Source organism: Gossypium hirsutum, chromosome D03 (assembly GCF_007990345.1).
Source record: "Gossypium hirsutum isolate 1008001.06 chromosome D03, Gossypium_hirsutum_v2.1, whole genome shotgun sequence".
Lineage (NCBI taxonomy): Eukaryota > Viridiplantae > Streptophyta > Magnoliopsida > Malvales > Malvaceae > Gossypium > Gossypium hirsutum.
The window spans coordinates 28,366,293-28,438,381 of NC_053439.1; positions in this window are offsets into that span (position 1 = coordinate 28,366,293).

The window sequence follows — 72,089 nt, forward strand, 5'->3', positions numbered from 1 at the left end:
AGTTGTTGTTTGGGATAGCACCGGTGTCCATTGCACCCTATTACAAGAAACCGAAAGAGCTTAAAGAGCTCAAAGTACAGTTGCAAGAGTTTCTATATCTTGGCTTCATATGGCCAAGTGGATAACCGTGGGGAGCTCCAGTGTTATTTGTGAAAAAAAGGATGGATCGATGAGGCTTTTTATCGATTACTGTCAGTTGAACAAACTGACAGTGAAGAATAAGTACCCTTTATAGAAGATAGACAACATTTCTTATCAATTTAGGGGTGCAACTGTTTTCTCTAAGATTGATATGAGGTCGAGTTACTAGTAGTTGCAAGTGAGGGAAGTGAACATGTTGAAAACGAACTTCAGGACTCAGTATGGGCACTATGAATTCTTAGTGATGCCCTTTGGACTCACAAATATTCCTGCTATTTTCATGGGCCTCTTGAACAGAGTCTTCCAGCCTTATCTCGATCAGTTTGTTGTAGTGTTCATCGATGGCATTCTGATCTATTCCAAGTCTGAGTTGGAGCATGAAGAGCACTTCATGTTAGTCCTTCAAACCTTACATGAGAAAGATTTGTATGTTAAACTTAGTAAGTGTGAGTTTTGGCTTCGAGAAGTGATGCTTGTGGGACATGTGGTATTTTTTAAGGGTATCTGAGTTGATCCCAAGAAGATTGAGGCTATTCTGATTAGAAGCAGCCTATGAATGTTAGTGAGATTTGGAGTTTTCTCAGACTTGCTGGATATTATCAGATATTTGTTGAGGGATCTTCCTTGATTGATACACCGATGACGAAGCTGTTAAGAATGAGTGCATCATTTTAAGAGTGAAAACCACTACAACCAATTCAAGGTCATGTGTTGGATAGTTACACTCATTCAGTTTGAGTTGTCCCGAAATATAAGCCACTACTTTCCTATCTTGCATGAACACACATCCAAGGCCTGTATGAGAAGCGACATTATAAACCACATAATCCTTACCAGACTTGGGTTGAATCAATACGAGTGCCTATGTTAATACTGCCTTGAGCTTCTCAAAACTAGCCACCTGTTCATCAGTCCATTTAATTGGCACACTCTTTCTCAATAGCTTCATCATCGATGCTGCAATCAACAAAAATTCCTCAACAAACCTCTGATAATACCCAGCAAGTCCAAGAAAACTCCGAATCTCACTAACATTTTTAGGCTACTTCCAATCTAGAATCGCCTCAATCTTCTTGGGGCCAGTATAGATACCTTCAGTAGATACCACATGTCCCCAAAACATCACTTCTTGGAGCCAAAACTCACACATACTTAGCTTTGCATATAACTTTTTCTCACATAAGGTTTAAATGACAAATCTTAAGTGTTCCTCATGCTCCAACTCAGACTTGGAGTAGATCAGAATGTCATCAATGAAGACCACTACAAACTGATCGAGATAAGGCTGGAAGACTTTGTCCATGAGATCCATGAAAGCGGCAAAAGCATTCGTAAGTCTGAAGGGCATCACTAGGAATTCATAGTGCCCATACCGAGTCTTGAAAGTAGTTTTAGGTATATTAACCTTTCTCACCTGCAACTGGGAGTATTCTAACCTCGGATTGATCTTGGAGAAAATAGCAACACCCCTAAATTGATCACAAAGGTTGTCGATGCTCGGCAAAGGATATTTATTCTTCATAGTCAGCTTATTCAACTAACGATAATCAATATAGAGCCTCATCGACCCATCCTTCTTCTTCACAAATTACACTAGGGCTCCCCATGGTGACACACTTGGCCTTATGAAACCACAATCAAGCAACTCTTAGAACTATACTTTGACCTCTTTCAGCTCCTTAGGTTCAACGCGATAAGGTGCAATGGACACTGATGCTACCCTAGGTAGCAACTCAATTTCAAACTCGACCTTACGCTCTAAAGGGAAATCGGGCAACTGTTCAGGAAAGTGACGCTCCCCGATCATAATTATCTCATTCCCAACTAGAGTGCTTAGGGTAACCTGTTTCTATCACATTCAAGATTAACACAATACTCACTCAACCAATCCATGCCCAATATGAGATCAAACTATCCAAAAGGCAATTCCATTAGGTCAATAGGAAATACATCACCTTGGACTTGCAACGGACATCTCCTATATATCTTGTTCACATGCACAGATTGTCGTAAAGGACTAGAGACAGTTACATCACTTGCAATCTCCTCTACCCGAATTCTGAGCTTATTAGCCATCACACAAGACACACGCGAGTGGGTAGAACCGTTATCAATTAATACAAAGTATGGAACAACATTAACGGTGAAAATACATGTTATAACGTCTACTGCTTCCTGATCCTCTCTACATCTAGCCACATACACAAGTGCTGGCTACCTTGCATCTGCCCCATTAGCACCCTGACCTGGTGCTTCCTACCTCTGCCTAGTGCTTCCGCCTCTATTTTGACCCTAAACTCTCTGGGCTGCTGTCCAGCTCTCTAATTCGGGGCTCGATTCTGTCCTGGTGCTTGCATCAATTCATTGAGTTGTGGGCAATCTGGAATCTTATGATTCAGTGACCCACACTTTAGACATGCACTCATGCTCCTCCAATAGTCACATGAAGGTCTTTTACAACAAGTGGCACAGTTCTAAATTTTGACTCCCACTGCAACAAAGTTCTGGTGGGGTCAATCATCTTTGGCCTGCTTAACTGGACACGAAGTCTGCATATTAGGGCTTGATTCTCTTTTTGCAGAAACTCTGACCTATTCCTTTCTTTGTCACTTTCTGCGTCTAACTTCCTCACAGATTTTTTTCCCCACCAAAGCTTCAAAAACCCTTTCTTGAAGCGGGGCCACTTGCACCATCAGCTCAAATCTCAACCCAAACTGAAACTAGGCGCACTTATCTTGCTCAGTCGGAACAATACCCAGAGCATAATGGCTAAGCCTTAGAAACTCAGCCCCATATCCAATCATAGACATGTCAGTCTGCCTGAGCTCAATAAATTCTAACCTCATGGCCTCAATGTACCTCATGCCCACATATTTCTTCTAGAAGGCATCAAAAAAATACTCCCACGTCAGTCGATCAGCTTGAGTACCTCTCACAATGGCTTGCCACAAGCGATAGGCCTCATCTGGTAGTAGTAACATAGTCCCCTTAAATTTTTGCTATGAGGTGCACTCTATATCATCTAAAATCCTTTCGGTAGCTTCCAGCGAGTATTCAGCTACAATGGGGCCCTTTTAGCAACGCCCCTAAACAAATCATCTCTACTTGAACGAAGCCTCTCAACAATACCGCCACAACTGTTGGCCCAGTCTGAGCACCCAGTACTTGCTCGAACACTTAAAGCATGGCCTACGATACATCATCGTTTGCAAGCTCATGTTGACTTTCCTCATTAGTGGGTGCAGATTCAATGTTTTCTGCTCTTCGGGAGCTCTCATCCCTCAAGCTCTAACTCCGTAAGTTCTTATTTTAATTTTTATGAATTGTCTGTCATTAGAGATAAGTTTTTATGTTATCAATTGAATATTTTCAATTAAAGTTTCATTTTATCAATTAGCACTTGTCTCACTATCTATCGTTTTCACAGTCTATAGTTTTTAAGTCTAAAGAACACTTACCTCGGATCCAATTGAGGAGTATTGGATTTTTTTACAAATATTTTAACATGTGGCATGTTTTTCCTAAAATACCCCTTTATAATACCTACAGTTCGATTTTTTAATCTGGTTCTGATACCAATAAATGGAACCCCTCAAATCAGGCCTAGACATATGGCAAAAATATTAGTTGGGTGATTTGCTTTATCTTTGAAAACATGTGTTATTATTTCTTTTAAAAATGATGAGTTTAAGTTCAAAAACTTTTTATACAAATCCTTTAGTGATTTTTAAATTGAAATACAATAAAGTGAGTTTGGAAAAAAAAAGGTTTTTCTTTAATTGTTCAAAACTTTAATTAATAGCAAAAGTCCAATTTGTTCAACGCATAAGTATAATCCGTGCAAAATGCCCAAATGTCTAAATTTAAAAATCCCATGCCAAGTACCATGCACATTTATTTAAAAACCATTTTAGAGATCATCACCGACAACCGCATCCGAGTGCTAACCATGAGGATCGTCTGAAACACATAAGTAAAGTGGGTGAGTTTAAAGAGCCCAATGTGATATCAACACATACATAATCATATACATAACAAAATATCAATCCCAACATATCAATCATCATAATAATCACAAGTTCTAACACTGATACTTATGCAAGAACATGTGAATGCATATTTTCAAATGAGGCATATTTTATAAAATTTCCTACCCATCCCTGCTACACACCTGTATCGAGTTCCTCGGAACTCATCCATCTGAAACATCATTTGTGGACAAGCCACCATTGATTTGCAAATAAAATGCCACTAATAACACTTTGCGGACAAGCCACCACATATATAGATATACTGCCACGGAAACACTTTGTGGACAAGCCACCACTAATTTGCAGATAAACTGCCACATAACTCCACCTGTCATAAAACCCACCCCATGCATGTGATATGACAATTTCACTTTTTGACACATATTATTCACTTTTACACTTAGGCATGTAAACATGCTCTCATAATCATATATCACTTATTGATCACTTATGATCACTTTAACATGTTTTAACATGCTTTTCACATTAGATCATGGATCTCAAATTTAGACATACACATATATAAATATCACATACGTTAAATAATAAAAAATATCACACATGCCATATATCACATATTATAAGGATGACATTTACACATATATCACAATCACAATTATCATTACATTATATATCATGCTTTCGTAGAATCATTTGGTTAGGTTTACTTGGTATTTCTTCTTGATGAGTTTTTCAACTCTCCTTTTTAATACTTAATGTACTTGCATTTGATCACAATTTTATTACTAATATACTTATTTAACATCACAATACATTTAATCTAATAGTATTGAACCAACATCTTTTTCTTAGATTCGATATGCCACAATCCCCTAGTAGTGATTTCACTTGGATTTAAACCCAAAAGACGTATCTAACAAACAAATAACATATTTTGGTTAGAACCCATCAAAGATGTTTTATATGTCACACCCTATACCCAGCTTGGTCGCTAGGCCCAGATACAAGATGCCACACTAACTCTCGTCTCATGTACATCAGTTGGGAAATTAGATCCAAGCAAAGCGATCATCTTTTTTTAAACCGAATAAGTTTTAAGTCGTCCAAATAGTTAATTAACATTGTTACATAAAAATCATTCATTAATCAATCTTACATACAGTTAGAAACATGCATAAGGGCCATTTAGCAAAAGTTCAGAAAAATGTCCATAGGTATTAGTATTGACATTAAGGTATCGATATTCTCTTTAAGTGGTATCAACACCACTTGGAAAAAAAATACCAAATAAACATATAGTTTCTTGGTCAAAAATCCCAATTGTCAAATATTATCGCTACTTACCATAAAATATCGATACTTTAGTTCTGAGTATCGATACTTGAGATAAGGTATCGATATCAAATATCTATTTTGACTCCCTGCACATTTTAAAACATAGAGGTATTGATATTAAATCCTGAATATCAATACCTCTACCCCTGGACATCAAAATGCAGCATACATATGTAATGAACTCATTCCAAATTAGATTCTAAGTATCACGCATCAGTTACTTCGATAAATAATCATCCTACGACTAAATAGTCTGAATAGGTTCAAATGAGTGGGTGAGCTTCAACAAGCTTAGTGAATGCAAGAATTTCAACAATGTAAACATTTCATCATGCAACACAACTAATCAATTGCTCACAAGTTCCTCATTCTTAAGTCTAGCATTATATACTATTAACTCAAGCATTGTCTAATAGATCATTCTTGTAACACATATATATATACTTATTCAAGCATAGAACATATATTCCACACAATTACTTAAAATATGATAAGATGGTACTTGGATTATGAAACAGGTAGTGAGCTCTATCTTCACTCATTGGATACACAGATGTCTATTACACCACATAGACTCAGAGTTAAAGATGTCCCAAAAGTGAAGCACATAGCTAACACTCTCCTTATTTCCACTCATCCTGTTAAGTGAAGCTTAGCTCTCATTCCCTTATCCCTCCAAACATGTCCCAAGGCCTCAACGCCCAAAACAACTATAGATATAAGTGAGTACTCACAATCCTATGGCATGCCAACTCTATCTAATGGTTCCAAGATCACAACGCCAAAGTATTCGAAAGCGACACATATTACTTACCGATTAACAGTGTACTATTGCTGTATATTATAATCTTTTGCAAAACACTAGCGTAGTCATATAACATATATATTACACATTTACTTCATGTATACAATTGCACTTTACACAATAATCACACACTCACTCATCACATTTCATGCACACAGCCACAAAATAATGATATATTCAAGAAAACATACGCTCGGTACTAAGAGTAGGGGTTTAGGTTGCATCTAAATTCGCAAATAACACATGACTCGTGTTTACGAGTAGAAATTCCATACACTTACCACTTTATGCTTTTTCTGAAAAATCAAAAGCTCAACTAATACTTCCCTAGCTCATAGCAAGCTCTAACACAATTAAAGCTTTACACACATAAATCATATAATAATCACAGTAGAATATCAACAAAAAATTCACTTAAAGCAACTAACACACAAGCTTTAAGCTAAGTTCCCATGTAACTTTAATTATTAGCATAACAACTTTAAATTCTAATATCTTGGTCTATACTCAATCTTTTTGCCTAAATTTAGTTTCATTCATTTAATTAATCATCTACGCCTAATTTTCAACCTTTAAACTAGACAAATATACTCAATTCATGTCAACATTTTTCGACATCTTATACGCAATTTTCACAAAATGTATTAAAACATTAGAAATCATTAACGAAACTTCAAGATTAGTATAAAAACCTTCTAATCATGCTTTAAAAAGTTAAAAAACACATGGAAACCAAGTTTTGACTCAAAATCCTGAAATCCACCATTAATGGTTTCATTTTTTACTTTTATTTAAAACATGCGATTTTAGGGCTAATAATTTAGTTTAAGAGTCTAAATAGCATTAATGATACGCCCCAGCCTCGGTGATGAGAGTCGAGTCGTTGATGTGCCCGATCGTGAATTGGAGTAATATTAAGGTTTGTCGAAAATAGGTTAAGAAAGAAAAGATAAAGGCTCAAATTAGTTCAAAAGTGGTGATGGAATGTATTGAGGTTGATATGTGAACGAAAATAAAGTATTCAAGTTGAACCAACACAATATAATTGAGTTAACCCGGGACTTATATGAATACTTAGGTATGTTTGTATGGATGGAAAACGAATAAATTGGAACCTCGACCCGCTATCAAAGATGATAGGAACCTCGGTATAATTTGAACGCCACACTTTGGGTGCAAAGTGATAAGTTCGGGAAAGAAAGACGGGTCGACGCCACAAGGGTTACTTGATAAGTCAGACGAGTCTTTGGAAAACAATGAGAGTTGAAAACAAACTCACAAAATGTATAAACATTAATCAAGGTTCAAAAAGTTCTTTTACAATAAAAATAAACAACTATTTATAGCCAAAAACAAGGGCTAGCCGAATGGTCATTATAGAACATGAATGGTCAATTCGGTTCAGCCTTAATGAACTGAAAGTTAAAGGAAAATTCCAGGTAGCTTCTTGTGTGTTGGGGACGTCAACAGCCAGCTTCTAGAGGCCTTGGAATTAGCTGGAAAGTAATGAGCTACATTGGGAGCTGAATGGGACAAGCTAAGTTCGGCCAACAATTGTTGAGCTATTAAAAATTGCCTTGATTAGCTGAAACGTCTTGGAAGCTTTAATGAGCAATTTTGGAGACTCCACCGGCCATGCAATGTGAATTTATGAAAGGGAATTTTCACCCTTGCAATGCACGAAGGGATGCTTGGAAAATAGCAACCAGCAGCCCACTTTCTTTAATTGCAAGTCCTCTTTTAAATTCTGCTCATTCATTCTCTCAAATGGGCAGCACCTTTATGGCATTTGAGGAACACGAAAATGGCTCATGGGAAATAGAAAACAGCAACTCTTCTTTAAATGATGTCCATGCATGGAAGGAGAATTTGGCAACTCCTTTATGGCCATCCCACACATGCTAGACAGCTCTTTTGTTGCACATTAAATTCGGCCATTAAATGGCCACAAGAAAAGCACCGGCAACTCCTTTAATGCCGTTCCTTGCATGTAGAACAGCATCTTTAATGCATGTCTTGCTATTCATTAAATTCGGCCAACATGCCTCATTTAAATGCTGTCCCACGTCCATGTACCTGCACCCATTAAAATTCAGCCTTTAATTCACATTTTCAGGCACATTAAAAATGGTCAACAGACATATTAAATTCGGCAGCCATAATTAACTTCAGCTGGACACCATTTAAGACATCATTAAATTTGTTGTAGCAAGACAAATTAAATGATGTAATGGCTATTAAATTCAGCTAGTTAACTAAGCCAAGAAAAATTAAATTCAGCTGGAAAATAATCAATAAATTCGGCAACCTAAGGCACATTTAATTCAGCAGCCTAGACAAGTTAATTAAATTCGGCTGAACATTAAATAACAGCTTAGGCATAATAATTCAGCAATAAGACACATTAATTAATTGTAATAAGACAAACACATTTATGCTATGTAATAATTAAAACAAATTAAACATGCATTAAACAAACATAATTAAAATGTCCAGATTTCTTAATTAAATACTTAGTAATTATTTAAGCTAAATTAACTAACTCAACTAATTAATTTTTCCAGTAAATTAAATTAAATGAGCTAGAGAGCTAATAACGAGCTCAATGAGCTGACTTGAGCTCGAATGAACCAGAAATGAGCTTCATCTTGCACTTGGGGCCCTCGTGTTTAGGCCAATCTCGTCAGTGTTGGGTTGTGTCATTACATGATGCGATCGAGATCACATCATACCCTCCCTCTTGAAGATGATTTGTCCTCAAATCGGGCCACTTGCTCGAAAAAAAATTTTCAAGATCTCGAACCCTTTTGTTCATGACCCGAATAGAATCATTTCCAAAACTTTGAAAATCACAAATTGTTCGAGAAAGAATTGAATTATTTCCACGTCCTTCCTCTTTTTGAGGGAACCATCCCGAAGTGTCACCTACACAAGAAAGAGATAGGTTAGTGACACTAGAAATTATAAACTCAAATGAATTTTTGAAGATCTATTCAACAAGTGAACATATGAGTCAATGCCGGGATCAAAAGTAGAAGTTGGTCTCACCTTAACATAATGAATTAAAAATTTCATTGATTGCAACAAACCTGAATCGCAAGGCACTCGATAGCTATAATTTTGGAAGTCAACTTCCCATGGTTCGAATCCTTTTGACAACAATTTAAAATGATATGCACCGGGGTCCAAAACATAGTTTCCTCTTGCCATTCCAATTTGATATGACAATTTCAAAACCGGTATCATAAAAAGGAAACGATGTAATTTTAAGTAATGATTATGCAAAACATATTCGAACCTTTTAAACCAAAGTATGGAGCAATTACTAGAATCATAAATCAAATTTCGGCTTTGCAAGCTAACAATATTCACATGCTTGGTTCTAGAACAACCAGATATATCAAATTTCACTTGATCTAACTTACACAAACATGCAGAATTTTCAAAACAAAGCAGTAACTTCTCCCCACCATCACAAACAAATGAACTAGATATTTTACTCATCAACGTTTTATCACACAAACGAATCAGCAAATTCAAATTGTCATCACATACAAGTAGATTTGACGTGTAATATGCCAACCTTTTATCACAAAAAACCAAATTTTGTTCGGGCTCACCTGGACTTACTTCTTGATCAATATTGACAATGATAGGCTCATGAGCAGAAAGATATTTCGCATTACTATGTAAAATACATTCATCAACAATCAAATTATGATTTCCAATCAAATCAAGATGAAAAAATTTCTCACAAACTAAGTCTTTGGTAATCTTGTCATCAAAATTCAACTAAGATTGGGAAGACTCAAATATAGTAGAACCCTTGCATGGCTTACCTTTAAGCACTTGTGGACTATGGTCATCTACGATCTTACCTTTGTCGACTAATCGAAATCGTCTCTTCTCAGAAAAATATTGAAGTTGAAATTGATCAATGGGATTTCGAGAAACCTGAAAAGTAGAAACAATACAAGGAAAATTCATAGGATGGTTAGTAACAACACTCCTTGCTTGTTCACTTTCATCCTTTTCGCTTATTTCTTTTTCCAACTCATTTTCGAATCCTCTTTCTTTTATCATATCACTCATTTCTTTCTTCAATCTCACTCTCTTTTTCAGTTTTCTTTTTTTTTTCACACTCGTTTTTATTCTCAATCTCATTTTCAATTTTCTTTTCTATCTCAAACTCATCTTCTTTTTCTTTTTCTCACTTGCACTCTTTTTTTTCACATGCTATTTCAATTCCATTACAAAAATAAAAATCATCAAAATGAGAAACCTTTTGTTGAGAATAAGAAAAGGATTCTTCATACAAATGACAATCATCTCTTTGTAATAAATCTTCTGTAGCCGAGTACCTTGACACTCTTCTAACACGTTCGCCTTCGCGTAAATAATCCTTCGTAGATGAACGACTTGATGCACTTGAAGAGAGATATCTTCTTTCTCGGGTATCATCTTGAAAAACCTCATTCTCAAAACTTTCTTTTTTTCTACTCAAATTCTTTGATGAATAGTAATCTTGGTATAGATCTCTTCTTGAGTAGGAATCATGAAAATCTCTTTTCACCAAGTTATTAGATGTTTTTCTCCATGATGATCTTGTTTTCGTCTCTTGACTTGAAGAGATTTTCTCCCGTTGGAATCGTTCATCCAACTTCTTCAATCGCTCTTTAATCGGTTCCAATTTTCTTTGAAGCATTTGACCCACCTCGTGAATAATCGTTTGATATGTTGGGTCGATCAGAACATCACCATATTCTTCACCATCAATCCCTTCAAAACTTCTTGACATCATATTTAATCACACAACAAAACTCACACTTCTCTCACAAAGAAAATTCACACAATTTGGCTTTTACTTCTCTCGAATGGTCTCACCAATCGCTCTTGCCTTTTTCCACTCGATTTTCACCTCTCAAAGTTCTCCGCAAACTAGGTCGACAAATCAATACCGTTTGGGGTCGATTTACAAAATTGATATGGCTTGGTGGGGTTAATGTCGGGATTAAAGGTAGCCTATCAAACAAAATAAAAAATGTTAAGTGTGGCTGGAAATGAATTTAGTACTTCAAGCAGCAAACAATGCTTTTACAAACTCAAAATGAATTTCAATCACTCTTTCTTTTTTCAATTTCAAATTTTTTTCTTTTTTTTTTGTTCTTCAATACTAAATACAACAAGGAAAAATGAATTGAATACAAACTTTTTTTTTGAATTTTTTTTGAATTTTTTTTGAATTTTTTTTGATTTTTTTACAATACCGTAATATCGAAGACGTCGATTCTTACTCCAATTCAGCTAGCTCTGATACCAAATGATACGCCCCAGCCTCGGTGATGAGAATCGAGTCGTTGATGTGCCCGATTGTGAATTGGAGTAATATTAAGGTTTGTCGAAAATAGGTTAAGAAAGAAAAGATAAAGGCTCAAATTAGTTCAAAAGTGGTGATGGAATGTATTGAGGTTGATATGTGAACGAAAATAAAGTATTCAAGTTGAACCAACACAATATAATTGAGTTAACCCGGGACTTATATGAATACTTAGGTATGTTTGTATGGATGGAAAACGAATAAATTGGAACCTCGACCCGCTATCAAAGATGATAGGAACCTCGGTATAATTTGAACGCCACACTTTTGGTGCAAAGTGATAAGTTCGGGAAAGAAAGACGGGTTGACGCCACAAGGGTTACTTGATAAGTCAGACGAGTCTTTGGAAAACAATGAGAGTTGAAAACAAACTAACATAATGTATAAACGTTAATCAAGGTTCAAAAAGTTCTTTTACAATGAAAATAAACAACTATTTATAGCCAAAAACAAGGGCTAGCCGGATGGTCATTATAGAACATGAATGGTCAATTCGGTTCAGCCTTAATGAACTGAAAGTTAAAGGAAAATTCCAGGTAGCTTCTTGTGTGTTGGGGACGTCAACAGCCAGCTTCTAGAGGCCTTGGAATCAGCTGGAAAGTAATGAGCTACATTGGGAGCTGAATGGGACAAGCTAAGTTCGGCCAATAATTGTTGAGCTATTAAAAATTGCTTTGATTAGCTGAAACGTCTTGGAAACTTTAATGAGCAGTTTTGGAGACTCCACCGGCCTTGCAATGTGAATTTATGGAAGGGAATTTTCACCCTTGCAATGCACAAAGGGATGCTTGGAAAATAGCAACCAGCAGCCCACTTTCTTTAATTGCAAGGCCTCTTTTAAATTCTGCTCATTCATTCTCTCAAATGGGCGGCACCTCTATGGCATTTGAGGAACACGAAAATGGCTCATGGGAAATAGAAAATAGCAATTCTTCTTTAAATGATGTCCATGCATGGAAGGAGAATTTGGCAACTTCTTTATGGCCATCCCACTCATGCTGGACAGCTCCTTTGTTGCACATTAAATTCGGCCATTAAATGGCCACATAAAAAGCACCAACAACTCCTTTAATGCCGTTCATTGCATATAGAACAGCATCTTCAATGCATGTCTTGCTGTTTATTAAATTCGGCCAACATGCCTTATTTAAATGCTTTCCCACGTCCATGTACCTGAACCCATTAAAATTCAGCCTTTAATTCAAATTTTCAGGCACATTAAAAATGGTCAACAGACATATTAAATTCGGCAGCCACAATTAACTTCAGATGGACACCATTTAAGACATCATTAAATTCATTGTAGCAAGACAAATTAAGTGATGTAATGACAATTAAATTCAGCTGGTTAACTAAGCCAAGACAAATTAAATTCAGCTGGAAAATAATCAATAAATTCGGCAACCTAAGGCACATTTAATTCAGCAGCCTAGACAAGTTAATTAAATTCGGCTGAACATTAAATAACAGCTTAGGCATAATAATTTAGCAATAAGACACATTAATTAATTGTAATAAGACAAACACATTTATGCTATGTAATAATTAAAACAAATTAAACATGCATTAAACAAACATAATTAAAATGTCCAGATTTCTTAATTAAATACTTAGTAATTATTTAAGCTAAATTAACTAACTCAACTAATTAATTTATTCCAGCAAATTAAATTAAATGAGCTAGAGAGCTAATAACGAGTTCAATGAGCTGACTTGAGCTCGAATGAACCAGAAATGAGCTTCATCTTGCACTTGGGGCCCTCGTGTTTAGGCCAATCTCGTCGGTGTTGGGTTGTGTCATTACATGATGCGATCGAGATCACATCAATTAAAAACCAATAGATACATGAATGATTACATTTTTTAAAAGAATGAATGAGTTTCAATGAAAATCCAAAAAACCCACGTTTGAAGAAGGTGATGGAATCTAAGAAGTTTTAGGTGTTTTTCTTGGGGATTGATGATGGTATATGACTTTGGAATTGTAGGGAATCAATGTATTGTGGTTTGGGTATAATAAATTGAGTAAAATAGCAAGGGATAAGTAAGGGGCGCAAGCACAATGAAGGGGAAGGGAATTTGACATGAAAACATGTTGATCGGGAAGAAAAAGTTTCAGTTTTACAAAATGGTAAAAATTCCTAAAATACCCCTAAAACTCCTAGGCTCTATTTTGGGGTGTTACAATTCTCCCCCTCTAAAAGAATTTTGTCCTCAAATTACCTGAGCTAAACAAATAAAGATATTGGTGTCTCATCGCTTTATTGGTTTCCCAAGTAGCCTATTCCAGTTTATGATTGCGCCACAAAACTTTAACCAACAGACTCTTTTGTTTCGTAACACTTTCACTTCATAATCTAAAATCCCAACTAGTTCTTCCTTATAAGAAATATCATCTCAGATTTCAATTTTTTCAACTGGCACTAAATGTGACGGATCTGAACGATACTTCCTGAACATGGACACATGGAAAACATCATGGATTTGCTCAAGTTTTGGTGGCAACTTGAAACGATAAGCTACTGAACCAACCCTCTCAACAGCTTCACAAGGTCCAATATACCTTGGACTTAACTTGAAACTCGATATCTCAATGTTTCAAATTCGTATCAAACTTTTGCCTATTTGACGTTGCTTTCAATCAATCATGGATTATTTTTGTAACAACCCATTTTTAGTAAAACTAGAACAGTGGTTTTGGGGCCACAAATCTGACCTGAAAATATTTATTTTATTATTTTAATGTCTACAGCATGCTAGTAGTATATTATAAAAATTTTGTTAAGACCGTTGGCATGCTTAATTCGATAAAAAGGACTAAATCATAAAAGGTGCAAAACTAGAGTGCTAGTAGCTAAAGGTATCAAATGGCTATAGAACTTTAAGGTGAGAGTCCTTATGTGGTATCTAGACCATTAATGAAGTTAGTATATGTATATGTCTTGGTATTAATGAAATTTTTAATGTTTTAAAAGGTTATAAAGGTAAATTAGTAAATAATGATAAAAATTAACTAAAACAAATGTATCATCTTCTTCACTTCATCTAAGTTCAACCAAAACTTACCGTTGCAAGACATTTTAGGTTCCGTCAAGCTATTTCCTTGCATGTAAGTGAATCTCAGTTCCGTTTTTAAGGATTTATTTGTTTTTGAAGTCGTTGTAGCTTAATCTAGCTAGCCCAGGAACTAATTGCAAAACTGTTAAAATATTTAAGTTTTGCCATGAATAAATCCATGTTGTTTGTGAAGTTTGATAGTAGAAAATGAACTCTTGTTGTAAGATAAATAACATTTGTTAAGTGATTTTTGATGAATGTCAATTAGGGATTTAATTGTAAAATGTGAAATATTCATGGTGTAAATTGTGAAATACTGAAATGTGTGGGCTTCTATAAGCTTGTATGAAATTCAGCTAGGCTTGGGTAGGGGTAAAATTACATGAATTTCATTTTACGAGCTTAAAGACTAAATTGTAAAGAAATCAAAACACTATGGGTAAAAGGGTAATTTTGAAAAATATGAATTTGGATTGAATTTAATATAATGGCTATTAAATTGATTGAATTTATTTGTTTAGATCAAGATAGACCTCGTACAGCTTTAGATCGAGGCAAACATAAAGCTTTGGATTAATCGACTTCGTTTTTACATTTTATCATCGAGGTAAGTTAGACGTTTAAATAACGTTTTAAATTATGTTTTAAATGTTATTATTTTATAATATCAAATTGTGTCTCGATGGAAAAATCCCATGGGGTATCGACGGTCATCGGCCAATGAAAAGGGATAGCTTCGGCTGTCAATTTATGAAAAGGGATGGTGACGACCATCAACTATGAAAAGGGATAGTGACGACTATCAAACCATGAAAAGGAATAGCTTTGCCTATTTAATTATGAAAAGGGATAGCTTCAACTATCAAATTATGAAAAGGGACGGTGACGGCCATCAACAATGAAAAGGGATGGTGACGACCATCAAAATATGAAAAGGGGTAGCTTCGGCTATTGAGCTATGAAAAGGGATGGTGACAATCATCATGATTTTACTTCAGTTGAGCTTCGGGAAGAATTATCGATACAATTTACCTTATTACTATGGAAGGTAGGAAGTATGTGTTATCCATGGCGATGAAAAGTATGAATTCATATGATTTAGGTTTATGAATCATTTATTCTTATGTTGGTTGGATATATATGTATTTTTAAAGATTATGGAATGTGTTGACACGCATAGATTATATATATTATGAACTTACTAATTATAACATGCTTACCTTGTGTTCATTTTCTATTTTTTGTAGTTAATCGGAAGCTCGTTTGGGTTGGAAAGTTGTCGGAGATCTATCACACTATCCATCAACTATATCAATAGATTTTGACTTTTTTAAGTCTTGGTTATAATGTCATGTATAGGTTTTTTTATTAGATTATTTGGTTAATAGATTTGGCTTGTAAATATAGTATCCTTCGTGAAAGTTTTGGTTGTTATGTTGGCATGTTAAAATTGTAACACCCCGAACCCGAGACCGTCACTGGAGTCGAATACGAGGTGTTGACAGACTTTTAAAAATTTTTCCAGACACTGCCCAGTCTGAGTACTAGTCGCTTCAAAAATCATATCTTGAGTTTCACAACTCGAAAATAAGTTTTGTGATTTTTCACTGAAACTAGACTCATGTCCCCACCTATATATTTTTTTCTAGAATTTTTGGTCGGGCCAATTAGTACAGTTTATTAGTCAAAGTCTCTCATGTTACAGGGGTCGACTACACTGACCTTTTCCCATTACGACTGGGATATCTCTCTGCACAGAGCTTCAATACTAATGCCGTTTATTTCTATGGAAACTAGACTCAGAGAGGAATCCATACATATATGATATGACCCCTAATTATCTCTGGTCAATTTATAGTGAATTTCCAAAGGCGGAACAGTGAATCCAGAAACTGTTCTGGCCCTGTTCCACAAGAACCCGAATATCTCTTTCTGTACTGTTCCTATAATTGTTTCGTTACTTCCATATGAAAGTAGATTCATCAAGGTTCGATTACATAATTTATTCACTATTTAATTCCACTCCTACGAATTTATGTGATTTTTCAATTCTACACCACTGTTGCTGTCAAAATCTGTTTTCAAGATAAACTTTACCTATTTGGTGGTTACCATGGACCAACTAGGGTTTTGCCATACATAGGTCCACATGTGATCATATTTAGCCATTCCAATGGCTGATCATTAGCCCAACACTTCCATTTCAATCCATAGTCACATCGTGAAACCATATATATACATACATAAACACAAATGGTCTAATGCCATACTCCACATCTACAAGCCATTTTCGCATGGCTTTACACACATACATCACAAAAGAACTTAAACAACAGGGGGTAGTCCTATACATGCCATATCCAGAGTTCAACTAAAAGAGTACCAAAAGAGCTTGATAGTGTAGATGACTTCGACTTCGCTGATCCCGAATCCGATAGCTAACGAACAAAATCTATAAAACAGAGAGCCAAAGCAACCAGGTAAGCATTTTAAGCTTAGTAAGTCTCAAGTAATGAAATCGGCTTTGACTACAGTATTACATTCACATAGCTAACTAAATCACTTTATTAACACACATTCTCATAATCATACTTACTTCACACTTCATCAACATAGATACACAAGGTATCAACCTTTCTAAAAGCCGAAAATTCGTTAGCCGATCGCACGAATACTATTTAAGACGAACCGACTTTTCCAATGCACATGCAAGCATACCTTATCATTCGGGTTGGTCAAGCATAATTATTAAATTAGTTACAGCACAAAACGCTCACATTCAAACCCAAGTTTCTTCGGTATTTAGCCGAATACAGCCGCAAACACATTTGCTTTCGGCTCTTAACCCGGACATATCAACTCGCATAATTGCCTTCGGGTCTTAGCCCGGATATATCATCTCGCATAATTGCCTTCGGGTCACAGCCCGGATATATCAACTCGCATAGTTGCCTTCGGGTCTTAGCCCGGATATATCAACTCGCATAATTGCCTTCGGGTCTTAGCCCGGATATATCAACTCGCATAATTGCCTTCGGGTCTTAGCCCGGATATATCAACTCGCATAATTGCCTTCGGGTCTTAGCCCGGATATAATCCAATGCTCATGCACACATATATAAATAATCATAACACATCCATATCATTTCTTCGTTACTAAGGCTCAAACACAAAACATTTATTAAACCTTTCAATTTTCGGCTCAGTAGCCACACACAAAGAGCATGATTTCAATTGGCTTTATAAGATAGTCTCTAAGCACATTCGACTATCCGTCATAGTATGACTATTCATTTCAATATAATTCAAGTAGGGTCATTACTCGAAGACTTACCTCAAATGTCGTCGGACGACTTCAACGGCTATTCAATTACTTTTTCCTTCCCTTTATCGGATCTAGTTCCCCTTTGCTCTTGAGCTTAAGTTCAACAAAATTTAAAATAGTCATTAATCGACTATTCAAGTATTACTTTCAGAATAATATATATATATTGATCCGACTTTCACACACATAGATTATAGTAAGCTTTATAATAATCAATAAATAATTCATCGGCAAACTTTCATTAATGTTTACAACAAAATCACATATTCACTACGAGCTGTTTTCCTGAGCAGTAGTTACTAAATTACTTATAACTGGAGCTACTAAACTCCAAATCACTTGCCGTTAATTTTCCCTGAATATAGACTCGTATATCTTCCATCCATAAAATTTTCAGAATTTTAGGCTTGGCCAATCAATACCAGATTTTTCTTAAAGTTTCCCCTATTTCACTGTTTGACTATTCTGACCACTCTTCACTACGAATCCGATTTCTCACTTTACAGAATTCCAAATGTATTGTATTTAATCTCATTTGAAACTAGACTCATTAAGGAGTCTAAGCATATAAATTTTATCTCATAATCATTTTTGTACAATTTATAATGATTTTCTAAAAACAGAACAGGGAATCCAGCAGTCATTTTGACTCAGCCCCACAATACTTCAAATATCTCAAGATCGGTAACTCTTTTGTTTTTATAGTTTCTTTTGTAAGAAAATAGACTCTTCAAGCTTTAATGACATAATTCACTCAGCTTCTAACTCAACTCCCACAATTTATAGTGATTTTTCCAAAATCACTTTACTGCTGCTGTCCTAAAGAGATTATTGGCAATTCACTCTTTCACACATTCTTTGTATACATATTATTTAATTATTTATCACCCTAGATATTATTAGCTAAATAGATCAATTGTACATATATACCGCCAAGACCGTACGTAATAATCTTACTTATACATAACACTACTCAAATTCTTCGAAAGCATACTAACAAAAATATCATGTACTATGCCGAACCTTTAGGAAATCAAGCACCTAATTTATCCATTTCAAAACACCCAATCGGCATTTGCTCAAGACATTAAGCAAAGTCTAGGTTCGGCTATTACACATATGAGTATTAGAAATTATAGTTTTTAACAAGATCAACTTCTTTCATCAACAATTTCTTCATCAAAACTTAAAGATAAAAATCAAATTCCTTCCTTATCTACCATAACCGAATGTTCAATTCAACCATCCAAATTCAAAGTTTTGGCATGGGCTAAGTAAGTAGCATGATGAGTAACCTAAAACAAACTAGAATTTAAAAAAAATCTAACTTGATTTACTAACCTTCCTTAGGTTTCAATGGCCGAATGTTTGCTCCCCTTTCTCTCCCTTTTGGTTCGGCTAAGAAGAACAAAGTTAAGACTTTGTTTTCTTCCCATTCTTCCTATTATTCATTATGTCTCCAATAACCCAATTTCCTATTATAATATCTAATTCAACAAATAAATTGCCCATCATCAATCCATCTTGGCCGGCCACTATAAGGGAATTGGGCAAATTTGACATGCAAGTCCACCTTTGTGTTGACATGCACTAATAAGCCCTTTAAAATTAGCCTATCATATTTCACCATGTCTCATGTTGATCCCTATTTAATAATTCCTCATACAATTGGCAAAATTAGGGAATGAAATTTCCACATATGCATGTACACACATAATAAGCATAGAATATAACAATTAATTACTTTCATAACTCGGTTTTGTGGTCCCGAAACCACTTCCCGACTAGGGTCAATTTAGGGCTGTCACAACTCTCCCCCACTTAAGAAATTTTTGTCCCCGAAAAACTTACCGGTAAATAGGTTTGGGTATCGTTCTTTCATCGAGCTCTCGGTCTCCCAAGTAGCTTCCTCGACCCCGTGTTTGAGCCATAACACCTTTACTAGCGGAACTCTTTTGTTTCGCAACTCCTTCACTTCACGAGCTAGGATACGCATCGGTTCTTCTTCATAGCTCATGTCGACTTGAATTTCAACCTCTGATGGGCTAATTATATGCGATGGATCAGATCGATAGCGTCGAAGCATCGAAACATGAAAGACGTCATGAATCTTTTCAAGCTCTGGGGGCAAAATCAATCTATACGCAACCGGACCAACTCGTTCGGAGATTTCGTACGGCCCGATGAATCTTGGGCTCAACTTGCCCTTACGGCCGAACCTGAGTATCTTTTTTCCAAGGTGAAACCTTAAGGAACACTTTGTCTCCCACCTGATACTCGATGTCTTTTCGTTTCAAATCTGCGTACGACTTCTGACGATCCGTGGCTATCTTCAGACTTTCACGGATTACCTTTATTTTCTGTTCAGCATCTCTAATCAAATCAACTCCGAAAATTTTACTTTCACCGAGCTCGGTCCAAAACAATGGTGTACGGCCATCTTAATACTTGATTGAAAACTATTGTTGTAAGCGAATTCAATCAAAGGTAAGTACCGTTCCCATGAACTACTGAACTCGAGGATGCAACATCTCAACATATCCTCAAGTATCTGAATTATCCGCTCGGATTGACCATCGGTTTGGGGGTGAAAAGCAGTGCTAAAATGCAGCTTGGTACCCAGAGCTTCTTGCAATTTCTTCCAAAATCGTGAGGTGAATCTCGGATCTCTATCCGACACGATAGAAACAGGTACCCCGTGTAATCTCACAATTTGATAAACGTACAATTCAGCTAGTTTATCCAATGAAAAATCCGTACGTACGGGGATGAAATGAGCCGACTTAGTCAGTCTATCAACAACAACCCATATCGCATCCTTCTTACTTGCTGACAAGGGCAGTCCGGACACAAAGTCCATTGTGACTCGATCCCATTTCCACTCGGGTATCATGATCGGCTGGAGTAATCCTGAAGGCACTTGATGTTCCGCTTTCACTTGTTGACATATTAAACATCTCGAAACAAAGTCGGAGATGTCCCGTTTCATACCATGCCACCAAAATTGACGTTTCAAATCGTTGTACATTTTCGTACTCCCCGGGTGAATTGACATTCGGCTACAATGGGCTTCGTTCAGAATCATTGAAATGAGTTCCGAATTCCTTGGAACACACAACCGATTTCTGAACCTCAAACAATCATCGTCATCAATTTGAAACTCTGATCCCTCGTTCGGAAAACACTTAGTCCGTTTTGCAACCAATTCATCATCGACTTTCTGAGCTTCACGAATTTGGTGAGTCAATAATGGTTTAGCTTTTAATTCAGCTACTAACACATTGTCTGGTAGAACAGACAAATGCACGTTCATCGCTCGCAAAGCAAACAATGACTTCCGACTTAAGGCGTCCGCAACCACGTTAGCCTTTCCCGGGTGGTAATCAATGACAAGCTCGTAATCTTTCAACAACTCAAGCCAACGTCTTTATCGCAGATTCAAGTCTCTTTGAGTCATCAAATATTTGAGACTTTTGTGGTCCGAAAATACATGGCACTTCTCACCAAACAGATAATGTCGCCATATTTTTAAAGCAAATACGATGGCAGCTAGTTCGAGATCATGGGTCGGATAATTCCTCTCGTGTGGCTTCAATTGTCTCGACGCATAGGCCACGACTCGACCTTCTTGCATCAATACGCAACCCAACCCAAGTAGGGATGCGTCACTATAGATGACAAACTCTTTACCCGATTCGGGTTGCACCAAAATTGGAGCTTCAGTCAAATGAGTTTTCAGTTGGTCGAAACTTTTCTGACATTTCTCCGTCCACTCGAACTTAACATCCTTTTGAAGTAGCTTCGTCATTGGTGTGGCTATCATCGAGAAACCTTTCACAAATCGTCGGTAATAACCGGCGAGCCCCAAAAAGCTCCGAACTTCAGTAACATTTCTCGGAGGTTTCCAGTCAAGTATGGCTGAAATTTTGTTCGGGTCAACTCGAATACCCGACGCGGATACCACATGACCCAAGAAGCTAACCTCTCTTAACCAGAACTCACACTTACTGAACTTAGCATATAACTGCTTATCCCGTAAAATTTGCAACACTAGTCTCAGGTGCTCAGCATGTTCGGTCTCATCTCTTGAATAGACCAAGATGTCATCAATGAACACAACTACGAACCGATCCAAATATGGTCTGAAGATCCGATTCATCAAATCCATAAATACTGCCGGGGCATTAGTGAGCCCAAACGGCATCACTAAGAATTCGTAGTGACCGTACCTCGTTCTGAAAGCAGTTTTGGGTACGTCTGAATCTCGAATCCGCAACTGATAATAACCCGATCTCAAATCTATTTTTGAGAACACTGAGGCCCCCTTTAGTTGATCAAACAAATCATCGATACGCGGTAGTGGGTATTTATTCTTTATCGTCACTTTATTCAGTTGACGATAGTCAATGCACAACCTCATGGTTCCGTCCTTCTTTTTCACGAACAATACTGGTGCACCCCAAGGTGAGAAACTTGGCCGAGCGAAACCTCTATCCATCAATTCTTGCAGCTGAGCTTTCAACTCTTTTAACTCGGTTGGTGCCATACGATACGGAGCTATCGAGATCGGCGTAGTCCCAGGTACAAGCTCAATACCAAACTCTACCTCCCGAACAGGTGGTAAACCCGGTAATTCTTCCGGAAAAACATCCGGGTATTCACAAACCACCGGCACAGATTCGGGTTTCTTTTCTAATTCTTTGTCATCAAGCACATATGCAAGGTATGCTTCGCACCCTTTTCTCACATATTTCTGTGCCAACATTGCTGATATTACAGCTGGTATCCCCTCCAAGTCCGCGGACTCAATTCGGACTACTTCGTTGTTTGCGCACCTCAAATCAATAGTCTTGCTCTTGCAATTCACAATCGCATCATGCGCGGTCAACCAATCCAACCCAAGGATAACATCAAATTCATCAAACGGCAAAAGCATCAAGTCCGCCGGAAAACAAGAACCTCGAATTTCCAGGGGACATTTCTTACACACTTTGTCTACAAGCACATAACGACCCAAGGGATTTGACACCCGAATTACAAACTCAGTAGACTCAATAGGTAAAGTTTTACTGGATGCTAAGGTTTCACATATGTAAGAATGAGTAGAACCGGGGTCAATCAAAGCAATTACATTAGTATCAAAGAGAGTAAAAGTACCGGTAATAACATCAGGCGAAGAAGCATCCTCGCGGGCACGTATAGCATATGCTCTAGCAGGTGCACGAGCCTCAGATCTGGTCGTAGCATCTCTAGATCCTCTCTGACCACCACTAGCATAGCCCGTATTTCTAGATGGTCTACCTCGAGCAGTGGTAGCACCCGGTTTCCCACTCTGATTTACATTCTGTTCAGACAGCCTCGGGCAATCTTTAATGAAGTGGTCCACTGATCCGCACTTGTAACAGGAGCGGTCATGGAATCTACAACTTTCCAAATGCCATTTACCGCAATGTCGACATTCCGTTCGGCCTCGACGTTCGTTCCCAACACTGGCAACCGAAGTGCCTCGTGTACCCACAGGGGGTCGATCACGATCTCGTCTAAAAAGGCCCGAAGTGCTTTTAGACCGGCCCACATCATCTCGAAATTTCTTCGATGCCTGTTGAAGAGACTTTCCCGAGAATCTTTTACGAAACTCCCCGGTTCCCACATCAACTTTTTGTTTTTCCTTTCTAAGCTCTTCGGCTTTACAAGCTCGCTCGACAAGTACTACGAACTCTCGTATTTCAAGAATGCCAACGAACATTTTTATATCTTCATTCAGCCCATCTTCGAAGCGTTTACACATGACAGCCTCGGACGAAACACATTCCCGAGCGTATCTACTAAGTCTAACAAATTTTCGCTCGTAATCAGTAACTGACATAGAACCTTGCTTAAGCTCAAGAAATTCCTTCCGTTTTTGATCAACAAATCTCTGACTGATATACTTTTTCCGAAACTCAGTTTGGAAAAACTCCCAAGTTACTTGCTCCCGGGGTACAACAGAAGTCAGAGTACTCCACCAATAGTAGGCAGAATCACGTAGCAAGGAGATAGCACACTTTAGACATTCATCGGGTGTACAAGATAGCTCATCGAGTACCCGGATAGTGTTGTCCAACCAAAATTCAGCTTGCTCGGCATCGTCGCTATCCGTAGCTTTAAATTCAGTAGCCCCATGTTTTCGGATTCGGTCAACTGGGGGCTTATTTGACCTTATTTGGTCAGTTACCGGAGGTATTGTAGGTGCGGGGGTGGTGTTTGTCGGGAATGGAGGTTGTGGAACAGCCGTATTAGTTCGAATGTATTGGTTGAACCAATCATTCATCACGCTATAGAAAGCTTGTCTAGCTTCATCATTCGGGTTACTCGCATTAGGTTGAGAGTCCACCGGCGCTGTCCCTTGTGCGGGAGCAGGCGCTACACTCTCAAGATCATCAGCTACCGCTCGGTCGGGATCGGGATCCATTACTATAAATAAACACATTTGCAAATGTCAGAAATCACCACACTATCAATTAATCACATAAAATGGCATGTATAGCTAGACCCCAACACATTACGGTAGTCCTAGAATCGACTAAACCGTAGCTCTGATACCAATCAATTGTAACACCCCGAACCCGAGACCGTCACTGGAGTCGAATACGAGGTGTTGACAGACTTTTAAAAATTTTTCCAGACACTGCCCAGTCTGAGTACTAGTCGCTTCAAAAATCATATCTTGAGTTTCACAACTCGAAAATAAGTTTTGTGATTTTTCCCTGAAACTAGACTCATGTCCCCACCTATATATTTTTTCTAGAATTTTTGGTCGGGCCAATTAGTACAGTTTATTAGTCAAAGTCTCTCATGTTACAGGGGTCGACTACACTGACCTTTTCCCATTACGACTGGGATATCTCTCTGCACAGAGCTTCAATACTAATGCCGTTTGTTTCTATGAAAACTAGACTCAGAGAGGAATCCATACATATATGATATGACCCCTAATTATCTCTGGTCAATTTATAGTGAATTTCCAAAGGCGGAACAGTGAATCCAGAAACTGTTCTGGCCCTGTTCCACAAGAACCCGAATATCTCTTTCTGTACTGTTCCTATAATTGTTTCGTTACTTCCATATGAAAGTAGATTCATCACGGTTCGATTACATAATTTATTCACTATTTAATTCCACTCCTACGAATTTATGTGATTTTTCAATTCTACACCACTGTTGCTGTCAAAATCTGTTTTCAAGATAAACTTTACCTATTTGGTGGTTACCATGGACCAACTAGGGTTTTGCCATACATAGGTCCACATGTGATCATATTTAGCCATTCCAATGGCTGATCATTAGCCCAACACTTCCATTTCAATCCATAGTCACATCGTGAAACCATATATATACATACATAAACACAAATGGTCTAATGCCATACTCCACATCTACAAGCCATTTTCGCATGGCTTTACACACATACATCACAAAAGAACTTAAACAACAGGGGGTAGTCCTATACATGCCATATCCAGAGTTCAACTAAAAGAGTACCAAAAGAGCTTGATAGTGTAGATGACTTCGACTTCGCTGATCCCGAATCCGATAGCTAACGAACAAAATCTATAAAACAGAGAGCCAAAGCAACCGGGTAAGCATTTTAAGCTTAGTAAGTCTCAAGTAATGAAATCGGCTTTGACTACAGTATTACATTCACATAGCTAACTAAATCACTTTATTAACACACATTCTCATAATCATACTTACTTCACACTTCATCAACATAGATACACAAGGTATCAACCTTTCTAAAAGCCGAAAATTCGTTAGCCGATCGCACGAATACTGTTTAAGACGAACCGACTTTTCCAATGCACATGCAAGCATACCTTATCATTCGGGTTGGTCAAGCATAATTATTAAATTAGTTACAGCACAAAACGCTCACATTCAAACCCAAGTTTCTTCGGTATTTAGCCGAATACAGTCGCAAACACATTTGCCTTCGGGTCTTAACCCGGACATATCAACTCGCATAATTGCCTTCGGGTCTTAGCCCGGATATATCATCTCGCATAATTGCCTTCGGGTCACAGCCCGGATATATCAACTCGCATAGTTGCCTTCGGGTCTTAGCCCGGATATATCAACTCGCATAATTGCCTTCGGGTCTTAGCCCGGATATATCAACTCGCATAATTGCCTTCGGGTCTTAGCCCGGATATATCAACTCGCATAATTGCCTTCGGGTCTTAGCCCGGATATATCAACTCGCATAATTGCCTTCGGGTCTTAGCCCGGATATAATCCAATGCTCATGCACACATATATAAATAATCATAACACATCCATATCATTTCTTCGTTACTAAGGCTCAAACACAAAACATTTATTAAACCTTTCAATTTTCGGCTCAGTAGCCACACACAAAGAGCATGATTTCAATTGGCTTTATAAGATAGTCTCTAAGCACATTCGACTATCCGTCATAGTATGACTATTCATTTCAATATAATTCAAGTAGGGTCATTACTCGAAGACTTACCTCAAATGTCGTCGGACGACTTCAACGGCTATTCAATTACTTTTTCCTTCCCTTTATCGGATCTAGTTCCCCTTTGCTCTTGAGCTTAAGTTCAACAAAATTTAAAATAGTCATTAATCGACTATTCAAGTATTACTTTCAGAATAATATATATATTGATCCGACTTTCACACACATAGATTATAGTAAGCTTTATAATAATCAATAAATAATTCATCGGCAAACTTTCATTAATGTTTACAACAAAATCACATATTCACTACGAGCTGTTTTCCTGAGCAGTAGTTACTAAATTACTTATAACTGGAGCTACTAAACTCCAAATCACTTGCCGTTAATTTTCCCTGAATATAGACTCGTATATCTTCCATCCATAAAATTTTCAGAATTTTAGGCTTGGCCAATCAATACCAGATTTTTCTTAAAGTTTCCCCTATTTCACTGTTTGACTATTCTGACCACTCTTCACTACAAATCCAATTTCTCACTTTACAGAATTCCAAATGTATTGTATTTAATCTCTTTTGAAACTAGGCTCATTAAGGAGTCTAAGCATATAAATTTTATCTCATAATCATTTTTGTACAATTTATAATGATTTTCTAAAAACAGAACAGGGAATCCAGCAGTCATTTTGACTCAGCCCCACAATACTTCAAATATCTCAAGATCGGTAACTCTTTTGTTTTTATAGTTTCTTTTGTAAGAAAATAGACTCTTCAAGCTTTAATGACATAATTCACTCAGCTTCTAACTCAACTCCCACAATTTATAGTGATTTTTCCAAAATCACTTTACTGCTGCTGTCCTAAAGAGATTATTGGCAATTCACTCTTTCACACATTCTTTGTATACATATTATTTAATTATTTATCACCCTAGATATTATTAGCTAAATAGATCAATTGTACATATATACCGCCAAGACCGTACGTAATAATCTTACTTATACATAACACTACTCAAATTCTTCGAAAGCATACTAACAAAAATATCATGTACTATGCCGAACCTTTAGGAAATCAAGCACCTAATTTATCCATTTCAAAACACCCAATCGGCATTTGCTCAAGACATTAAGCAAAGTCTAGGTTCGGCTATTACACATATGAGTATTAGAAATTATAGTTTTTAACAAGATCAACTTCTTTCATCAACAATTTCTTCATCAAAACTTAAAGATAAAAATCAAATTCCTTCCTTATCTACCATAACCGAATGTTCAATTCAACCATCCAAATTCAAAGTTTTGGCATGGGCTAAGTAAGTAGCATGATGAGTAACCTAAAACAAACTAGAATTTAAAAAAATCTAACTTGATTTACTAACCTTCCTTAGGTTTCAATGGCCGAATGTTTGCTCCCCTTTCTCTCCCTTTTGGTTCGGCTAAGAAGAACAAAGTTAAGACTTTGTTTTCTTCCCATTCTTCCTATTATTCATTATGTCTCCAATAACCCAATTTCCTATTATAATATCTAATTCAACAAATAAATTGCCCATCATCAATCCATCTTGGCCGGCCACTATAAGGGAATTGGGCAAATTTGACATGCAAGTCCACCTTTGTGTTGACATGCACTAATAAGCCCTTTAAAATTAGCCTATCATATTTCACCATGTCTCATGTTGATCCCTATTTAATAATTCCTCATACAATTGGCAAAATTAGGGAATGAAATTTCCACATATGCATGTACACACATAATAAGCATAGAATATAACAATTAATTATTTTCATAACTCGGTTTTGTGGTCCCGAAACCACTTCCCGTCTAGGGTCAATTTAGGGCTGTCACAAAAATGGTTTTATGATTGCTAACATTTTTGGTATTTGGGTACATGAGTGGTATGTGTTGGAATGGTCAATCGGATACATGTTATGAATGGTCATTTTGGTATGTTTGAATGTGGCAAATGTAGTATGAAATGGTATGGAATTTAGGTTCCAAATGTTAAGTTAATAATGACTAGACTATGCTAGTGTTTGGATATGCATAACATCATGTAAATTGGGGAGACTTAGGGCATAATGGTTGTATTAATTGGTACATATTGTTTTAGCTTGTTTATGCACATTTTAGGTACATTTTGGAGGCTTAATTTGGGTGCATTTGAGTTGCATGAGTATGCACAATTTGGGTGAAAGAAATGGCTTGAAAATGGTCTATTTCTTGTCCACACGGCCTAAGACACAGGTGTGTGTCTCAGCCATGTATGACACATGGCCATGCAACACGACCGTGTGTCCCCTGTAGCTTACAAAGGGTTGCAAGACAGGTTGTTACACGATGTAGCACACAGCCTGGCATATGGGAGTGTGACACCATTTCGAAGGGTACACAGCCTGGCACACGAGCATCTGGCTTGGCTGTGTGCCACAAGCTAGAGAGTTACATGGGCAGGGACACGGCTTGGCCACACGGCCGTGTGACCCCTGTAGTGTGAAAACTTCTATCTTTTTCTATAAAATTCTAAATGTTTTCAATTTAGTCCCAAATCATTTCTAAAGTGTTTCTAAGGCCTTGAGGGATCGAAATAGAGATGATATACTCGTGTTTGAATGAATTTAGACATGATTCATGAAATGTATGTGATTAAATGTTTTAAATTATGTTTGTTGAGGTAATACGCCATAACCCTTTTCCGACGACAGATACGGGTTAGGGGTGTTACAAGTTTTACCTTCTCCTTAGTCTCACGGACTAAATCCGACCCAATAACTCACCTCTCATATAACTCCGTCCAACACAAAGGAGTTCTACACTTCCTACCATACAATGCCTCAAACGGTGTCATGCGAATACTCACTTGGAAACTGTTATTGTAAGCAAACTCTGCTAACGGCAAATATCGCTCCCAGCTACCACTGAACTCAATCACACAGCTTCACAACATGTCTTCTAGAACTAGAATTACCCTCTCGGATTGGCCATCATTTTGGAGATGATAAGCCATACTGAAAGTAAGCTTTGTTTCCAAAGCTTCTTCAAACTCCTCCAAAACCTCGACATAAACCTCGGATCCCTATCAGAAATAATCAAAACTAGAACCCCATGAAATCCTACAATTTTAGCAATATACAACTCTACCAACTCCTGCAATGAATAATTGGTTCGCACCGCTAAGAAATGCACACTCTTTGAATACCGATCAACTATAACCCATACCAAATCTCTCTTCGAATGGGCCAATGGCAAACCCGAAACAAAATCCATAATAATCATTTCTTACTTTCGTTTGGGAATCGCAATAGGTTGCAACACACTTGAAGGAAATTGATGTTCAACTTTCACCTTTTGGCAAACCAAATATTGAGCCACAAAATCCATAAAATCATGCTTCAACCTAGGCCACCAATAAATCTCACGAAGATCATGATACATTTTCCACTACCGGGATGCATAGCGTAAGGGCTACTACGCACCTCAATAAGGATTACTTGCCTTAAATCAACATTCTGCGGCACACACAATCTACCTCGAAAATTCAAGATACCATCACTATCAACATCAATGTCTCCCATAATACCTTGCTCAACCTGTCAAATCCTTTTCAACAATTTTCCATCTAACGGTTGTTTTTCCTTAATCTACTGTGACAAAGTTGGCCTCACTTGAACTATAGCATACAAACCACTATCACTAGCTAACTCAAGATCGCAAACATAGTTCTCAATTCCGTCATCGACTTCATACATAAAGGGTCAGCAACTACATTCGGCTTGCCAGAATGATACTCTATCATACAATCATAACCCATTAACAGTTCAATCCAACGTCTTTGCCTTAAATTGAACTCCTTTTGGGTGAGGAGGTACTTAAGGCTCTTATGATCAGTGTAGATAACACAATTTTCTCCATAAAGATAATGGTGCCAAATCTTAAGTGCAAACACCACAACAACTAACTCCAAATCATGAATAGGATAGTTCTATTCGTGCGTCTTCAACTTCCTTGAAGCTTAAGCTACAACTTTACCCTCTTGCATTAAAATGCAACCAAGTCTTGAATATGAAGCATCACTATAAACTACAAAATCTTTCCCAGGCTCTAGTTGAACCAACACTGGCACCTTCGTCAACACTGCCTTAAGCTCATCAAAACTTTCCTACCTTTCATCATTCCATTCGAACACCACACTCTTCTAGAGTACTTTTTTTAAGGGAGTAGCAATAAGATAAAACCCTTCAACAGACTTACGATAGTAACCAACTAAGCCTAAGAAACTCAAAACTTCAGTAACACTCCTAGGCGACTTCTATTCTAAAATCGACTCTATCTTCTTTGGATCCACTCCAATCCCTTCTGTCGAAACCACATGACCTAAGAATGTTGCTTCCCTAAGCTTGAATTCACACTTACTTAACCTCGCATACAACTGCTTACTTCGCAGGATCTGTAAAACCACTGTTAAATGGTCGTCGTGATCCTCCTCAGAACGAGAATACACCCAAATATCACCTATGAAAACAACTACAAATTTATCCAAATGCGAATGAAACACACGATTCATCAAATCCATGAACCTGGAAGGAGCATTAGCCAATCCAAGCGGCATCACCACGAATTCATAATGCCTATACTGAGTCCTAAAAGTAGTTTTCAACACATCAGACTCTTTCACCTTTAACTAATAATACCAAAATCTTCAGTTAATCTTCGAGAACACTGTTAAATTTAGTAGCCATAGACTCCCCCTCCATGACCAACCACACATGTGGCAAGTGTGAAGGTTTCAAACTTGCTAAATTTAGCTAGGGGTAAACCTAAAAAAGCTTGATAAGTGGAGGGTTTGAATACAAATTCAAAGAGACTTCAAGATTTGTTTTTCAAGTCAAATAATCAGCTTAATAAGCTGATTGGGTCAATATGTGGGATGGTTTTGGGCAACCCATTACTCGGTTGGATTGGTCTTCTCGGTTTAGAACAACTAGGCCTCCTTTCATAATTAATTAATGATAATTATTTAACCTAAAATAAATAGGATTAAAATTAAAATTTATTATATTATGAATTAATATTCATAATTTGGACCATATTAGGCTAAGAAATTAATTCACCTCGATGCTTCAAAATTGCTTCTCGATTTTGTGCTTCCAACACTATCTGCTGAGCTAATTTTCGCCCTTTGTACGAATCTGTCAGAAATAAATAAAAATTAACCAAAATTTATTATAAAATTAATTAAAATTTAACACGTTAATAATTTAAGTATAATTTAATTATTTTATAATTATTATATAGTTTTGACAAGAATTACTATGAAATTACATTAATTTGGGTGAAAAAGGGCATGAAAAACTGTGTATATTTTTGTGTTTTGAGCTACCAAATAAATCTGAATCTTGCAGTTTAGCACCAGTAATCCGCTAAAATGCTCCAATCATGGCTTCCATCAGAGGGCCTACACCCTTATTAGGTATGTTCACTCTATGTTACGGCACAGGAGGTGCAGAGGATGTACCATCCTCTTAAGCACTAGCTCTCACATTAACACGTCTAGGAGGCATATCTAATGATCTAGCATGCACAAACAAAAACAAATAAACGGTGTGAGTGACGGGAATGATTGAAGTCTTGTTCCTGCAAACAAACTTGAGGGTTAAAGGCAATGTGTTCCTGTTCCTACCCCACATGCATCACAAACAAGAGATATCTCATGCAATTCAAGCAATAAGAATAATTCAATCATTTGGGTTTCCAAGATACATCAGTTACGAAACCCCTAATTAGCACATCAATAACAATCCCCTAGGTTTGAGAGCTATTGAATCTAGAGCTCTAATACCACCAAGTGTAACAGTCTATACCTGGGCTAATCGCCAAGCCCAGGAACGAGATGCGATACCACCATCTCGTCTCATGTACCTAAGGTTGGGAAACTAGATCCAAGGAAAACGATCATTTTTTGTTAAACCGAATAAGTTTTAAGTTGTCCAAATAGTTAATCAGTCTTACAAACAGCTAGAAACATGCATAAGGGCCATTTAGCCAAAATTCAAAAAAATGTCCATAGGTATCGATACCACGATACCAAATGAGCATATTGTTTCTCAGCCAAAAATCCCAATTGTCAAATATTATCGGTACATGCCATAAAATATCGATACTTTAGCTCGAGTATCGATACTAGGGATAAGGTATCGATACCAAATTTCTATTCTGACTCCTTGCATGTTTTAAAACAAAGAGGTATTGATTTTAAATCCCAAATATCGATACCTCTGCCCCTGGACATCCAAATGCAGCATACATATGCAATGAACTTAGTCCAAATCAGATTCTAAGTATCATACAACACTTACTTTGATAAATGCAAGAATTTCTACAATGCAAACATGTCATCATGTAACACAACCAATGAATTGCTTACAAGTTCCTCATTCTTAAGTCTAGGGTCATATACTATTAACTCATACGTCTTCTAATAAGTCATTCCCATAACACATTATATATACTCATTTAAGCATAGAACATACTGCACGCAATTACATAAAATATGATAAGATGACACTTGGATTATGAAACATGTAGTGAACTCTATCATTACACATCGGATACACAGATATCCATTACACCACATAGACTCATAGAGTCAAACATGTCCCAAAAGTGAAGCATATAGCTAACAATCTCCTTATTTCCCCTCACAGTTCCCATTGAATGGAGCTTTACTCTCATTCCCTTATCCCTCCAAACATGTCACAGGGCCTCAATGCCCAAAACCACTATACATATAATTGAGTACTCACAATCCTATGGCATGCCAAGTATATCCAATGGTTTCAAGATCACAAGGCCAAAATATCCAAAAATAACACATATTACTTATCGATTAATCGTGCACTATCGTTGCATATTAGCATCTTTTTTTAAAAAACTAGCATAATCATATAACTTATTATCATATAACTTATTTATTACACATTTACTTCATGTATACAATTGCACTTTACACAATAATCACATACCCACTTATCACATTTCATGCACAATACACAGCCATAAAATACTGATAGATTCAAGAAAACTTACACTCAGAACTTAGAGTAGGGGTTTAGGTTACATCTAAATTCCCAAATAACACATGACTCGTGTTTATGAGTAGTAATCCCATACACTCACCACTTTATGCTTTTACCGAAAAACTGAAATTTCAACAAACGCTTCCCTAGCTTGTAGGAAGCTCTAATGAATCTGAAGCTTTACTCACAAAAATCATACAATAATCATAGTAAAAAATAAACAAAAAAATTCACTTAAAGCGACTAAAACACAAGCTTTAAGCTAAGTTCCCATGTAACTTTAACTATTAGCATAACAACTTAAAATTTTAATATCCAGCTCTATATACTAAATATTTTTGCCTAAATTTAGTTTCATTCATCTAATTAACCATCTATGCCTAATTCACAACCTTCAAACTAGACAAATTGACTCAGTTCATGGTATCGACATTTTTTGACATCTTTTAGGCAATTTTCACAAAATGTATTAAAACATGAAAAATCATTAACAGAACATAAAGATAAGTTTAAAAACCTTCTTTTCATGCTAAAAAAATTTGAAAACACTTTGAAACCAAGTTTTGACTCAAAATCCTGAAATCCACCATCAGTGGCCTGATTTTCAGCTTTCATATAAAACATGTGATTTGAGGGCTAATAATCCATTTTAAGAGTATAAATAACATTAAAAACCAATGGATACATGAGTGATTACTTGTGTTGAAGGAATGAACAAGTTCCGATGAAAATCTAAAAAACCCACGTTTGAAGAAGATGATAGAATCTACGGAGTTTTGGGTGTCTTCCTTGGGGATTTATGATGGTAAATGGCTTAGGAAAGATACTGAATCAATGAATTGTAGTTTGGGAATAAAAAATCGACTAAGATAGCAAGGAATAAGCAAGGGGCGGCAAGCATAATAAAGGAGAAAGGAACCTAACATGAAAACATGTTGATAGGGAAGAAATAGGTTCAATTTTACAAAATGGTAAAATTGGAACATAAATTCCTACTATTTTGACTTTGTTACAAATTAGTCCTTTCTCAAAATTAAGGATTTCTGGCACACTTTTTCAAAAATTGATTTAACAATTAAGATGTTATAGTCGAAAACTTTATTGAGTACCAACCTTACGAAATTTTGAGCTCGTCTAAGCCAAAATTCCTAAAATACCCGTAAAACTCCTAGGCCCTATTTTGGGGTCTTACAACTAAAAGTTAATCACTAAAAATCTTATCAGACACTTATCTCAAGATTTACACACTTGAATCGATGATCTCCAATCCAAAGTTAATGATTTCTCTTACTGTTATCATTGGACCTTCAAAGAGCATAAGTAATCAATTAACACATAAATAAAGAAAAATAACTTCCACAGCCAATATACCATTTGGCCAAGAGAGGAAAACACTAAGAGGAGAATTTAATGATCGGATAACCTACACTTACACAACTTAATCAATTCGGAATGGTCAGTGGATCGATATAGATACGAGATCGTAGAGCTGGGTAATCTAAAAGAATTATTAAATCAAAAAGGGTATAAAGTCAACCATAAAAAAATAATGGCAAAGAAATAAGTTAAAAAAAGGGAAAAACCCAACTACCAGTGGTGGTGATGAGGAAGAGAAATAGGAGGAGGAGCTATAGTGACTAAAAGGGTACAATGATTGGTGGTAATAGGGTCGGTCACAGTGGAGGAATCAAGTAAAAATGAAGAATGAAAAAATTATTGGCTAGCAAAAAGAGAGAGAAAAGGATGAGAAAGGAAAGGAAAAAGAAAAATATGAAAGATAGGGAGGAGAGGACGATAATGAGAGGTAGGGAGTGAGGGGAAAGGGTTGTCAACCTAGTCTAGGTTCAGTGAACCACTTCTATGGTAATGCTAGGAAGAAATGGCAAGAAAGGGAGACATGGAGTAAAAAGGGGGATCATGTAACCTCAACTTATGGTAAGTTTGACTATTTAAAAGGGAAAAAATCCTCCTAGTATGGTAACAAGAGGGGTGGACAACAAGCATATACTTCACACTGGAAAATGTTTTCAAATTTAAATAAAATGATGAGAACAGTGTGACTTAAACTTAGGACCTCTAGGATAGCTTAGGAGCACTTAACCACTAGACCACTTCACTCCCTTGTTTTTATTTTTACACCACTAATAATAAAAATGTGGGATGTGAAAGTCCCTATTATTCTAGGAATGACATTTTTGGCAACTGGGTGGACGTTGGTGGATGTCTAAACAAGGGAACTCGCCATGCGAGTACAAGATGATCAGGTAACCTTTAATTTATTCAAATCTATGAAATATCTTGACATAGGTGAGGAATGTCCTTTAACATCTGAGATAGAATCATTGATCCTTACAAGTGAGGGAATTTGCAAATCTTAGAAATGTGATGATGTGTTGGTAGCTAAATGAAGATGGATTGAACCGGCTCCTGATTTAGATTTTCAGATTGGCTCCGATTATAGTTTACACGTCAAAGTTAGAATTTAAGTTCCTAGAAATTTTGATCTTGTTTAGAAGATTTTAAAGAAAGCTCATAATAGTAGCTTATTTGTTCATCCTGGTAGCAATAAGATGTACAACGATTTGAAAAAAATCTACTGGTGACCAGGTATTAAATGTGACATTTCTAAGTTTGTATAAAGATATTTAGTGTGTCAGCAAGATAAAGCTGAACATTAGGTACCTTCTGGTTTGTTACAACTAGTCATGATTCCAGAGTGGAAATGGGAGTGTGTCATGATGAATATTGTATTGGGATTGGATTTGTCTCCGAGATAGAAAGATGCAATTTGGGTCATTGTTGATCATTTGATGAAGTTCGTAATTTTATTCTAGTGCGTACAAATTATTCTCTTGAGAGATTAGCGGAGTTATATGTTGCTGAGATTGTCAAATTGCACGGGGTGCAACTTTCTAACATTTCTAATAGAGATTCGAGGTTTACGTCATGATTTTGGAGCAAGTTGCATGAGGCTCTAGGTACTTGTTTGCATTTTAGTACTACATTTCATCCTCAAACTGATGGTCAATCTGAGCGAGTGATTCAAATACTCGAAGACATGCTTCGATGTTGTGTTTTAAAGTTCGAAGGAAACTGGGAAACATTTGTATCGTTAGGTGAATTCGCGTACAACAACAGTTATCAATCAAGTATAAAAATGGCACCGTACAAAGCTTTGTATGGTCAAAAGTGTCAAACTCCATTGTATTGGACTGAGCTCAGTGAGAAAAAGCTTCACAGTGTTGATTTGATACGAGAAACTGAAGAAAAGGTTAAAGTGATTCGAGACAGTTTGAAAGCAGCTTCAAATCGACATAAATTTTACGCGGATTTGAAATTAAAAGATATTGAATTTCAAATTTGTGGTAGAGTGTTTTTGAAAGTCTCATCCTGGAATAAAGTCTTACTATTTGGTCGTAAAGGAAAGCTTAGTCTGCATTTTATCGAGCCGTATAATATCACTGAAAGAATCGAGCCAGTAGTTTACTAATTAGCTTTGCCATCAGAGTTAGAAAAGATCCATAATGTGTGAATTGGCCCATTTCACAGCTCGTGTGAGCAACAATGTAAACGAAAGGAATAGGTTACGAGTATATTTTTAGCACACTTTGTGTGAGCTTTCTCGCATATCCGATGATATTTTAAATGATTCAATAGGCATGAATTTGAAAGGAAATGGTAAGTGTTCAATATGAACCAAGATATGTATTTATGAAAAAGATTGAAATGGTGAGATTCATGGAAATTTTGTTATGTTATGAATGATGATAAATCCAATTGAATTATATTGAAGTGTAATGCTTATCTATGTTAAATTCATATGAATTATGTTCAAGGATGCTAACATGTGTTGTTGGTGGTGCTTAGGCTTGTGCCAAGCTATTGGCTAGATTATATCATGTTAGATTTTAATGTTATGTAATGAAATGATAAGTTATGTTTTATGTTATATGAACTTACTAAGCATTATATGCTTACGTAGTTTTCCATCCTATGCTTTTATAAATAATCAGAAGCTCATTCAGTTTAGAATCTCGTCGGAGACCTATCACACTATCCAACGGATATATCAGTAGATTTTCTTGTTTTGGTCATGGTTATAATGACTTGTATAGGTGAACTTATATTAATGATCTAGTTGTTATGTTTGACATGTATATATGTGGTATTATCGTTGGTGAACTTTTGGCATTTTGATGCTTAAATGGTTGGTGTTGAAATGGTCAACTGAAGCTATATTTTGAATGACCAATTTAGTATGTTGGATTGTGACTTGTTGTATGGTCAATTGCGCTAATGCTTGGTATGGAAATAGGTAGTTGTGTACGGTTCATTCATGGATAAATATGCTTATGTTTAGGTTCACTTGATGATTTGTGATTGAGGTGTCTTTGGCGTATTATTTGTATGGATAAATTGCCTACTAAACTGGTTTTAATATGCATGTTTTTAGGTATGTTTTAAAGCTTGATTATATGTGCAAATTACTTGTAGATGTGTGCTTGAGTTGGGTGAAAGAAAGGGCTCGAAATTGGTCTATTTCTTGTCCATACAGCCTAAGACAAGGGCGTATGTCTCAGCTGTGTGTGATACACGACCATGCAACACGGCCGTGTGTCCCCTATAGGATTCAAAGGGTTGCAAGCCAGGTGATTACATGGCTTCGCACACAGCCTGGCACACAGGCCTAGGAGGCCATTTCGAGAGTTACACGGCCGTGTGACCCAAGTCAGAGAGTTACACAGGCATGAACACGGGTTGGGACATGGCCGTGTGAGTCACACGGACGACCATACAACCGTGTGAGTCACACGGTAATATGAAATTTTCTATCTTTTTCCATAAAGTTCCAAATGATTCTAATTTAGACCTGAATCATTTCTAAACTGTTTCTAAAGCCTCGAGGGCTCGAATTAGGGACAATATGCATGTAATTGAATTAACTATGCTATGCTTTATAAAATGCTTGGAATTGAATGTTTTTAAGTTACGATTCTACCGTAATGCTCCGTAGCCCTATTCCAGTGACGAATACTAGTTAGGGTGTTACACTAAATTCTCAAATAACACATTGAATCGTGTCCACAAGCAGTTAATCTAAACATTCACCTCTACAATTTTGTCGGAATGCCAAAAGCTGAAACTAGCCTTTCCTAGCTTATAAATGGTCCCAGCGAATTCAAAATTTCAACACCATAATTCGCACAACAATAAATTCAAAAATCAGCTAAGAACTTACCACAAGTAATAGAAAACATAAGCCTCAAACTATTCTCACATGTAGCTGTAATCTTAAACATAGCAATCTTTACATTTGAATATCTTACCCTATACTCAGTCTTTTCACCTAAAACTAATTCCTTTCATCTTATAATTCACCTACGACTAATTCCCAACCTTTGACTACACTAAAATACTTAGTTCATAGTATCGACTTTTTTTAGATGTTTATGGCTATTTTCCTAAAAATTCATTAAAACCCAAGAAATCCTCAACGATACTTCAAAAAAAGTTTAGAAACCTCTTAATCGTATCAAAACCTATTGATTAAAATCACATCTTTACTCAAAAATCTAAATCCACCATTAAGGACTCTACTTTTGGCTTTTAACCAAAACATGCATTTGAACAATTAAAAATTCAGTTTCAAAGACCTGATTGTTAGAGTATGCCCAAAGATCAATCATGAGATGGTTGTAATAACATACTTGATTTATCATGTTTATTAATATAAGGCGTTACCATTATTATTTCAGTTTCTTTTCTGTGTATATAAATAAACTGTTTTATAATAATGTACTGAGAATAATATGATTATTCTTAAAAGTTCCTTAGTCAAGTATAATTGTTGGATACAACGATAATGCATTAAGACTAACGTGTAGTTGATTGATAATAAAGAGTTGTCATTGATATGGAATGTCAGAATCATTACATGAATATGTGTGTTAGAGAACAACATATTGGACTGACCCGTTATGAGTATGTTTCTTAGATTATTATGTAATTATCACGACATTACTCATAATGATTAATATTTATATGATCCTCAGACTTGAGATCATCATAATCCCAACATCATGAGTTGTATATTTTGATACAGTCAAACATACACCGTAACTAGTTGTTTTATAAAGTCTGATGTTGGATATACCACAATCTATGTAGAGGGATATGGTTGGTCGATATAGGATAAGTCCCTCCTACATAATGGGAGTAATATCTTAGGCCACTTGACTAAGTGAGACTAGAAATGCATGGCCATGCTCAAATAGGTTGATATTAGATGTCATCCTTATTTGTATATCGTAGTCTCTTAAGATATCAAGGAACATGGAATGGACAATGCAAGTGTGACTATTCCATGACTTGTGTCCAATCCAGAGATAAAGGACTTAAGGATTATTGCATAAAAGGTTAATCATAAAAAGGTTATGTCGAATCATGATCTCTTGTGACTTAGGTAGCAATGATGCATTGCTAGATGCCACTCATTGTTCGTAGCATTAGATCGTTCTATGTTACTGCTAACGTTACAAGAACCTACAGGGTCACACCCTATAGTTGAAATGAACGGAATAAACCATAGTTGGTATTGTTTTTGGGGTCGCTTGAATTAAATTAATTATAGAATTAATTTAATTTGGTAATCAAATTTCCAACACATTATGTACAAGGTTGTTGTACGTATAGTGAGGACATGAATTTGGTTAGCATAAGAATTCAAATAAATATATGGTTTACCGAACTTATATTATAATTAATGTAATTATAATTTTCGGATTAAAATATTATTATATTTATTTAATTCTTAAAAAAAACCCTAAAACAAAAGGATATATATAATCCCATTTTTCTTTGTTTGAGTCTAGCAGCCTTCAAAGAAAAATAACTCTCAAAACTGTTTTGGGGATTCCTTCCGTTCGTAGTCAACTGGGTGGATTACGTAGAGGCCGGAATCACGATAGGTTGCAGTTTGGTTCGACAACAGATCAGACTACTCGTTGTTGAGGTGTTGCTGTATACTCTGAATAAACATTAGGTAATTTCGCAACCTCTTTCACCCCAATTCGTTCCTCACACATGGATCCCTGGTTAGGATCGCCAGATTTTTATTTTTTGCTGTGCCATAGGGGTGTCAGCGATCCAACAGTGGTGTCAGAGCCACTTGTGTGATACGGACTCGGGTTTAAATACTTGGGTGATGCAATTGTATGAGATGCATGCTTTAATTTTAGTAAATTTCGACTGTTTAAATCGTTTAATAGTAACCTGATAACCGTTCCTTTTGACAATGGATTAAATGTTAATCATGATGTTATGGCCTATTTGGCTTTATGCAATTACAGTTAAATGTTAACAGATCTATAATGGCCTATTTGGTTCCAGCATGAAACCTCAGGGATTGAAATCCCAAAAACACGATTATGTTGATAAAAGTTATCAAATCGTGAGGTTTTACTTGAATGGGGTATGCGGTTCGTACAGCGGGGGCCCGCACCCCTAGCCCGCTCCCTTCACTGCCTCAACCCCCATCTTCTTAAAGTATTTTTTATATATATAATAAATAAAACTTGGTGGGCCATAGAGTTGAAAGGATATGTTTTAATACACCTTAACAAAAGTGTTTATTTGTATATGCTATTTTTGACATGCACGGTGTTTGAAATGCATAGTTATAGCCCAATAGCCCATTTGATAAAAAAAAGGTTGTAATTTTATAAATACGGCCTGCGTGTCGTGCCTTGCTACTATTCTCTTGTATTTCTCTTCTCATCTTACTCCCTCGTATGTAAAACGAGTTTCTACATATTGTAATTTGCAAGAGTTGCTGTGGGCTAGCCGAGATGGAAGATGGGTCAACCAGTGTGGACTGATAGCTTGAAAACCGGCTTACACCTTTAGGTTTCCTTTTGGTTCTCCCATTGGCTTGGGTTGCGCCACCTTAGTTTATGGGCTATAACTATTGCATTTATTTATTGCTTTATTCATGTATGAGATGCTATGGATGTCTAAAGCATGCCAAATTTTAAACATGTTAAAATTTGATAATAATGAACCACATTAATTGATGAGATCAATTAAATGGCTAAATGGACTAAAGTAAATCATAATTGGTGAGATGAAATGATCTTAATAAAATCCCTCTATTAAAATATTAAGTCAACATAGCCTTCCAATTTTGCCCTCGTTAAGGCCTCGATCAATACTGTGTAGGTTCTGCTAAAGTGAAGTACTAGTATTTATCTTGGTTAAACACGAAGAATAAACAAGTGATATTCGCAGGTTAAAATTCGTTAATGACTTGACTAGGTTATTCTAATAGGATTAGAAACCTAGAGGCAAGTAATTTGGATAAATCATAAGATGATTAGAACAAGAGTTGTTCACCAAACTTTAGGAGTTACATATGATGTAATTAGCAAGTGTTGCTTACCTAGATAACCATAATCTTGAGAGTAAAGCCAAAGCTGACTTAAGAGGAGGTGAAATATGGATCCTTAACCCACTTGAAATGCTTTTCAAGAAAGCCTTTCTGAAACTAACGTGTGAGGGTATTAGTTTTGTAGTAAAATAGTGGGAGCAGCATTTAATTAAGTCCTTTTAATGATTAATATAAATTTGATAAATTTTCACATGCATAATTTCATTTTTGTAGATATATTATGGCTGCAAACACAAATACACTATCATTGCGATCGGTCCTTGAGAAGGACAAGTTGAATGGTTTAAATTTTCTTGACTGGTTCCGTAACTTGAGGATTGTCCTAAAACAAGAACAGAAATTATATGTCATTGAACAACCAATTCCTAACGAGCCACCCACTAATGCCTCGAGGGCTGATAGAGATGCTTACAGGAAGCATCTCGATGACATGGTAGACGTTGGATGTCTTATGCTTGCCACTATGAATCCTGAGCTTCAGAAGCAATATGAGGACATGGTTGCTTATGAAATGATTGAGCACCTGAAAGAACTTTATCAGGGGCAAGCACGGCAAGAGAGGTTCGATATCTCTAAGGCCCTATTCCCATGTAAGCTAGCTGAAGGAAGCCCAATGGGACCTCATGTCCTTAAGATGATTGGCTATATTGAAAGCCTGTCTAAGATTGGGTTTCCATTGAGCCAAGAGTTGGCCACTAATGTTATTCTGCAATCATTGCCGGATAGCTACAGCCAGTTTGTCCTCAATTTTAATATGAATGAGATTGATAAGACTCTACCACAGTTGCTCAGTATGTTACGAACTGCTGAAGGCAACATGAAAAAGGTTGGACCCAAGCCTATACTGATGGTCCATAATAATAAGGGCAAAGGAAAGGTCAAAGTTTAGGCAAAGCCCAAGGGCAAAGCTAGGCCGAAGCCTGGAAAAGTAAAGGTTGCATTGAAACTTAAAGGAGGGGTGGCTAAGGAAAGAAATTGTTTTCATTGTGGTGTGACTGGACATTGGAAGCGGAACTGCCCTATCTATCTTGAGGAAGTCAAGAAGGCCAAAATAAGCGGAACGTCTGCTTCAGGTATTTATGTTATTGATATTAATTTATCAACTACTACTTCATGGGTATTAGATATTTGTTGTGGTTCTCACATTTGTACTTCTGTACAGGGACTGCAAAGGAGTAGGACTTTGGCTAGAGGAGATGTGGACCTACGAGTTGGAAATGGAGCAAAAGTTGCTGCATTAGCTGTGGGAACATATAATTTATCTTTTCCTAGTGGACTTGGTTTATGTTTAGAGGATTGTTATTATATGTCCAGTTTGACTAAAAACATTATTTCAATTTCTTGTTTAGACAAAATTGGTTTTAAGATAATTATTAAGAATAATTGTTGTTCCTTTTATCTCAATAATGTTTTCTATGGTTCGGCACAATTGAATAATGGCCTCTATGTTTTAGATCAAATGAATCCCATCTACAACATAAATACTAAAAGATCAAAAATAAATGACTCAAATCAAACTTATCTATGACATTGTCGTTTGGGCCACATAAGTGTGGAACGCAATCCAAGCTCCATAAAGATGGTTTCTTGGATTCATTTGTTTTTGAACAATTTGAAATATGTGAATTTTGCTTATTGGGAAAAATGACTAAGTCTCCTTTTACTGGTAAAAGTGAACGAGCTAGTGATTTATTGGGCCTAATACATTCTGATGTATGTGGGCCAATAAATATACAGGCTAGAGGAGGATTTTATTACTTCATCAATTTCACTGATGATTTCAGTAGATATGGGTATGTCTATCTCATGCGCCATAAGTCTGAATCCCTTGAAAAGTTCAAGGAATTCAAAAATGAAGTACAAAATAACTAGGAAAAACTATTAAGACACTTCGATCTGATCGAGGTGGAGAGTATATGAGCTTAGAGTTTGATGATCTTTTGAAGCAATGTGGGATTGTCTCACAACTTACTCTTCCTGGTACTCCTCAATGGAATGGAGTTTCTGAAAGAAGAAATCAAACTTTGTTAGACATGGTTCGATCCATGATGAGTCATGCTAATCTGCCGACTTCCTTTTGGGGACATGCACTTGAGACAGCTGCTTTCACACTAAATCGTGTTCCATCTAAATCGGTTCAAAAGACACCATATGAGATATAGACTGGGAAACGTCCCAGTATGTCTTTTATGAAAATTTGGGGTTGCGAAGTTTATGTTAAAAGTCAGATGTCTACTAAGCTTGAACCCAAATCTGAAAAATGTATTTTTGTGGGGTATCCAAAAGAAACCAAAGGATATTATTTCTTTAATCCTACTGAGAACAAAATACTTGTTGCTCGGACTGGTGTCTTCCTAGAGAGAGAATTTGTTTCTAGAAAAGGAAGTGGGAAAAAGATTGAACTTGATGAAGTTCGAGAATCGCAAAATACCACTGAACCAGAGATAGAACAATATCAAGTTCCACAAGGGGTTGAGGAACAAGTAATTGCTGTAGAAACACAACCACTGCGTAGATCTTTAAGGGAACGCCAAGCACCTGAGAGATATGGATTTCTCGTTACAACGCATGGTGACGTTCTACTGATAGATCAAGATGAGCCTAGGACTTATCAAGAAGCGGTGACGAGCCCAGACTCTGAGAAATGGCTTGAAGCCATGAGATCTGAGATGGATTCCATGTATGAAAACCAAGTATGGACTTTGGTTGACCCACTCGAAGGGGTTAAGCCCATAGGGTGCAAGTGGGTTTTCAACAAGAAAACCGACATGGATAGTAATGTACAAACATACAAGGGGCGATTAGTCGCTAAAGGTTTTCGCCAAGTTCATGGTGTTGACTATGATGTAACCTTTTCTCCTGTAGCTATGTTTAAATCCATCAGGATCTTGCTAGCTATAGCTGCATTTCATGACTATGAATTCTGGCAGATGGACGTCAAAACAGCTTTCCTTAATGGGAAACTTGAAGAGGATGTGTACATGACACAACCTGAAGGTTTTGTCAATCCAAAGGATGCTGGAAAGATATGTAAGCTACAAAGATCCATTTATGGATTAAAGCAAGCTTCTCGAAGTTGGAATCTTCGTTTTAATGATGCAATCAAAGAGTTTGGTTTTATCAAAAATGAAGATGAGCCATGTGTTTATAAGAAAGTTAGTGGGAGCATTATAACATTCTTAGTACTGTATGTGGATGACATACTTATCATAGGAAATGACATATCTACCTTGCAGTCTATTAAGACTTGGTTAGAAATTTGTTTTTCTATGAAGGACTTGGGCAAAGCAACTTACATCTTAGGAGTAAAGATCTATAGAGATAGATCAAGACGACTACTAGGTCTAAGCCAAAGTACATACATAGACAAAGTACTGAAAAGGTTCAGTATGGAAGAATCTAAGAGAGGATTCCTACCTATGAGACATGGTATTTCACTCTCGAAGGAAATGTGTCCTTCAACTCCACAGGAGAGAGAACGAATGAGTAAAATTCCATATGTCTCATATGCCATGTTATGTACTCGTCCAGATGTCTCATATGCCTTAAGCAGGACGAGCAGATACCAAGTAGATCCCAGTGAAGGTCACTGGACCACAGTCAAGAATATCCTTAAGTACTTGAGAAGAACTAAGGATGTTTTCCTACTATATGGAGGTGAGGAAGAGTTAAGTGTAAAAGGTTACACTGATGCTAGCTTCCAAACCGATAAGAACGATTCTCGATCACAATCAGGTTTTGTGTTTTGCCTTAATGGTGGTGCTGTGAGCTGGAAGAGTTCAAAGCAAAGTACAGTAGCCGATTCTACAATAGTGGCTGAGTATATTGCAGCTAGTGAGGCAACAAAAGAAGCGGTTTGGATCAAAAAGTTCATTACTGAACTAGGGGTTGTGCCTAGCATATCAGATGCTATAGAACTTCGATGTGATAATAATGGAGCCATTGCACAAGCTAAAGAACCTAGATCTCACCAGCGATCCAAACATATACTTAGGCGCTACCATCTTATTAGAGAGATTATCGATCGAGGGGATGTAGAGATATGCAGAGTACCTACAGATGATAACATTGCTGATCCCTTGACCAAGCCTCTGACACAGCAGAAGCATGATCGTCACACTAAGTCACTTGGTATTAGATATATGAGTGATTGGTCTTAGTGCTAGTGGGAGATTGTTAGAGTATGCCCAAAGATCAATCATGAGATGGTTGTAATAACATACTTGATTTATCATGTTTATTAATATAAGGCGTTACCATTATTATTTCAGTTTCTTTTCTGTGTATATAAATAAACTGTTTTATAATAATGTCCTGAGAATAATATGATTATTCTTAAAAGTTCCTTAGTCAAGTATTATTGTTGGATAGGACAACGATAATGCATTAAGACTAACGTGTAGTTGATTGATGATAAAGAGTTGTCATTGATATGGAATGTCAGAATCATTACATGAATATGTGTGTTAGAGAACAACATATTGGACTAACCCGTTATGAGTATGTTTCTTTGATTATTATGTAATTGTCACGACATTACTCATAATGATTAAGATTTATATGATCCTCAGACTTGAGATCATCATAATCCCAACATCGTGAGTTGTATATTTTGATACAGTCAAACGTACACCGTAACTAGTTGTTCTATAAAGACTGATGTTGGATATACCACAATCTATGTAGAGGGATATGGTTGGTCGATATAGGATAAGTCTCTCCTACATAATGGGAGTAATATCTTAGGCCACTTGATAAAGTGAGACTAGAAATGCATGGCCATGCTCAAATAAGTTGATATTAGATGTCATACTTATTTGTATATCGTAGTCTGTTTAAGATATCAAGGAACATGGAATGGACAATGCAAGTGTGACTATTCCATGACTTGTGTCCAATCCAGAGATAAAGGACTTAAGGATTATTGCATAAAAGGTTAATCATAAAAAGGTTATGTCGAATCATGATCTCTTGTGACTTAGGTAGCAATGATGCATTGCTAGATGCCACTCATTGTTCGTAGCATTAGAATCGTTCTAGTGTTACTGCTAACGTTACAAGAACCTACAGGGTCACACCCTATAGTTGAAATGAACGGAATAAACCATAGTTGGTATTGTTTTTGGGGTCGCTTGAATTAAATTAATTATAGAATTAATTTAATTCGATAATCAAATTTCCAACACATTATGTACAAGGTTGTTGTACGTATAGTGAGGACATGAATTTGGTTAGCATAAGAATTCAAATAAATATATGGTTTACCGAACTTATATTATAATTAATGTAATTATAATTTTCGGATTAAAATATTATTATATTTATTTAATTCTTAAAGAAAACCCTAAAACAAAAGGATATATATAATCCCGTTTTTCTTTGTTTGAGTCTAGCAGCCTTCAAAGAAAAATAACTCTCAACACTGTTTTGGGGATTCCTTTCATTCGTAGTCAACTGAGTGGATTACGTAGAGGCCAAAATCACGATAGATTGTGGTTTGGTTCGACAGCAGATCAGACTACTCGTTGTTGAGGTGTTGCTGTCTACTCTGAATAAACATTAGGTAATTTCGCAACCTCTTTCACCCCGATTCGTTCCTCACACATGGATCCCTGGTTAGGATGGCTGGATTTATATTTTTCGCTGCGCCATAAGGGTGCCGGCGATCCAACACTGATAACATTAAAAGCCTATAAGAAAGTGAATGGTTACCTTTCATGGAATAAATAAAAAAGTTTTTGATGCAAACCCGAGAAACCCACAAATGAAAAAGATGATGAAATCAATAGAATTTTCAATGTTTTCTTGAAGATTTATGAAGGCTTAATAATTGGGGAATGATGGAAATCAAGAGTGATACGCACTCGCCTCAAAGAAGGATTGAGTCGTAATGATTTGCCTGATCGTGAATAGAGTAAGTTGAAGGTTTTTCTAGCAAAAAGGTTATGGAAGGAAGATGTGCAGGTTTAACAAATGTTCAATGGGTTGCAAAATAGTTGGTGAAGTGATGAACGGAGTTTGGCTAAGGATTCCAAGCCGAACTAACACAATAAAAGTGTGTTAACCCGTAACTTATGAGAACGACTAGGTTGGTAAGGGGTTGAGGAAAGTGGTGTGATAAATGAATAGAAACTTCGACCCACTATCAAAAATGATATGAACCTCAGTATGATTTGAACGCCACACTTTTGGGTTTAAAGTGATAAGTTCAGATAGAAACAAAGACAGGTTTGACGCTGCAAAGATATTTGATAAATCTCACAAGTCTTTAGGGAAAATCGAGATTTGAAAACAAACTCACAATTTAGCAAAGTTAAAAAATTGTTCATTAACCTTCAAATGTGAATTACATGGTCTATTTATAAGCTGGACTAAGGCAGCCAAATAGCCTAATTAATCAGATTCTTATGCCTTAAGTTTCTTTAGGAAACTTCCTAGAAATTTCCTAAATACATTCATGAATAAAAATCTGAACATTAACATTCTAGAAGAGATGGTTTGGCTGAGCCCTTTAATGGTGAAAATTGACATTCAACTAATGCTTTTAAAGAGCTTAATTGATGCTTTGGAAAAAGGAATGGACAACTTGAAAGAACATGTTCATTTGGCTGAATATGAGTAGCCTCCAAACTTGCTTGTTGCTGGAATTAATGAGGCAACTATTTGCCATTGCTTTCCACGAAAATGACCCTTGGATAAGCTCAAAACAGTAGCTGGAAGTCCATTGAGCTGCACGAAAAGACAGCTGAAAGCACAAGGCAGCTGCACTTTAAATGCCGTCCATGCATGTGCCAAATACGTGCTTCCTCCTTTAATAGCTTCCTTTACCTTTAAGCTAGCTGATTCATCTAGAAAATACCAAATAAATTTAGTTAAGACATATTTAATACTCATGAAATCAGCAGCTGAAACACATTAAAATTCTACGCATTAATTCAATTAAGACAAATTAATTAGCAGCCACTAATAAATTTGTCTTAATTTAGACACATTAAAACTTTGTAAATAAACTAAACATATTTAGTTTATGACTTAGCAAAGACATATTAAAAGCATGTACTAATATATGACACATTTAATAATCTAAATTAAAATGTCCAGATTTATTTAATTAAATTATTTGAGCTGATTTAAACTAACACAACTAATTTAATTTTTTCAAAATGAATGCAATCAGCTCATTGAACTAATTAGGTGCCGAATTGAGCTGACATGAGCTAAAATTACCTTGTAGGAAGGTGCGGATCAAGCTAGTTGAGTTGGGCATTTTATGTTCGGGCAACCCATCACTCCACACTCGAGCAATGTAGCTTGCTATGGCATCTTGGAACCTCTTTCCACTTGCTCGGATGATTGGCCCCGAAGGCAGCTCCATGGATTTGGCATCTAGCTTCTTGGACGAGCTCGTATCATCCCCCCTCTTCAAAGCAATTCGTCCTTGAATCGTCACCTACATCAAAAGGAGAGAGATCAGAAACGTTAAACTTGCACTCACTCCATACTCTCCCGGTAAGTCAATTTTGTAAACATTATCGTTGATCCGTTCCAACACTTGGAATGGACCATCACCCTTTGATTGAAGCATGGATTTCCTTTGTTCAAGAAATCATTCCTTGCGCATGTGGATCCAAACCTAGTCACCGGGTTCGAATACAACTCGTTTTCGTCCTTTATTGGCTGCTCGAACATATTGTTCAGTCCTTCTCTCGATATTCTCTTTGACCTTTTTGTGCAATTGCTTAATAAAGTCGGCCTTTCTTTTACCATCTATATGCACTAACTCATTAGCATGTATAGGGACCAAATCAAGAGGGGTAATGGTGTTAAAGCCATATACTACCTCAAAAGGAGAAAATTTCGTAGCGGAATGAACGGTTCGGTTGTATGCGAACTCCATGTGAGGTAAGCAATCTTCCTACATCTTCAAATTTTTTTGCAAAATGGCTCGAAGCAAAGCGATACGAGTCACAAAAGCCCAACTCAAGCTCAAGAACATGATGGGCTCAAATTACCACAAGGCCCAATAACGAGGTCAAAGGCCAGCAAATGCGTATGAAACTAAATGGAACCGTTCAAGACTTCACTAGCAAGGCCTTAGATGCGTATACAAAGGAAAAGGAAAATCAAGATTCACTTTCTTGTTTTCAAGAAAATCAAGAAACCGAATCTTGGTCCAATTTTGCTGGTTTGAGCGATTTCAAGAATCAAGAAAATCAAGATTTCAAATCTTGGAAATCTTGGTCCAAGAAACTGAATCTGGTAGCCGAGGCACATTGGATCTCAGTTACGAGCATCAATGAACCAATTTCAGGAGAGAACGAATTACAAGCCCAAGTTCTTGAAGATACGACCCAATAAGACGTTCCAAGCACAATCAAGAAATTTAAATTGGACTTAGATGAAAATCAGGCCAAATTGTCAAAGTGGCCCAATTTGTAAAATTTTAAATACCTAGTTTTAATTTTTAGACTTTATGATTTAATTCCTATGCAAAAAAATTCAGCCCAAGTAGCCCATTAAAAGCCTTGGCCGAATTTCCCCTTGAAATTAGTAATTAGGTTTTTTTTAGATTTCCTAATAGGGTTAGGAAAATAGTTAGGAGGCTTATATTAAGGCTTGGCCGGCCACTCTTAGGAAAATTACATTGAATTATACATTGAAATCAAATTTTGTTGAGTGAAAATTCTCTTTGAGCTTTCTCCATGAATTTTCTCTTGAGTTTTCTTTAGAAGTAGTTTTAACAATATTTTTGATTGTGGGAGGCATCTTCAGCCTTCTTCTTGCCATTTTCCTACATTGGAGGGGAGATTAGAGCCGTTTGAAGGGAGTTGTGAAATCTTTTGTTGCGTTTCCAGCCATTACACTCTTCAAGAAGCTGATCGGCACCCTTCTTGGCAGTAAGAAAACATTTTCTATTCATAATTTGCAATTGATCTTGCCGCCCAATTATCCTATCTCTGATTCAATTCGGTTTGCTGAGTTTTTGAATTAACTTGCTGTTTTGTGTTCAATTGTCAGATTCGGCTGATTGGATTCTTTCTTGAAGTTCAATTTCGTGTTCTTGGCTTCCAAGAATCCCCTATTAATAAGTGTTTCGGTTCTTGGCTGATTCTTTCTTGTTTTGGGTGTTTCGTTTCAGATCTGTTAGTTCTAAGTTTAATTTTCTATCACGTTTCAGATCCGAGTGTCTAGCATTTTCGTCTGAGTTTTCCTTGACTTGACAACTCGATCTTGGTCCACGCGCAACCCCCTATCACAAAGTTGATAGTACACAATTTACTACTTCGATTTGGCCATCCGTTTGAGGATGACATTTTGTCGAAAACAAGAGTTTGGTGCCCAACTTACCCCACAATGTTCTCCAAAAATGGCTTAAAAATTTTGTGTCACGATCTGAGACAATAGTAAGAGGAATCCCAAGCAACCAAACAACTTCCTTGAAAAACAAGTTAGCAACGTTAGTAGCATTATCAGTCTTATTGCAAGGAATAAAATGAGCCATTTTGGAAAAACGGTCTACAACAACGAAGATGGAATCTTTCCCTCTTTTGGTTCTAGGAAGGCCTAGAACAAAGTCCATTGAAATGTCTACCCATAGAGCATTGGGAATAAGCAACGGGGTGTATAAACCATGCGGTTTAATTCGTAACTTTGCCCTCTTACAAGTGATGCAATGATCACATTTCCTTAGGACGTCGCATTCATTTAGGGCTAATAGAAATGTTCGTGCAAAATTGCTAGAGTTTTGGCAACCCCAAAGTGACCCATAAGTCCACTACTATGGGCTTCTTCAACGAGCACGTTTCACACAGAACTTTGAGGCACGTAAAGCTTGCCTTCACGGAATAAGTAACCCTCATGCTGAAAATACTTTTCATAAGCACCATGCAAACAAGACTCATAAATTTCACCAAAGTCAGCATCAGATTTGTAAATATCTGATACGACCCTACCCCGAAAACATCCTCGGTTCAATTCATCAAGTGCCATTCAAAAATTTGTTGCGAGCTGAACTAAGCTCCATTTCAGCTCAATGAGCTCGAATCAGCTCAAATCTAACTTAATTCCATTTATGCGATAATATAGTTGCTGAAATAATTATTTGAGTTAGTTAAGTAGTTATACACAGCTCAGTTAGTTCTCATTGTTTAATTGGTCTTAAATCTGGACGAATTTAATTATGCATGTTAATTGTGTTTTATTACATGTTATTAAATCATCTTAATTCCTACAACTTATAAATATATTTTATTGCATGTTTTCAATGTATCTTGTCCTAACCGAATTAATTAGGTCTTAATTTAATTAATTGTGTCTTGTTTTAATTATGTGAATTTAAATTGTCCAGATTATGTTTTAATTATGTTTCAGCTGAATATAAATTAATTTAAGTTCATTTGCTCCTTTTGTAGGTTGACCGAATGTGGGAGTGCATTTAAGCAAGGTACATGCATGATGGATTCAATGTATTTGGCGATACATGCATGGAATGCAATCAAAATGGTGTACTGATTTTTGAAGATTCCTATGTGACTATTCGGCCAAGGGAACTAATGTTTACTACTCCAAAGCTACCAATTATTTCTTTCACATTGCTGGATACATCTTGGCTGTTCGGTTCATAGTGTTCACACTCAATGATTCTTTAAAGCTGAGCTTTCACACTTGAATTGGCTGTTCAATTTCCTATTAATTGCTGGTCACTTTTTAACCAAAAGTTGCATCTTAAATGAGCTTATTTAAGCTCATTGGCCAAACCTAGCTCTTCCATGCACCTTCCTAAATTTTCCAAGATTCAATGCTTAATCTAGAAGCTATCCATGTTCAGCCGAATTTAGCTAAGGCCATTAAATGAATTCATTTGCTTAATTTCTAAGGATGTATGTGGCTATTCGGCTAGCTTTAGCTTTGCCTATAAATAGTTGTTATTTCATTTTTGTAAAAGACTTTTTGTCAAATTTCTGAATGAACTATTGTTCTTGTGAGGATTCTCCCTCTCATATTTCGTGTGAGTCTCGATTTGGCTTATCTAGTGTGCTAGTGGCGTCAACCGAACTCATTCCAAACTTATCACCAATCCTGGTGTGGCGTTCATCCATTTCAATATACCTTTGGTTCTTACTTTGCTATGTAACGGGTCGAGGTCGATATTCCTGTTTCCATCTTTTCACCTTAAACCATATAAGATTTGGGGCGATACTCATCATAGTATTGAAACTTTCTTGACGTTTAAGTTCTATTATCCATCTCCATCAATTACCTTTTCTATCCTACCTTGTTTCTATTCTAAACCGGACCTACCAATACAAAACCACTCATCTACACCCTTTTAAAAGCTTCCGCAAGCCTTAGCCTAAATCACCCAATTTTGACAACTCCAACTACTCCTCGTCGACTATCGGGCAACTACGAGAAACGACTCGATTCAACCAGGCTGATTCGCATCAAGATCTTTGATAAACTCAAAACCAAGCAATTTAGAATCCATTAAATTAACAAGTGCGTACCTTCGTGACAAGGCGTCGGCTACAACATTTTCCTTACCCTTTTTATACTTGATCATGTACGAGAACGACTCCAAATATTCCACACACTTGGCATGACGTTTACTGAGCTTTGTTTGTCCTTTTAAATGATTTAAAGCCTCGTGGTCCGAATGAATTACGAATTCCTTTGGCCATAGATAGTGTTGCCATGTCTTTAGGGCTTGAATCAACGCATACAATTCCTTATCATACGTTGGGTAGTTCAACGTAACCCCATTGAGCTTCTCACTAAAATATGCAACAGGTCGTCCGTCTTGCATCAAAGCAGCACCAATGCCGATACCTGAAGCATCACACTTTATCTTGAATGTCTTGTTAAAACCAGGTAAAGAAAAAAATTGTGCATTAGTTAGACATTCTTTAAGCTTATTAAAAGAATTCTCTTGTTCATCAGTCCAAATAAAAGGAGAGTTTTTCTTAATTATACCTATCAAGGGGGCGGCTAAAGAACTAAAATTAGGCACAAACCTCCGGTAGAAGCTTGCCAACCCATGAAAACTCCTCACTTTGCTGATGTTAGTTGGACACGGCCATTCATTGGTTGCCTTGACCTTTTCTTGGTCAACTTCAAAGCCAGAAGCACTTACCACAAAGCCTAAAAAGACAACTTCATTAGTGCAAAAAGAACATTTCTTTAAATTGGCATAAAGTACCTCTTTTCGCAACACTTCAAGCACCGCACGTAGGTGTTGAATATGATCTTCCAAACTTTTGCTATAGATTAAAATGTCATCAAAATACACAGCACAAAATTTCCCAATGAACGAACGTAAAACATAATTCATAAGACGCATGAAAGTACAAGGAGCGTTGGTAAGTCTGAATGGCATTACCAACCATTCATACAAACCGTACTTAGTCTTGAACGCGGTTTTCCATTCGTCTCCCTCCCGCATTCGGATTTGATGATAGCCACTTTTTAAGTCGATCTTCGAAAATAGTTGGGCTCCACTAAGTTCATCAAGCATGTCGTCGAGGCGAGGAATAGGATGGCGATATTTTATAGTGATTTTGTTGATGGCGCGGCAGTCAACGCACATTCGCCATGATCCGTTCTTTTTAGGAGCTAACAATACCAGAACCACGCACGGACTTCAGCTCTCACGGATGTAACCCTTCTCCATTAATTCGGCTACTTGCTTCTCCAATTCCTTCGTTTCCTCGGGATTACTTCTTTATGCTAGTCTATTTGGAATTGCAGCACCTGGCACAAAGTTGATTTGGTGCTCGATTCCTCGAATGGGAGGTAGTCCATTTGGCACTTCTTCGGGAAATACATCTCTGAATTCCTGTAGCAAAGAGACAATAGAAGTAGGCAAAGTATTATCAATTTTGATAGTTTCCAACAAACACTCCTTGTACATAAGTACGAAGATGGGTTGCCTCGCCAACATCAATTTTTGAATCTCTCTTTTTCTGGCAAAAACACTTGTTTTTTCATTTTCACACTCTTTTTCTTTTTCTTTTGTCACTCTTGTTTTTATCTCACTCTCGTCATTCTTTTCTTTTCATTATTTTTGTTTTTCTCTGTTTCTTTTTCTCGCTCAATAGATTGCTTCATTTTGAGTTGGTCTTCATGCACTTGTTGCGGTGTGAGAGGAGCTAGTGTAACATTCCTTCTAAGATGCTTAAATGAATACCGGTTCGTGTAGCCATCATGGACTACCCGCAAATCAAATTGCCAAGGACGCCCAAATAGCAAGTGTCCCGTGTGCATCGGTACGAGATCGTAAATCACCTCATCTTGATACTTGCCTATGGAAAACGCCACTTTTGCTTGCTTCGTCACCTTAAGTTCACCTCCGTCATTTAGCCATTGAAGCTTGGAAGGATTTGGATGCTTTGTGGTGGCCAAACCAAGTCTTTCAACAAGCAAAGAACTCGCGACATTGGTGCAACTCCCTCCATCAATAATCAGACTACACACCTTGCCTTGAACATGGCAACGGGTGTGAAAGATGTTATCTCATTGTTGTTCCTCCTCGGCTACTTTGATATTCAAGCTTCTCTTGACAACGAATAGTTCTCCTTCGACAGACAGCTCAAGCTCTTCATCTTCCTCTGTGGGAATTTCAGGCTCCTCCTCTTGTTCATCTTTGAACTCAATCTCGCCATTTGAACAAACCACCATCACGCGTCGATTAGGGCATTGACTAGCGATGTGGCCTCTTCCTTGACACTTGAAACACTTTATATCACGAGAATGATTCGAAACAACCTCGTTTTTATTTTTGCTAGCTTCGCCACTTGATTGGTTGGGCTTAGCAACAACAATAGGCTCCTTAGGCCGAATGGGAGCTTTGCTTGTTCCTTGAGCCCACTTGTTGGTTGAAGTCGTTGGATATGTCCGGGTGGGTCCTTTTCGCTTCAATTGTTTTTTGACTTTTATTGCCATATGAACCATGCCCATAACTTTAACATAGTGTTGAAGCTCAACGATATTGGCAATATCCCGATTTAGGCCGGCTAGAAATCTCGCCATTGTTGCTTCACGATCCTCCTCCACGTCGGCTCTTATCATAGTGATTTCCATTTCTTTATAGTAATCTTCGATGCTTCGGTTGCCTTGCATGAGATTTTGCAATCGTTGATACAACTCTCGATGGTAATGGGATGGAACAAAATGCTTGAGCATAACAGCCTTCATTTCAGCCCAAGTAGAGATAGGCCTCTCCCCATTCCTTCTTCGGCTAGTCACCAATTGATCCCACCACACAATCGCATAGTCTGAAAATTCAATGGTAGCAAGCTTGACCTTTTTATTTTCCGAATAGTTATGGCACTCGAAAACGAGTTCCATTTTCTTTTCCCACTCCAAGTAGGTCTCAGGATAACTCTTCCCTTGAAATGGCGGAATAAACAACTTGATATTTTTGAGATTATCGTCGGTATGATCTCGATCTCTTGGACCCCGATTCTGTTGGCCTCATTGAGATAGGCTTCAAACAGACAATGGCTCACTTTCGGGTTCACTTACGTCATCAACATTGTTGATGGGATGCTCTCCTCCTTGCCTTGCTACTTTTAAAGTCGCTTCGTGTTGCCCTCGGGTTTCAACTCGATATAAGCAATCTTCAATTGGTTCAAGCTTGCGGTCAAACAATCGCTCCATTTCTCACATAATGGCTTGTAAAGTGAGATCCGGCACTCCACTTCCAACGTTTCTTATGGGACGAAATCCACCTCCCTCAGTTGGGTTCCTTTTCAGATTTTGTGATATTTTGAAATTCTTTTAAAACTCACAAAAAAAACTCACCAATCACTCATAAAGAATTATCACACACTTCGGCTTTTACTTCCCTCAGATAGTCTCACCAATATCTCTTGCCTTTTACCACTCAGTTTTTGCCTCTCAAAGTTCTCCGGAAACTAAGTTGACAATCAGTATCGTTTGAGGTTGGCTTACAAAATGGATGTGGCTTGGTGGGGAAAATATTGTCAGGATTAGGTAGGCTTAACAAAAAAAGATAGCAAAGGTAAGTGTGGCTATTGATATTATCGTTCGGGCAGCAACAACACTTTAACAATCCAACTATGAATTTTGATTTTTTTCCGAATTTTTTTAAATACACTATACTGAATACAATAGAGAAAATTGAATACAAAATAACCCTTTTTTTGAATTTTTTTATAATATTGTAATAACGATTACAATGATTCTTACTCTAATTTAGCTAGCTCTGATACCAACTTGATACGCACTCGCCTCGAAGAAGGATTGAGTCATAATGATTTGCTCGATCGTGAATATAGTAAGTTGAAGGTTTTTCTAGCAAAAAGGTTCCGGAAGAAAGATGTGCAGGTTTACTCAAGGTTCAATGGGTTACAAAATAGTTGGTGAAGTGATGACCGGAGTTTGGCTAAGGATTCCAAGCCGAACTAACACAATAGAAGTGTGTTAACTCGTAACTTATGAGAACGCTTAGGTTGGTAAGGGGTTGATGGAAGGGGTATGATAAATGAATAGAAACTTCGACCCGCTATAAAAAATAATAGCAACCTCAGTATGATTTGAATGCTACACTTTTGGGTTTAAAGTGATAAGTTCAGATAGAAACAAAGACAGGTTTGAAGCCACAAAGATATTTGATAAGTCTCACAAGTCTTTGGAGAAAAACGAGAGTTGAAAACAAACTCACAGTTTAGCAAAGTTATAAAATTGTTCATTAACCTTCAAATGTGAATTACATGGTCTACTTATAAGCTGGACTAAGGCAGATGAGTAGCCTAATTAATCAGATTCTTATGCCTTATGTTTCTTTAGGAAACTTCCTAGAAACTTCCTAGATACATTCATGAATAAAAATCTGAACATTAAAATTCTAGAAAAGATGGTTCGGCTAACCCCTTTAATGGTGAAAATTCACATTCAACTAATGCTTTTAAAGAGCTTAATTGCTGCTTTGGAAAAAGAAATGGATAGCTTGAAAGAACATGTTTTTTTGGCCGAATATGAGTAGCCTCCAAACTTGCTAGTTTCTAGAATTAATGAGGCAACTATTGGCCATTTCTTTCCATGAAAATGACCCTTGAATAAGCTCAAAACAGCAGCTGGAAGTCCATTGAGCTGCACGAAAAGCCAGCTAAAAGCACAAGGCAGCTGCACTTTAAATTCCGTCCATGCATGTGCCAAATACATGCTTCCTCCTTTAATAGCTTCCTTTATATTTAAGCTAGCTAATTCATCTAGAAAAATACTAAAAAAATTCGGTTAAGACATATTTAATACTCATGAAATCAGCGGCTGAAACACATTAAAATTCTGCACATTAATTCGGCTAAGACAAATTAATTAGCAACCACTAATAAATTTGTCTTAATCTAGACACATTAAAACTTTGTAATTAAACTAAACATATTTCATTTTTGACTTAACAAAGACATGTTAAAAACATGTACTAATATAAGACACATTTAATAATCTAAATTAAGATGTCCAGATTTATTCAGTTAAATGATTTGAGCTGATTTAAACTAACACAACTAATTTAATTTATTCAAAATGAATGCAATCAGCTCATTGAACTAATTAGGTGCCGAATTGAGCTGAATTGAGCTGACACAAGCTAAAATCAGCTTGTAGGAAGGTGCGGATCAAGCTAGTTGAGTTGGGCATTTTATATTCGGCCAACCCATCACTCCACACTCGAACAATATAGCTTGCTACGGCATCTTGGAACCTCTTGGCACGTGCTTGGGTGATTGGCCCCAAAGGCAGCTCCATGGATTCGACATCTAGCTTCTTGGGTGAGCTCATATCAAAGAGGATTATGCTTGGAGATAAAAATTGAGTTTTTTGAGTTTGTGAAAGCAAGGGATGACAACACTAGCAAAAAGGGAGAAAACTATCGTGAAAAATAAGCTGGGAATAGGGTTTTAGGTTCAAATTTGAAATTTGGCAAAACTACAATAGAGATGCTCACAATTTTGACCCTGTTACAAATCAATTATTTTTCTAAAATTAAAGGTTTCTAAAAACATTTTCAAAAATTGTTTTCATTTTTCTAAAAACCATAGTCGAAATCATTACCGATAAATCATGTGCAAAATTCCAAACACTTTAAGGCTAAAATTCCTAAAACACCCCTAAAACTTCTATGACCTATTTTGGGGTGTTACAAAAATAATTAAATAGCACTCAATTGATGAAACATATCTTATTTTAATTAATTTTTGCACAGTGGGTGAAAAATCAGCTGGTAGTCAGCTTGGAAGAATTAATTTATGAGGCACCTTGGGCACACAAGATGATGAATTAACAGCCATCAATGACTTAAATTTATGTTTTTGGACTTCCTAGAATCAATTGGCCCGATTTGATAATTATAGAGAAAAAATGGGCAACTTGAAGTATAGGAAAGGGCCTGCATTGAGCAAGTAAAGAGGGAAGCTGGACAAGTCCAAAATAGTAGCCCAAACTATCCCATATAGTTGACCCAATCAACTTATTTTATCTGATTTTTACAGTTGCAAAATATCCCTTGAACTCCTCCTAAATGTCAGTCAAACCCCTCCCCTTTCCATTCCTTCTAATTTTAGCCATAACCTAAAAATAGAAAATTTGACTCAACCATTCATTCCATCTAGCATGGTCAGCCATGGAAAGGCTGATTGGATGCTATTTTAGCTAATTTTATCTCCCATCTCCCACTATGAAAAGCCCTCATCACTCCCTCATTTTGGATCCCTCACTTTACACATCTCTCTCTAAAACATTTTCTATCTTTCTCCTTTATAGTTGCCTTTCAATTCCTTTCTCCCTTTGCTGATTCCCCTCTTGAAAAATGAGCTTGCACGCCTTTTGGAGTAGTAGCAATCAAAATTTCGTGAATGCCTTAGATTAGCAAAACAACCAGGAAAGGGGAGAGCACTAGTCTAGCTTTGGAATACCACCGAGATTTGTTTTTCTAGTTCCCTTCTCTTAATCTTTGGTTTTAGTTTTGTTTTGATCATGAAGATGAATATTGGTGTTGATATTCTTCAATTAGTGAAAATGACTAAAATTCCTTTCGTGTTAGATTAATTGCAATCTATCCGCTTAGATTATTAAAAATGTGTGTGTTGTTATTAGGTCTCAGTAAATTGTTCAATTAAAGAAAACCATACTTATGTTATGCTTGCATTTTAATTGTAAGGTAAAAATTGAATTAATTATTTAAGCAGATTTAAATTGTAATTAATGGACACAATATTTAATTATTGAATGTCTAATCTTCTAAGCTAGCTGATGGTTAAATTAGCGACTATATTAAACAATACATTAGCCTTGCATAATTTGCAAGATTATTGTGATTAAATTGCTTCAATGTAGGGATATATTATTCCCTCACCTAATCTTTTATATTCTTATTAAAATTTGATTAATCGGTTGAATTGACATAGATATATGGTCCAGAGATTAATATGTTCTAATAGGAAAGTATGTGCATTAGTTAAGAATTTACTGAGTTACTGTAAAATTATTCGTAATAAAATGAACACAGCTTTAATTATTCTAAGTTAAAGAATAAAATTGATCTAACTACACTTATGCCATGTTGATTAAACTCATCTTGTAAAAAACGTGCAATGGGATATTTTTACTTTTTATTTTTCTTAGTTAAAATACTTAGTTAATTTTTAGTTTTTACAAAACTTTTTCAATTTTTTCATAACCAAATTATTTTGAACTTGAATTTCATAAATATTTTCTTGCACAGTCCTTGTCTCACAAGGCTAGAGTTTTCGTCTCGCAATCCATGCAGCCTTAGGCGATCCGTTCATCCAAACTTGCCTAAGTCAGCCTTAACTCAAGTGAGGGTTTCTTAAGAATCCTCCAAGGCAGCAATTGAAGAGCGGAAGGGATTTGTGCCAAAAGAAGCTAAACCAAAGAACAACAGAAAGCCACAGAAAAGAATGCACACAAGGTGTTTAAGTAAATGCTCTCAGAATTCTATTACTCTTAAGAATTAAACATACAATGTAATGAGTACAAATGAGGGGGAGGCTCTCTATTATAGTTGAGCTCCCCCAAAACCGACGGTCAAGATACATTTACATCAACTGATGAGATTAACCATATCCCTTTATTTTAGGGATTTACAAAATATGCCATATCAAATCTAATCTAATCTTTACAAGATATGATTCCCTCTATCTTCTAAGATTACTTACCATATTAGCCTAAGTTGCCATGTCTTCCTTATCGGGCCAACCAGGCTTCAATCTGACAGGCTTCTCCAATAGTTCTTTGAATCGGGCCAGCTCTCGTGGGCTAAATGTTCCCCATATAAACGATAGACCTCAATGGGGCACATCTTGTGCCATGGTCACGAGCTTTGCACTTTGGCCCGTGACATTCTCCCCCACCCATTCTCGCAACGCCCTCGTTGTGACTTCCAAATGGCACTGACTTGATTTGCCTTTGAACTCTCTCATTGCCTTGGCTTCTTCTTGATTTGCCTTGCGATCAGGTTGTCCCTTCCTTCGGAACCTTTGCCTCGGCTTCCGTCGCGACTTCACTTGAACCGTTGCACTCGTTGGTACATCTTGTTGGCAATAAGTCTCCGCTCTAACTTGCCTCAACTTTGACTTGTTCTCTCTTGAATCATCTTATTCTCACATCTTGGCTTCGTATTACCAACAGTCCCTTGGCCTCCTTGCTTATGAACTTTGAAAGGGCCCCTACGACCTTGCCAAGCCAACAAGTCAGAATTCAAAACACTATCAAAGTGTTCGCAATGTACCTTACTCGTAGCATTTACTCGTCCTGATTGTTTTTGCATCGCTCCCTTTTTCTTGAAGCCCGATGCACAACCCACATTTCCCAAAGGTGTCGACTCTACAGTCGAATCTGTAGGCTTCATATCAAACTCTTGCACCACTAACACTTCTGAAGGAGCTTTTGTAACTTTTCGTTCTATTGAGTCAATGTTCCTCCCATACGAAACATCCTCGACTAGTTGGATTGACGACAACGCCTTTGCCCCCACCTTCATATCTCCATGCATCGACACAACAATTTTTGTTAACAGACTGGTGATAATATGAATTTGATCGGCCTATGGATACAGAACTGTCTGAATCCTGTCAAGGAAGTTTAATCCAAGTACATAATCGTAATCATCTAATTGGATTACCTCAAAGTCTTCCTTGCCATTCCATTTGCTGATTTCTAGCTCCACATCCTGAACTACTCCCACAATTGGGGCCTCCTCGGAATTTACTGTCTTGATCTTCTTATTCAATTTCTTAACCGACAGAAAAAGCTTCTTCGTAGCCTTTTCCGATATGAACAAGTCCGATGCTCCTGTTTCAATAAGAGCACTCCGTTTTTGACCCGCAATGTTGATGTCTAGAAACATCAACCCTTCTTTACCATTCCTCTTTTTAGGAATGAGCACTATCGAATTGACCCTCGATGTCTTTCCCTCAATAGGCCTCGCCTCTTCCGGCTCATCATTTCTCTTGATAGCCGAAACTGAAGATACCTTTGGGCAGTCTCTCTTCATGTGCGGTCCCTTACAAAAGTAGCATCGTAACTTTCCCCTTTTTTCTTTCGGGCTATTTGATCTCCACTTTTCATTTCGTGGTTTTCTATCATCACCATCGCTGCTACTACCGTTGCCATCGTAGCTATGTCCCTCTTCATCCTCTTTATGGTACCCACCATTGCCCTTCCTATTGGGCTTGGAAGATTCAAATCTGTCCCTTCTCGGAGCAAGTTCCACTATGGGCTCCGCTACCATCATGGCATTGGTAAGTTCCTGAACTCCTCGACGTTGCAATTCTTGCTTCGCCCATGGTTTTAACCCATCTGTGAAGGAGAAAAATGCTTCATTCTCCCTCAAATCAGAGATCTAGAGCATGAGTTTACTGAACTCCTGCACATGCTCCCTAATCGTTCTTCATTGCGTTAGCCATCGCAACTTTACTCGAGCTTCATCCTCAGCATACTCGGGGTAAAATTGTGCTTTAAATTTATTGTGAAACTCCTTCCAAGTCCCAATCTCGGTCCTACCACGTCTCACATCAGTGGACCTACGTCGCCACCATAACAAAGCAACATCAGTGAAATACATGGCAACAGTGTTTACCTTTGTGACATCATCCTCGATGTTCATTGCATGGAAGTATTGCTCCATGGCCCAAAGAAAGTTGTCCACTTCACTTGCGAACCTTGGCCCTTTAAACGCCTTTGGCTTGGGCACATCCATCGCTTGTGGCTTTGGCTTTGAAGCCAACATTCCATTCCCTATGGCAGCCTTGAAAATCTTGACCTCCCCCTTAAGCTCATTGATCTCCTCCTTCAAAGCTGTCACCATAGCCTCGAGAGCATTGTCTTTTCCAGGCAGCTTATTCTCCGAGGAACCGATAGTATCCCACACAAATTCCCTGAGTTGCTCTTGCAATGTTTGCAACCCATCATTGTGTCTATCATTGACATCGTCGATCCTCTCCTTGACGTCCCCCATGGACTCCTCGAGAGTGACAGCTCGATCCTCCAAAGCTAACAATAAGTCCCTTGATCGACTCACCTTTCTGGCTCTTCCTCATGTCTCCATTGGCTCACTCTGACCAACAACTTCTTTCAACATCCCAACAGTGCCTTCGAACCAAAAGCTCTAACACTAACTATCACGAGCTAGAGTTTTCGTCTCGCAATCCATGCAACCTTAGGCGATCTATTAGTCCAAACTCGCCTAAGTCGGCCTTAACTCAAGTGAGGGTTCCTTAAGAACTCCTCCAAGGCACCAATTGAAGAGCAGAAGTGATTTATGCCAAAAGAAGCTAAACCAAAAAACAATAGAAAGCCATAGAAAGGAATGCACACAAGGTGTTTGAATAAATGCTCTCAGAATTCTATTACTCTTAAGAATTCAACATACAAAGGAATGAGTACAAATGAGGGGGAGGCTCTCTATTTATAGTTGAGCTCCCCCAAAATTGACGGTCAAGATACATTTACTTCGATGGACAAGATTAACCATATCCCTTTATTTTAGGGATTTACAAAATATGCCATATCAAATCTAATCTAATCTTTACAAGATATAATTCCCTCTATCTTCTAAGATTAGTTACCATATTAGCCTAACTTGCCATGTCTTTCTTATCGGGCCAACCAAGCTTCAATCTATCAGGCTTTTCCAATAGTTCTTTGAATCGGGCCAACTCTTGTGGGCTAAATGTTCCCCATCTAAATGATAGACCTCCATGGGGCGCATCTTGTGCCATGGTCACAGGCTTTGCAATTTAGCCCGTGACTCTTGTGGGTACAATAACTCAACATTACTTGTCACTTTATTACTTGCTACGATTGTGTACACTTGCACTTTTTCTTCGATCCAATGCGACAGTGTGGTAGTTTGAGTTGTGATATTATGTATATAGGGGAAACCTTAGGAATATGACGCTTAATATATGCCATGCAATGTCTATTCTTAACAAAGTTTGAAGTTGTAAACTCATATGCCATTTTTTAAAATTTGATGTAATTATTAGACATTCTCTTTCATTAATCTTTTGTTCTAAGAATTGTAAATAAATGAATAAGAAGCATGTTTGAGAATGGCTTTATGCCTATAGTAAAATCTTTGTTAAATGTTTATGTTTTGTAAAATTCGATATATTGAACCATAATTTATGTCTGGTATAAGGTGTTACAAGTTAATTGGTATAAAAGCTTTCGGTTTAGCCGATCCTCTGGAAGTAGAGACAGAGTCACCCCTATGTGCATAATACGACAGACCTCGATTAGTCTTTTAGGTAAATTAAAAGAGTGGCTTATGATGAATACTTTGATATTTCGTTAGTATTGTAGAAAGTAAATGCATTTGGAAGAAAAGATAATTCCATTAATACAAAAGAAGAAGCTAGTACTAGATAGACATGAAGAAATTAATAAAAGATAAAGAAATGAAATAATTGTGTTTTCAATCCTTTTCCATAGGCTGGTCGATGGGCTCGGTAAGGACTCTCTCTAGCTAGGGGCCTTCCTTGGGAACTTCTAAGAGAGCATCAAATTCTTCTGAAATTGCATCTACTAGCTCTAGCTCTAGCTTTTTGGGTTTGAAGAAGTTGGTTGGTTGCCTCTATTCTTCCTGGACCTTCTCTAGTCTTCACCTGCAGGTTAGTAAATATCAAAGTTCAAAGATTCTACATTAACCTTTTTAAGGCAGTTAAAGTTCAAATGGCTTTAATTAAGAGGCCCTGCAATGACTTCAACGTGGAGAACCAGGTTGGAACACAGAATGGGAAAGGTTGCTATCAAATTTTTCTTAGTGTCCTCCTAGTATTTTTTCAGAGCTTTGATCGCTTCCGGACGTACTAACGTCCATGGTTTTCATACTACAACTAAAAATGAGAGATTGCGGTGATGTCTGCAAGTGTATGGATTAGGTTATAATATAGTTAAAACGAAGTAGGTAAATGCTCTGAGGATCATACCCAAGGAATTCGAGTATTAAATTAAAGTTAACCTAAACTCAATTAGAATTAATTAATAAAATAAATTATGTTACGAAAAATCATAAAGAAGAATTTTTTGGGTTTTTATAAAAAAGAATCGAAATTGCATAAATAAAATAGATTTCAGAAAACTAATTTCTAAACTTAATCAAATGAAAACATGGGTGATTAGCTTGCATTGGTGATCATAACTAATTCCTATTTCAGGTTTCTATTCAATCCACTAGTCGTGACCTTAACAAGATCTCTTGATCTTCCACTAAACTAACAAGTTGGCAATAACTACTTATCTCTCAACCTCATAGTCTAGGCCGATACGGAGTTAAGGTGTTCATGGATAGGCCATACCGATTTTGGGTTAATTCCTACCTAAATGACTTCTTAGGGTTGTCAAGCCTAGGGTTTAATTCTTCCTCTCCAAAATAGCTGGTCCACTAAGAAAACACTACATAAAAATTAGTCAATCACACCTACACCCGCTAATCCCCCATAAGAGGATTAGTTCCTCATGGAATCCATAAATATAATAAACTTGATAATAAAGATATGCATAAAGAATAATCCAAGAATAGAGTTTAGAGAATCCTATCTGTATTCAATTGATGAAGTGCAATAATCCTCAAACATTTGATCGTATTTACAAAACAAGTACTCCAATGAACACGAACAGAAAAGAACTGAAAATAAACCTAAAGCCTAAAAGAAAAGAAAGCTAAAACTAAATTTATAGTGAAAAACTTAGAATATAAAAATATATCTCTAAACAAGTGTCTAAAGAGCCTATTTATAGAGCTAAGGTGGATCATCATCCTCAACCCTAGGTTAGCTGATGTTTTCGTGTCAATTTCCATTATTTAGACCAAAACGCCCCTCGCCCATGCTTGTTCCTGTACATGGCCAGTGTCACGACACCCTATTGCCTATGTCATGACACCCTAGTGCCTGTGTCATGACACCCTAAGAGCAGCATAAAATTCTTACACAATAGGTATAATAGTGTTTTCTTTTGGGATTGCACAAAAACACTCCCATTTCTAGTACTGAAACAATGAAATTTGCAAGTGTACACAATTGTAACAAGTAATAAAGTGACAAGTAAATGTCGAGTTATCATACCCACATGGAATGTGACAAAAATTTATTTATGAATACAATTAAAACACTTTGGTGAAGAAAAATATTTTGATTTTGAGGAAGTGATTAAAAAACTAAAATTTAAATAAGTAAAATAAAATGAAATAAAAATAAAAGTTCCAATGCACGATTTTAAAAGATGATTTTAATCAAGATGACATAATTGTGTTAGATTAATTACATTTCTTAACTTAGGATTACTAAACTCATGTTCATTTTATTACGAATAAATTCACAGTAACTCGGTAATTTGCTAAGTACTTCTGATACATACTTCTTAAATTAACTAATCTCTTGAACATTTTCCAATGCTAATTCAAACAATTAACCAATCTTCATAAGCACATAAAAGATTAAGTGAGGTAACAATGTATTTCTACCTTGAAACAGTTTAATCACAATAATCTTGTAAGTTATTAAGGCTAATGTATTGTCTAATACCGTCGCTAATTTAACTCTCAGCTACCTGAGAAGATTAAACAAGCACTTATTAAGTATTGTGTCAATTAATTACAATTTCAACATGTTTAAATAATTAATTCATTAGGCACAATAGAATTATAATGCAAGAGTAACTTAGTCATGGTTTTACTTAATCAAACATTTTACCAAGACCTATAAGAACACAAACATAATTTTAATAACTCAAGTGGACGGAATGCAATCAACCTAACATTAATTAAAAATTTAAGCCATATTAGTTAAATTAAACATGTAAACATCACAATTATTCATAGACATGTTCATAACATAACAAGAATCAAATATGGTGTTTCTTCGAGTCTTGACTAGCTCCGTTCCTCCTTCTCTGCTTGTTCTTGTTGAACTAAGGCTTCCATGAAAACTTAAATGCTACTTCAAATGGTGGTTGAAGGACTCTTTTCCAAGAGGTGAAATTGACAAGGGAATGGGAAGGGAAAACGAAGAACAAAGGAAGGGTTTTGAAGAGAGAAAGTGAGAGAGAAGTGAAAGGATGAGAGGTTTTGAGGTGTGTTTAAAATGAGAAGGCAAGGGGGTATTTATAGGTCGAGAAGGCTGCTAAAAATATTAAAAATCAGAAGCCATAGACTTCTCCTATAGCCGACCACACATGTGGGAAGTTTGAAGGTTTCAAACTTGCTAAATTTAGCTAGGGGCAAATCTAGAAAAGCTTAATAAGTGGAAGGGTTTGAATGTAAATTCAAGGAGACTTCAAGGGCTATTTTTCAAGCCAAATAATCATCTAAATAAGCTGATTCGGTCAGCATGTGGGATAGTTTTAGGCAGCCCATTGCTCGGTTGGATCGTTCTTCTCGGTTTAGCACAACTCGACCTCTTTTCATAATTAATTAATAATAATTATTTAACTAAAGAAAATGGATTAAAATTAAAATTAATTATATTATGAACTAATATTAATAATTTGGACCATCTTAGGCTGAAAAATAATTCTCCTCGATGCTTCAAAATCGCTTCTTGTTTTTGCGCTTCTAGAAGTGTCTGCCGAGCCATTTTTCGCCCTTTGTGCGAATCTGTCGAAAATAAGCAAAATTAATCAAAATTTGATATAAAATTAATTAAAATTCAACATGTTAAAAATTTAAGTGCAATTTAATTATTTTATAATTATTATATATTTTTCGACAAGAATTTTACCTGAACTACATGAATTTGAGTTAAAAAGGGCATGAAAAAGTGTGTATATTTTCGTGTTTCCACACCCCCAAACTTAATTCATTGCTCATCCAGAGAAATGCACAAATTGAAAAGAATTTCTCAAAAAAAAAAACCTTTGAAAATTTCCTTCTAAAACAACATTCTTCCCAAAATTATGAATTTAGTATACTTATTCTCAAGAACAAGAATTTTGAGATTTACGCTACTTAAGTATACATATCATTCAAATTAATCTCAATTATTATTATGATAGCAATAATAGACTAAATGCTTTCTCAATAAAGACATGCTAAATTCCTACCAATTTGATTTTATTCCCTTATTCAAGATTAATTTGCAATCATTAAGTTTAATTTATGTCTTCATATGTTGAACATAGCAATTTCTCTCCACTGATGTAGGTAGCACAGAAACTTGAATTAATAGGTCTTTTGAATAGGTTGTAACATAGCTAGGCTAGGGGTAGGTAAAAGATAGAAAAATTTAGGCTAAAAAAACCCTAGACTCAGCTCGAATTGGATCTTTAGAATAATTACCTTCAATACACCAGCTTTTATTGGTTTTTAATGCTCTTTTGTACATATATTTTCTTTCAAGCACATATGTTTTATTTCAACATAAGCATTTTGTTGTATGTACCGCAATCTTTGAGCATTTGAAACTTCTTTTCAACTCCCCTCAACTTATTTTTAAAGAATATTCTGAATAGTACTAAGTCTAGTGTTTGGGACAATTTAAAGATAATTAAGAGAAAAGTGCTGGCAAAATATTGCAGGGGTTCAAAGAAAATTAGGCCATATAGTCTCAAAGTTGGGTTTCAAAAGATAAAAATTCATCAAGGTTGGCTTGAAAGGCTCAAACGGTCCAAACAAAAGTTGCCTAAATCATTTTCAACATTCCATGCTTCCTAGGATTTTGCCTCAAGGAATTACTATGTCAATTCTAGAGACTTAAACTTTAATGCATGCCTAGCTTTCCTAAGGAACTAAAAATTTTATGGTATGATTTACATACTTTATTAATAGTACATCTATGTCATAATTCAGCTGACATAACAATTATTGGAATAATAGAACTTTATTCATACTGAAGTTTAGCATACCTAACAAAATTTCATATTTTTGAACAAAATATACCCTAATCATAATGAAAAGAAAATTTTATTCTGAGAGGAAATAATTTCAATTTTTTGGTCCCTTTACTTATGATGAACAATGTTCTCATTTTTAGAAGTGAATAGATACTATACACCAGGTAGGAATGTAGAAAAGAGGAGGTGAGTCAATTTGACTGCTTAAGTACCAAGCTATTTCTAGATCCAATCCAAGACATGTATATATTTATTGCCACACTTCTTATATTAAAACTTGTTCATTTTTATTCATGATTTCCATCTCCTGTTTTATTATGCAAAAAATTAAATATCCTAATAGATCCTAATCCTAAAATAACTTAGTAAAGAAAATAACATAAGGTAAAGATCCGACCTTTTTTATTTATTTGTAGATCCCTCAAAATCTGACTCATCTTTTGCTCTATCATCTTTGTTTTTGCATAAATCACTTCGTTCCCTGTTCGATAGTGGACTCTATGATTCAAATATAAAATCTGGAAACTCAGACAAAAAAATAAATGGGTCATTGAATATTTTCATGAGAGCACTTCTCATTGAGTCATCATGTATTTTTGAATATCTCTAGTAAGCTTGTTGTTGCAACTGCATATGTTGCAATTTGTCCATCAACTTTGATAGCTCATCTCAAAGATTTGGGTGAGGCGATTGAGTTCTGAACATTGAGGTTGTCATGTCAGGTTCGGTTGCCGGTTCTATTGATTCTGGCTTATCAGTGATTTCAGTTGACTGCATTGGTTCGATCTCTATAGGATCTTCTTGTTCTTCTTCTTCGGGATCCTTTCTCTCTTCAACTCGTTGCCAGATAATAGAGTTTTCATCTATTCGATAGAGGTCTCAATCTGTGATTATGCCCTAGCTATAACCTGTCTTCTTTACGTTTCAAGAATTTTAGCTTTCAAGCAAAAAATTGTTATTGTAAAGGGAAAGTAAACTGGGCTAGAATGTCTAGCGGCACAATTTCGTATTTCTCTAAGAATGATTTTTCCCACATCAATGGTTTGTAGTTAAAATCGAGTATGACAAGACTATTCGTTCCAATGAAATTGTAGTCCAACGTGAAATAGGCATAAGGCTAAACCAAATGAAATAGAACCATACCTTCGCTAGTGGTGTCAAATATTCTCTGCGACAATTGTGAATTCCTCAATTTGACACAGTCTACTTAGAACCTATAACTGTAACTTTCTGGAGAATTTATTGTATATTTTTAGTCTCAATATTTCTCATCGAGGAAGAATATTCTTCGTCTATGAAATCAGGCAATTCAAATAATTCATTAATAGCATCTGAGCTTATCGATACCTTAATTCCTCGGACAAAAACTTCTGTCAATTCATTTAAGGTCAAATTCACATAAAATTCACAAACTAATTCCTCATCTGTACTAAGTCTTTTCTCACAAAACATGTAACATCTCGAAATAGGGCCTAAATTGAATAGTGGTTGCGAAACCATGAATTTGAGATAAAAAATTTTATTGTGATTAATTTTTATGATTTATTGATTGATTGGATGCATGTGTCAGAATACTGATAAAAAATTTCAGTGATTGCATGTCTGAATTGCATATTAGGGTTTAATTGCAAGTGTGGGTAAATATGAGCTTTAGATGATAAAGGATTTAACTGAAGTGCATAATTGAAATAGAGGTCCTTAAATGGTAATTAGACCATTAGATTTTCATGGACAAAAATGGGCATGCATAGATAAAAATAACTAAAGTTTTAATGAAGGGCATTTTAGTCATTTGGTAATAAAAAATAATTAAAAGGGAAATAGATAGAAAAATGTGCTCATCTTCTTCCATAGGGCCGAAACTTCAAGGGACACCATAGCTAGGGTTTCGTCACTTTCTCCAGCTCATAGTAAGTGCATCCAAGCCCCATTTTTAATGTTTTTCTTACATTTTTGGAGTCCTCGTAGCTTGGTTTAGCTTATTCTACCATTAATTCATGTTAGGGTTCATATTTGGAAAAATACCCATAGGTAAAATGTGTTTATTTTGATGTTTTATGGTAGAATATGAAGCTTGAAATTATGTTAAACAACTTTTTCTAGGCGATTTTAAGTGAAAACGAGTAAAAGACATAACCGGTAAAAATACCTAATGTTCATAAGTAAATGTTAAAGTGGGAATTTCATGTTTCCATAGAAGGGAAAGATGTTCAACATGTCATAAAACATATGAATAAGGGATGAAGTTTAATTTCAGAGCTTTGGGGAAAAAGTGTAAATATGCAAAAGTTTAGGGGCAAAATCTTAATTTTGCCAAAGTTTGAGTCAAGGACTGTTTTGAAGAATTTGAGTATTAAATAAGCTAAATTTTCTATTATAGATCAAGATGAACGAAATCCGAAGTTAGACCAGGGAAAGAAAAAGGTTAAGGACTAAGTTGCTAGATTTGATCATATTTTGTACCGAGGTAAGTTTATGGTAAATAAATGCAATATTTCAATAATAATTATTAATGTTGTTATTTTCCAGCAATTATGTACTTATTTCATGAAAGTATTTAATGTTGGATCATGTATGAGATGATAGAGAATTAGTGTTAAAAGTCCCGTTGAAACATTAGGAATGTATCGGATACAAATATCGTGACATTAGGAGATGAGATCCCATGTAAGACCATGTCTGGGACATGTCATTGGCATT